General features: G+C 41.8%; 5 protein-coding genes, 1 long non-coding RNA gene and 1 other non-coding gene across 7 annotated transcripts; 4 read left to right on the top strand and 3 right to left on the bottom strand.

The window, feature by feature from the left end:
• The first annotated feature begins 1,928 nt into the window (after window positions 1-1,928).
• Window positions 1,929-3,421, top strand: LOC120546761. Its single transcript, XR_005636933.1, has 2 exons — window positions 1,929-2,106; window positions 3,208-3,421. It is a non-coding gene; the product is annotated as an uncharacterized LOC120546761 (long non-coding RNA).
• Window positions 3,422-12,934: 9,513 nt separating this feature from the next.
• On the bottom strand, window positions 12,935-16,635 carry LOC120546757 (cartilage intermediate layer protein 1-like). Its single transcript, XM_039781938.1, has 9 exons — window positions 16,519-16,635; window positions 16,088-16,205; window positions 15,800-15,839; window positions 15,639-15,672; window positions 15,467-15,520; window positions 15,166-15,337; window positions 14,735-14,841; window positions 13,542-13,713; window positions 12,935-13,096 (listed from the first exon to the last, which is right to left on the bottom strand). Exons 3-9 carry the CDS (start codon window positions 15,809-15,811, stop codon window positions 13,003-13,005), a joined length of 645 nt encoding a protein of 214 aa, XP_039637872.1. The 5' UTR covers window positions 15,812-15,839; window positions 16,088-16,205; window positions 16,519-16,635; the 3' UTR covers window positions 12,935-13,002.
• Window positions 16,636-41,747: 25,112 nt separating this feature from the next.
• On the top strand, window positions 41,748-47,075 carry tcp1 (t-complex 1). Its single transcript, XM_039782269.1, has 12 exons — window positions 41,748-41,892; window positions 42,604-42,689; window positions 42,785-42,913; window positions 43,337-43,434; window positions 43,565-43,675; window positions 43,801-43,982; window positions 44,333-44,459; window positions 44,711-44,886; window positions 45,057-45,180; window positions 45,783-45,975; window positions 46,153-46,316; window positions 46,670-47,075. The coding sequence occupies exons 1-12, from the start codon at window positions 41,820-41,822 to the stop codon at window positions 46,881-46,883; spliced, it is 1,677 nt and encodes a 558-aa protein (XP_039638203.1). The 5' UTR covers window positions 41,748-41,819; the 3' UTR covers window positions 46,884-47,075.
• Window positions 42,136-42,273, top strand: LOC120547355. The gene has a single exon (XR_005637058.1). It is a non-coding gene; the product is annotated as a small nucleolar RNA SNORA29 (small nucleolar RNA).
• A 75-nt stretch (window positions 47,076-47,150) lies between the features above and the next one.
• acat2 (acetyl-CoA acetyltransferase 2) lies at window positions 47,151-52,997 on the bottom strand. The gene is made up of 9 exons (XM_039782270.1): window positions 52,828-52,997; window positions 51,830-51,964; window positions 51,454-51,635; window positions 49,074-49,191; window positions 48,843-48,986; window positions 48,631-48,753; window positions 48,335-48,489; window positions 48,130-48,240; window positions 47,151-47,981 (listed from the first exon to the last, which is right to left on the bottom strand). Exons 1-9 carry the CDS (start codon window positions 52,874-52,876, stop codon window positions 47,811-47,813), a joined length of 1,188 nt encoding a protein of 395 aa, XP_039638204.1. The 5' UTR covers window positions 52,877-52,997; the 3' UTR covers window positions 47,151-47,810.
• Window positions 52,998-53,359: 362 nt separating this feature from the next.
• On the bottom strand, window positions 53,360-59,755 carry LOC120546740 (WT1 associated protein). Its single transcript, XM_039781903.1, has 8 exons — window positions 59,542-59,755; window positions 58,927-58,964; window positions 58,760-58,815; window positions 58,603-58,661; window positions 58,328-58,455; window positions 57,272-57,450; window positions 54,716-54,870; window positions 53,360-54,566 (listed from the first exon to the last, which is right to left on the bottom strand). The coding sequence occupies exons 2-8, from the start codon at window positions 58,954-58,956 to the stop codon at window positions 53,908-53,910; spliced, it is 1,266 nt and encodes a 421-aa protein (XP_039637837.1). The 5' UTR covers window positions 58,957-58,964; window positions 59,542-59,755; the 3' UTR covers window positions 53,360-53,907.
• A 1,181-nt stretch (window positions 59,756-60,936) lies between these two features.
• On the top strand, window positions 60,937-63,832 carry sod2 (superoxide dismutase 2, mitochondrial). Its single transcript, XM_039781902.1, has 5 exons — window positions 60,937-61,090; window positions 61,782-61,987; window positions 62,085-62,201; window positions 62,901-63,080; window positions 63,172-63,832. The coding sequence occupies exons 1-5, from the start codon at window positions 61,062-61,064 to the stop codon at window positions 63,315-63,317; spliced, it is 678 nt and encodes a 225-aa protein (XP_039637836.1). The 5' UTR covers window positions 60,937-61,061; the 3' UTR covers window positions 63,318-63,832.
• The last annotated feature ends 6,736 nt before the right edge of the window (window positions 63,833-70,568 follow it).

Here is a 70,568-nt window from a genome sequence, read left to right as displayed (position 1 = left end):
TAGGCAGTGCAGAAGGCGCTCTAAACTCTCTTTTATAAACTCTCTACTTACTATAAACTAGGCTAATCGCTATGAACTTTCTACTGGCTATACACTTTCTTACTAGCTATAATAATCTCTCTATTCACTAACTCTCCTGACTCTGTTGACTCTCCTACTGCAGCAAACCCAGCCCCGTGTTGCGCTGCTCACGCAGCTTTTGAATTCAACTTCGAAGCAGTCAGGTGGGTGTGTGTGAAACGAAGCTTCGGACGTCACTGGTCACGTGATTATCCCAAAACAAATCAAGCTCCGATACAAAGCTTCATTCCAAATTGGTTCATGTTTTCGATACATGCCTCAAAGCAGGAGGTTCACAGGTAACATCACTACCGGACACCTACCGTATTCAGCCTGTTGATCTGTGTGCTATTGTGTAGTTGACAAATGAAAAAAAAAAAAAATTCTAAATAAATGAGACTTATAGTCCGGTGCGACTTATAGTCCGGAAAATACGCTAAATGATTACACATTATAGTTCTGTTAATGATCATGGTGCTGCAGGCTCAGAATGGGATTAGTATAGCTTACTTTGTTGCCCGCAGAATTGCACCTAAATGAAATTATAGGTGTAATACAATTCCAGTTTTCACCAGTGATATTATAAGTTAACTGTGATTAAATATGAAATTAATACACTGTGACTCGAGCAGCAATTTTCTCCCACACCAATTCTCTCTCTTTTGCAGCAGCAGCGCGCGTCTTGCTTTTTTAACGAAATGCATGTTCAAACTCGCTGTTTGTACGCATGAGTATTTACGCCGACCCATTTGTTTGTGGTTGTTACCATGGTGAATCGTAGTATCATGGCTCCATTCATGCTGCCTTTTTATTGTGGTGGTGCACGTGCGTGAACATACTCTGAGTTGATTGAACCAACTCATATCAGCTGTTCTGGAACTGAAAACTCAGAGTTTCCCATCTCAGGCTAAATCAACTCAGACATCAGGGTTACACTCAGAGTTTGTTAAACCTCCTTCCTGAAACGGACCCCATAACTCTACGCACAAATCAAAAAACACACACACACACAATGGGCAAAACCCTTCAATTCTACTGCAAAATAAAACTTTACATTCAAAACAATGTTATTTCTTCTCAAATGGTATTTTGTTTTAAAATGACACACACAAACCATCATATGAATAGACATTTATAAGAACCAGTTCAACACTGATGTGCTCAATGTAAAACACTATGATGAATGGAAAACACTTCTCCATTTTTTCGTAATAACTTAGGCCTTTTTTTTGTTCAGTGTTACACTTACCACAGACAGTACATACATAAGTGTGTTGTAAAATATTTGAGAATATTGTCAGAACACACAAATACACGGTAACAAATATATTTTATTTTTCCCACAAAAACAATGTACACAGTATACATCCCAACCACTACAAAGTTGCACATACAGTGGTCTACTTACGAAAAAAAAAAGAATTTACTGTATATAGTTACAGTAAAAAAAAAAAAAAAAACTGTGCTGCATCCTCTCTTCTGTTTCGGTCTGGCCACAGCACCTCATCCACATCACAAGCAATGTTTTCCCCATAGACTTTTAGTGGACAGCGCATCCGGTTTCGCAAAGTGCTGCAAATGCGGAAGTGCCTTAAACCTGCATTCTATCTGAATTCCAGCAGGGGGCGACACGTGCGGTTGCAAAAGGAGGTCGGTTTCTGTAGAAGTCTATGAGAAAGTGACCCACTTCTTACTTGATTAATTACCTCAGTAAACCTCCTCATAATGAGTTTATGGTCTCAATCGCTAGTGAAAAGTTTTCTGCAACACATAATGATGTTAATTTTTTGAATTATGGTCTCTTTGATTTTAAAATCGGCGATAAAGCAGGGGGTGTTTTAGGGCGTGGCTATGTGATTGACAGTTTGCGGCCTGTCAATCATGACAGAGGTTTAGCAAAGCTTATCCAAGGCACGTTAACTTCATTTTGGAGTTTGACCAGCTTTCTTCGTAGTGACTGTGACACTTTGGTCGCCTAATAATGTCTTATTCAGCGTTCGGTTGGACGACAAGACACTCAAAGAAGTCGGCCGTTCAGTTTTTCTGGTAAGTAACGTTACATTTTTTTAAATACTGTTTTTCGTTAGCCAACGTTAGCATCCCAATTAATATCAGTTTGCTAGCTAGATTGCACCTTGCTAACCAAGCTAGCGGGCTAATGTTATGCAGACCGTATAAACGGATTCAAATATATATTTAACGTTACAGTCGTATACAGTAGGTATGCACAACGGTCTCGCCGGCGACCTATTTTTAACCATATGTGGTGTTATTGCTAATCGATGCGCATGCCTCCCTAACCCGCAAGTTAACACTACCATTACATGTAATGGTAGCTAATGTTAGCTTAAAATCAAAGCCTGATATAGCTAATGCTATGGTGCAAAGTCATATTAAACCCTATATTCGCACGGGATTAGAATCATTTTGGGAGTGCGTGTGATTTAGAAATTACCCCCTCACATCTGAGTTTCGTGTGGCGCATTCGCACAGGACAAGCAGAGCCTGCTTTTACTTGAATATACTGAAATATATGTTCCTGCCCAAGAGTTGGGCAACCTAAAATATATATATATATATATATATATATATATATATATATATATATATATATATATATATATATATATATATATATATAATTTTACATTAGTGTTCTATCTTGAAAAATCTTCAGTTCTGCTGCCAAATGTATTGTATAAAGTACCAGTTTCAATATTGGAGCGTCACTATGTAAGTTCAATTCTCAAAAAATTCTAAATACATTATTTCAGACTCTTAATGTACCTAACAAGCATGCTGTTGCAGTAGTTATTAACCACTGTTGTTGATGCTGTTACACTGATGTCTTTCTTCCACTTACTGTGTCTGCTAATCTATTTGAAGACCTTCTGTCAGCACATTAGTCTGTTTTAAGATGAGTCACATACATGTTACAATCTATATTTACAAGTGCTGTTTATTACCAAAATGTACATATCATTAAAAAAGGAGTATGTTTACTTAATACTGCATGTCCTCAACTGAAGCATAGATTCATGTACAAGCGCATATATTAATATAATTCATTGTGATCTACCATGCCTTAACTACATGTTTGTCTATTACAAACATTTGCCTGTCCTTATCCTTTCTCTTGTGCCCCAGCTACCGTTGGAACCTGACTCCTGGAGTATGGAATCCACCGGAGCAGACAGCCACCACCACTGGACCCCACCACTAGCCGGCCTACTATCTTCCTCTGACGGACCCGCTCCTTCCCAGAAAGCACCGACCCGTTCTCCATCCTGGAAACTTTGACGTGCTTTTCCCCCTTCAGAAACCTGGACTGGATACTTTAAATAAAACCTGTTAATTCACACTCCTGGCTCTGCGTTCTGTCTGCATTTGGGTTCTGTTCACCATTCAAACCTAAAAGTTAGCACTTTAGAAATATGTATTAGGCATATAATTGAGATATTTTATGTATAGGATTAAACTGTTAGAATTAGATATTGACATTGCATGTCCTTGTATGGTTTTTAGTTTTCATACTTAAAAAATGTCAGTGCAGTAAATATAAGGTACATTGATTTAATTATTACATTGAATAAGTTGTTTATTTTTTCTTTGCAATTTGTGATCATACTTTTGTTATAATGGATTTACAATAACCCTACACAGATTAAACAGACCCTAGTGCATTTTCAATTAACTACTACGTATTTCAAATATATTCCTATAAATTAATCTAAAAGGATTTTGGTGAAGTGTTTTCATGGTGATTAAAATTGACAAGTACATAAAGACACACAAGAAAAGCACAAACTACATTTTGCTGATCCTTTGTCAACATTCAAGTAAGTATGGTAACATTTAAGAAATCATTTATGTTGATTAAAGCCCAAATAGACACTTTTAATCAATTACAAATTCTATCAAATTACCAATGTCTTGTATGACAATACTGTATGTTCCTATAGTTACTTCAGAAAAACAACAAATGTAGCTTTAGAAAGACCTTTATTTCACATTGAAATGGGCATTAACTTCAAAAACTACATAAACCACAAACAACACTGGCAATATTTTTAACATTATGTTTAAAGTGATGAATTAAATAATGTAGTTCACCTTTTACAATCCAGTGTAAATTCCACACATAAATCACTGCTGTAAAGGCAAAATTCACTGTCACAAGTGAAGTCTGCATAATAAAAAGAGGTAGTTGAATCACTAGTGCCACATTGTTAATTACAGTAGAAATGGTTGACATTACAAACCACAATATAAAAATATAGCTTAACATAAAGCTTAAAGCACTTGTGCAGCACTGTTCAGTCAAGTCCAAATGCCTGGGTAAAGAAATAAAAGCTGCCTTTACAATTACAGTGAGCATAGTGTGACAGTCTGTTGGTTGTCTGTAATGCACAGTGGAAAAAGAAAAGTAACTATTACTTCATTCTGAGGCATTGGGTTGGGTGCACATGCCATCGTGGCTCTCCACACTCCTATTTCTGAAAGAAAGAAAAAAAGAGTCATCAATTTCCATTTGAGCCCCTCATAGTTAAATATATATGCACACTAGCATGTAACTGTACTTCATTAATTATCTAGGAGAATACAGATGAATTAACAACAGTGTATTGTTCTTTAGTGTAACTTTAACTCAGTTAAAAGATCTTATTTCTACTAACGTTAGCTCTTAAAAGCATGTAAAGGCTAATTGCGCCAACCATAGACTGATGATACTTGCTAACAGTAGCAAGACTTTATCGGTGCTTTATGGTTATTACAGTTAACCAAACGTTCTATTTCGTATAGGCTTTGCCCTCTAAGCCACGCTTTGGGTTTATCCCTTCGCGCATGCGCAGTCGTGAAGATTTTCTTTCCCGCCCTTGCGTGCCGCACGGGCTTCAACTACGTCCGCAAATACTGTATAAAAACAGGGCGGACCCGTTGCTCTGCTCCCACTTTTTCTTCAAGCAAGAGCAGTTATGAAGAAGGTAATGAAGACTACCAGCTCCAGCGGCGTCCGCCTCTGCCCCACCTGCCGGACCGGCTACATCTTCTCGCCGGACCTCCACCCCCGCTGCGAGACCTGCCTCGGCGCCCCCCACGCCGGCAAGGCTCTCACCTCCGACGCCTCCTGCCCGTTCTGCGCCCGCCTGCCTTCTAAAGAGCTTCAACGGCGGGCGGACACTTTTCTGGCCTTTGAGGTCGACGGAGAGGGGGACGGCAGCTGGGCGGACCGACGCGACACCGTCGACGCCCTGGAACCGCTGGAAGAGGGCGTCTTCGACGGGCACGAGTCCGATGACTCGTCTCCCCCGAACGACGACTCTCTCACCGGGTTTCCTTCCTCCCCACTGTGAGGACTGGATCTGGAGACTGGGATCGACGCCTTTCCGCTACGGCTCTCCCAGTCCCCAGAACGGCCAGGGGCACCGCCTCAGCGGTCTTCCCCTCTGCCGCAGGTGGCTCCACCCTCCACCACCAAGGCTCTTTTTATGGACCTGCCGGAGATCATAAAAAGGGCGGCGGACCAGAGGGGCATAGCGCTTCCAGCAGAGCCTCCAGCCCCCTCTCGCGGCCTCCTGAGCGGTGACATCTATTCTCAGGAGCCGCCGTCCAAACGGGCCCCACTCTGGCCGCGCTTCACGGAGCTTCGGCCGTTCGTGGAGGAGGCTCTTTCTCAGCCAGGGAAACTGAGGGCGCCAGTCTCGCGCTATGCCCCGTTCACACGGGTTCATGGCGACACAGAGGCAGGTTTTCCTTCGGTCCCCCCTCTGGAGCAGAGCCTGGCGTCGATCCTGCTTCCGAAGGCTACCTTCTTTGGCCACCGGAAGCCGACCCCCCCGTCCCCCCAGGACCAGGTTTGCGCCCAAGTCACTGACCGGTCTCACCAGTGTGCAGCCCAGGGCTTAGCGGCGCAAAACAACATAGCCTTGCTAGCCTCCGCCCGCCATGGCCACCAACCCGGAGGCGCTTCCTCCGGAGCTAGCTACGGAGATCGCAGGCTATGACCGCCACACCTCACCCTCACCACGGGCACCACTGTGGCGTTGTCGAGGATCCAGGGCGTGGCAGACTGTGGCCCAGCGAAATATCTGGCTCCACATGTCCCAGCTACCCACGGAGGTCAGGCGCGAGCTACTGTACGGTCCCATAGCTCCCGATGGACTATTTGGACCTTGTCTACAGACAGCCACTTCCCACCTCCACCAGGCAGCCGAAGAAGTAGAGCGGCTACGGCAGCTGGGCTCCTGGAAGGCGGCGCCTCAACAACAGCGCCACCGCTCCACCAACCGCCATAAGAGGAAACGCCCCACAGCCTCTGCTGCGGCTGCGCCCTCCCAGGCTTCGACCTCCGCCCTTCCGCACGCCCCACCGCAGCGACAGCCGCCCCCCGACCGGCAGGCTTCACGGGGTCGGAGGACCATGAAAGCGGCTCCCACCTGGTCTAACCCGCCCCCGGAGCCACCCACCAAGCAGCGACGACGGTGGCAATGACGGGGCGCGGGGAACGTCTGTCCCTCCACGGTTGAAAACCGGAAACACAACGGCCCTTTTAAGGGCCACTCAAGTCTTTCTAAAGAGCAGTTTCCCCTTAACCTAGCAGCCCTTGTTCCCAATGAACATTACGCTGATAATATGACAGATGTTCCCCACACAAGCACAAACACACACCAGGTCACCGCTGCTCGCGGGGCTGCACCGCTCTGTCACTATGCAGACAGCGGGAGCAAACGCCATGCCGCTACACTTAGCGCCGCTCAGTTCTCCTTCCCCCTGGCTATGCCAGCGGGATGAGGACGACAATGACCCGCCGCCACCCCCTTTCACACGGGGGCCCTACCATGGGCTGGGCGACACGTTCTTACCCACGTCTCGCCCAGCGGCGGACGGGCTCTGCGCTTCCTGCTAGCTATGTCTGTAAACAACACACAGACATACCGCGCTCTCAGAGCACAGCGCGCATGGATCAGACTGACACACATGGACTGCGTGGATGTCAAAACTGATATCACGGGTCGCTACACTCCAGTTCGCCTCCCCCCGCCTCCGCTTTGCGGGCGTGTTGGAGACAACTGTGTCGTCGTCCAGGCGGAATCAGACGCCGGCCGTCAGAATTACGGGAACTGCTTTCAAAGGAGCAATTTCCCCCGAGTTCCTCCGGGGAGGAGAACGAGGGTTTTACTCCCGATACTTTCTCACCCAAAAGTCAGGCGGTGGCCCTTTCATCCCCTCGACTTGTCCCAGTTCAACCGGGTGCGGCGTCACGTCCATTCCACATGTTGACTACCAAACATTTGTTGGGATGCGCGGGCCCACCAAGAGTGGTTTACCGTCGTGGATCTGAAAGACGCTTACTTTCACATCCAAGTCATCCCCAGACACAGGAAATTCCTGCGCTTCTTTTCCAAAGGGCTCATTTTCAGTACAACCGACCGCCATTCGGTTACTCACTGGGCCCTCGCACTTTCCAAGTGCATGGAGACGGCACTTCAGCCGGCGAAAAAGAAAAAAGCGCAGCAGAGTCCTGTTTTATCTGGACGATTTGCTCATCCTGGCTCCCTTTCGGAAACGGCGTCGCTAACACCATCCGCGGTCCTGCAGCACCTGCAGACACTTGGTTTCGCCAATAAACTGGCAGAAAAGCGCATTGGTTCCCCCACAACGGATAGTTTATCTGGGCAGTGCTAAACTCGATTGTTATGAGGGCCGGGCTGTCAACGCCGAGGCAAGAAACGCTTTCTCTCCTGTCGCGCACCACGCCCGCGGCAAAGGTGTCACGCGCTGTCTATCATGCGCCTTCTGGGCATGATGTCCGCGGGCGCACATGGTAGTACCCCTGGGGCTTCTCCACATGAGGAAAATCCAGAGGTGGCCTTTCGCGCGCGCGACTCATACGCCGCCACAAGTGGCGAATGCTGACTATCCCTCCCTCTCTGCAGTCAGACCTGTCATACTGGGGAAACCCCCAGACCCTGTCAGCTGGGGTTCCCCTGGGCAGAGTGACGTCATACGTCACTCTGCCCAGGGGACACAGATGCGTCCCTCACTGGCTGGGGAGGAATGTGCGAATCACAGGTGGTGGGAGGGGAATGGCCTCCTCCTCCCCTCCCACACATAAACTGCCTGGAGCTGTCCACGGTGCTGAAGGTCTTGAAGCACTTCGCCCCGAAGGTAGCAGGGAGACATGTGGTGGTGCAGACAGACAATGTCATATGTTCATAAATCGCCAGGGCGGCGTACGCTCGGCCCGGCTATTGGAAATAGCCAGGAGCCTCCTGCTGTGGTCTCACAGTCATCTGCTGTCCCTCAGGGCCGTCCACATCCCCGGGATACTAAACCGGGCGGCAGACCTAATGTCGAGGGGGGGACCCTCTCACAACGAGTGGAAATTGAATCCCACTATCGTTCGGAAGCTGTGGAGCAGGTTGGGAAGCGGAGGTGATGTTCGCCAGAACACAGTGCGCTCTGTGGTTTTCTTGAGCTACGGAAAACTGGGACGCTTTCTCCACATTGGCCCAGAACCCTCCTTTACGCTTTCCCCCCGGTCCCTCTGATCCCTCGCCTCCTGGAACGTACCCAGGAGGAAGGCCTGTCGGTCATCCTGGTGGCACCGGAGCGCACGAACGCATCCTGGTTCCCGACGCTGGTCCAGCTGCTGGCGGCTCCCCCCTGGCAATTGCCGTGGCAAGAGGACGCCCTGTCACAGCTGGACGGCGCGATAGCCCACCCCCCGGTGATAACCCAGCGACTGTGGGGCTGGCTGCTGAGCGGGAACGCTTGCAGAGGTTAGGCTTGCCACCTGCCGTGGTGCGCACCATTCAGAGCGCGAGCCCCTCTACAACAGCGTGTTACGCGGGCGCTGGTCCGGCTTTCCAGCGGCGTGCACAGAGAGGAGTCGCACCCCCATATGCGCGCCCCTGCCCGTCGTACGACTGACTTACCTACCAAACACTGGTAGATAACGACTTGGCCCCATCCACGGTCAAAGCCGCCGGGCGGCCATTTCATCTTGCCACGGCGGCTATGGAGAGAGAAACGGTTTTTGCGCACCCTAAGTTAAACGATTTTTAAAAGGGGTCCGACGGCAGAAACCCCCGGGCGTTCTCTCCCCCCCAATGGGATCTGGCCCTGGTACCCGAGCTCTGGGGAAGCCCCCTTCGAGCCCCTGGCACAAGCCCCTCTCAGGTTGCTGTCTCTAAAAACGGCGCCCTCCTTGCACTGACATCAGCGGCGAGTGAGCGTACTTATGTGCGCTGTCGGTATCGCCATCCTGTCTCTCAATCAGAGGGGAGGGGAAGCGCGGCAGCCGACCAGCCCAACCCTTCCTTCACACCAAAAATTTTAACAAATTCCTTCCGGTTCGAGGGTTTTTTTCTCCAGGTTTTTTCCCCGCCTCACAACAACGACGCCAGAGGCTTCCCACAGATTGTGCCCGGTGCGTGCGTTATCACAGTATGTTTTACGCACGGCGGCCATAAGGCGGACACAGCAGCTGTTTGTTCACTACAGGAACACTCCCAAGGGCGGCCCTGTCGAAACAACGCCTGTCCCACTGGCTGTGCGAGGCTATCACCCAGGCCTATAACGCGCACGCGCAGGTGCGCCCCCAGGGCATTCGGGGCAACTCTACACGGGCTCTGTCTGCATCGACAGCCCTGTTCAGAGGCATGTCAGTGGCTGAAATCTGTGCTGCGGCCTCTTGGGCATCTCCATGCCCTTTCATCCGCTTCTTTTGCCGGGATGTGTCTGAGCCCTCCCTGACTCACTCGGCCTCTCTTCACCAACGACGATTGAGGCCCCCCGTATGTATAATTGTATATTATTATGTACATATGTATATGTTTTTGTCACTATTATACAATCACCGTGCCGTACTATGTTTTCTTTTTATGCCCCCTCCCCCTCTGGGTGTCTGGGGAGGAACCGCGGTCCGCACTAATTATCAATCATGTATTTCCCTCATCAATCATGCACGCCTGCATTCTCGGCTAGGCTTTCAGCCAGCTAACAGGTCGCTGCCAGGGCGGCACATGAGAGATAACAGAACAGAAAGGAAAATATAGTCTATAGTCTATGTTCCACTTGTGGGATTGTTGCCCAGGTGGCATTGACTACATCAGCTTCGCCCTAACCCATAGCGTGGTTAGAGGGCGAAGCCTATACCGAATAGAACGATAGTTACGTTATTGTAACTCCAGATTCTATGAGTATAGGCGTAGCCCTCTAAGATTCGGGCCACCTGCTCCTATTGCATTAGCTGAAGAAAAAGCTGATGTTGGGAGCAGAGCAACGGGTCCGCCCTGTTTTTATACAGTATTTGCGGACGTAGTTGAAGCCCGTGCGGCAGAAAATCTTCACGACTGCGCATGCGCGAAGGGATAAACCCAAAGCGTGGCTTAGAGGGCTACGCCTATACTCATAGAATCTGGAGTTACAATAACGTAACTATCGTTCTAAGAAACTTGGTTAAACATTTGCTAATAGTTAGCGTTAGATAATGATAAGCATTGACAATCACCGTTTTGCATTTCGCTGACACTACGTTTAAATTAGGAAAACGTAGCTAAACTTCAATTTGCAGAAAATTAACATTAGCATGTTTTACCATAAGTGGCTAGCTAACGGTACAGACAATTTACATGGTAACATCAGATACATTTACTTTACAATGTGACTCCTCTTATATGTAATATAACTATGGGACAAAGATATATTTAAAACCTAGCAAAGCTAAATCTTACCTTGAATTATGTATGCAGGCTTTCAGCAGAAGTTGCATCCAGATTGCCAGTGAACGTGTGTAACGTAACGAAGGGTGTAAGCAGCGTTGCTAACTCAAAAGAAAAAAAATAATAATACAGTTAGATACCGCTCAACTGTCTACGGCTCCTCCCTCACTCCTCCTTCTCATCTAAAAACGTCACATCCGCAACCACGATGGCTGCGCCCATAATTTCGGATTTCGGTCATACACTTTCCATCTGCAGGCAGAAAAAAAATTCTCCAAAACAGAAGAGCAGCTCACCTGTTGCCCTTTTATGCTAAAGCTCTGATTGCTCATTGTAAAACTGTGTGACAGGTGTATGCCCATGTGATGAATCAGTGTGCATATTTGAATGGCAGTGTGTTCCTTGTGAAAACAATAGATTTTCTTCATGAAAATTGTGCCAAATGCAGAGAATTGTGCGTAGTGTTTTGAAAAAAACTGTTTTAGAACTGCAATTTGAGTGTAAACAGGAATTGTGCTTGTAGTTTAGCAGAATTGGTTCAGGGGGTTGGTGCATGAGTTACATGTTGTGGTAATTGTGTCTCAAGTACCAGTATTTGTGTGTAAAACTGTAAGCTGTCAATGACGTTTTCCTCTCTCGAGGCATCGACAACACAGACACTAACAGGTTAGGCTCTCCCTGTCAATATACTACTAGAAAGAGGTTTGCTAACGTTTTAAAGATCACGCCGAAATATTCACTCTGACATTCTGATTCTGCTTTGGATGCCTAGTACTCGTTCATTCAACTTTCAACCTATAATCCATGTCGAACTTGCAAAAACTACAATCAATTCTGAGATTTCTCAACGACAGTCGGGTGAAAGAGACAAATTTAGCAATCTAGCTCCATAGAGTCCCATTCATTTTGCACTGGACCGCGATCACCCCCTGTGGAACTCTGGTGGAACTTCAACCAAATTCGGTACAATGGGGCTGAATAGGGAGTGGAAAGGCTTCCCGTAGACCGGCTTTGACCATACTCGCTCCATTCGTCCAGTATCCAAGATGGCGCTGACTGAAGGGTCTGTGAATCAATCACATGCAGTTTTCCAGCTGAATGTGGCATTTAGTCAGAGAACACCTAGAACACTTTTCATAAGCCAAAAGATTTCAATACATTTCTGTGACAATTTCCATTTAGTCTTTTCTTTTGTCTGTGTAGTCCTATAACAATGTAAACATTCATGTGGCATCCCTGCGGCATACATATCCTGAGAGCCCAGGTTCTCCTGAAATAAACGTATATTACTTTGTGCATCACAGGGTTGAGGTTATACAACGAGACCAGGCAAACCAAAGACGGGAAAAAATGGTTTAGACCTCAGAGGGTTAAACACATTCACAGAAATAGCACTTTATAAACTGTTAAATATCTATGAAATTAAAAACATTAAGTTCAGAAGAGACATCATGTTACCTCTCTACAAAAACAAGACTTGCCTACAGGACTTCTTAGTTGTTTTAATCTGTGTGGCTTATGTAAACCTCTACTTAAATACAGTTCTAGAAGATATTGACACAGGTAAAGAGTCATGCAAACTGGAACCACCCAACCTAGGGGCAGCGGAACAAGCAGTAAACTATGGGTGGAAATCTCCAGAGGTCCCACAATGTTATAATTACTGGAAAAACTAAACTAAAAAAAGTTAAATTGTGAGGCTAATCCTGCTTGTTATGCTTATCCTGTTGTGATTTGACACTAAATGAAATCAGTTCCCAGCATCTGTTGAAAACATACGTCTGCGTGCTCACACATAATCATAACTCCATGCAAGCATATTACCATATTAATTCATTTTTTACATTACTAGATAAGATTTCACATATCACTGGAAAGTAAGGACTGATAAAGCACATAATCAGCCTTTTATCAGTAAAGACACTTACAATATGGTAAAAGTAATACAATAACCTATGGTGGAGTTCCATTTAAATGCATAGTCTTCAGGGTCCTGGCATCACACATGCTGGCTCACTGGGATACTTTAATAGAACAGAGCCACCGTTAATGTTACACTTCTTTCCTACATTAAAATTTCTTCTGTGAAAATGGCCTATTATGATTCTTCTATCAGACACTAAGTAATAAAGAAAGGACAACAAAAATCTGAGAAAATTGAGAAATTTTATTAAATGAGTCTTATCCTTCGCAGTGTTTGCTGTGGAGTCAGGACTTAGCATGGGCACCCAAACCGAACTTTGTAGTCAAGGCACAAGCCAGATTCCTGGTCCGTATTGTGGCAAACCAATCCCTCATTTTGATTGTAACTGAAAAAGGATTGCAAACCGTTAATGGATCAGTATGATGATATTTAGAGCAAGGAGACCATTGAAAGCAAACAAGAACTTAACCGGGTACATGACGAAAACCATAAATTATTGGTTAACTATGATAAAAACATGCTCTAGTTTATTAAAGTAACAATTAAACCCAATTCTCCCCCATTTGTTTTTGTTTTTGATGTCAGTTGTACCTTTTCAAATGATGCAGATATCCAATGAAAAGAAACTACGAATACCAAGAAATTGGGTTATTCCTTTTTCTTACTCGGACCATTAAAAGCGGATAGCCCAAGAATAAAGTAAAGCTCCGCTACATTTTAATGATTTGGAATCATTGGGAAAGAGGTTGAGAAGTATTGATCTAATGTTGTAGTGTGTAGTAGATAGTACATTTAACGTTTCAAAATTATTTTCCTATAAAGCTACTTACATAAAGGTCTGCCCTGTGGAGAGGGCTGGGGTCAATGTGTCAGAGGTAACAGCCTCAATGGACATTGGGCTGTCACAGATTTGTCCCGGGTTTTCTGTCCTCAGGTTAGTCAAACTCTCCCAGTCCCCTGTTCCACTGGGAGCGTCCCGGTTATACCACTGGGTCCAGCACACTGAAAGGAAGAATAAAAGAGATCTGCTGGAGGGAAACTGCAGAGCCAAAACACCATTCTAAATAAATACGTGGGCACATAAATAATGTAAGAGAAGGGGAAGTACGCATAGCCTACGATGTAGCCTTCTCAAGTGGCCTTGCCGTTGTGAGGATTTCTACATGTGCCAATATGTCTGTGTTGTTCTACTGCCCTTTTTAAAAAGGTCCCATAGCATGAAGATTTCACTTTGAGGTCTTTTAACATTAATCTGCGTTCCCAGCCTGCCTATGGTCCCCCAGTGGCTATAAATGGCAATAGGTGTAAACCGAGCCCTGGGTATCCTGCTCTGCCTTTGAGAAAATTAAAGCTCAGATGGGCCGATCTGGAATCTTGCTCCTTATTAGCTCATAAGGAGCAAGGTTACCTCCCCTTTCTCACCCATGAGAGAGAGAGAGTTAGAGCATGGCTTTCAAACAACCAAAGTGGCAGTTGGCCAAGGCCACACCCCCACCCTCCACCTTGCCGCCCCCCTCCTCAATAGCTACAGACACAGAAATTGCACACTAAGGAAAGCTCATTGTGGGACTGGCTCTAGTGGCTGTAATTCTGCACCAAGACTGAATTTCAGGAAAGAGACTTCAGATACAGTATTAGGGGGACCACTAAAGTCTATATAAAAGCATCCAAAGAGCACCATGTCATGGGACCTGAGAATAGCAAAGCTGAGTGTGAGAGATTAGCTTTGGAGGATGTACTGACTCAGGAAAAGTTAACCCTCTCCATTTCATGACTTTCATGGAGAGGGAGAACCCGAATACAAGTAGAGGAAAATGCAACGCTACCAAGCCACAGCCAAGTGGACAATTCAGTGGTTGCTGTCTGCGGTGCCACAACGCACCGTTACATTTCAGGGGAGGCGCACGCCATGCTACGGCGTAGAGTACGTAGCTACGCATACCAATGTGCGGACCCACGGCTTGAGTTGAACGCAGAACCCTAAATCAAGCTTAACACCGCACATGAATGTGTTCAGACCTACCTTTACAGAAAGAGCGAGGGCAGCTGAAACGAACACGATAATCCTTACACATCTTACGCCTGCGTTGGTCCTGGTTCCTGCAGACAAATCCTTTAGTGGTGTCCATTCTGGAAAAAAGAAACAATAGCATGCTAGTGGCATGGATCTAAGAAAGAAAAATGTCAAGTCTGTCAATCTTTCTGTTGGTCACTTGGTCCAGACTTTATTATCTTCATAATGATTGGCTGGATTACCATTAATGGACACTCCTGGTGCCTAGAGAATGGGCACCGATAGCACTGTCATTGTGAGCATGTTAGCAATGAAAATATGCTTGAACTCAACAGGTACTCAAACACGTAGTAGCAATATCAATGCAAAACAAACATGGAATACAATATGAATCTTCGCATGAAACACATTCAAATTATTCATACTCTTTCAGTACTTACAGATAAATCACATCACCTGCTGCAGCCACAGTGAGTCCAGATAGAGTTCTCGCCTCAATAGCTAATGGTTTAGAGCAGATCTTTCCTGGGTACTCATTGCGAAGATCAGAGAGGGTTTCCCAGTCTCCAGTTCCAGAGGGGTCATCTCTGTCAAACCAGCCTGTCCAGCATCCTGGACCAAGGCATTTAAGTTGAGATAAATTAGCAACAAGACAACTTTTCTATACAAAGTGAACCACTGACTGGTTAAGTCTGTACTCGTCAGTAAATGTGAGAATTTCCAGTGAAAAGAATTTCTAACCTGGTTTAGGGAGTAAAACTAAGTCAGACACTCTGGCTGTCTGCTGGTTGCTTTCTGGTAAAAGGTAATCAGAAAAGCTTTTGACTATTGTGACTGAGTACATTTGTCATTATAGAGTCAAAATTGTAAATGTGATCGTGACACTGGATTACAGATATGGAGTTGAACCTACCAAAGAACAATCCTGCAACAATGGCTACGCTCAGCTATTACGGACAAAAGAAAATAAAATAGGTTACAATCACAGACTATGGCAGACTATGGCACAGTGCTTATAAAGAACATGTATATCCACAGAGAAAAAAAAAATATAAACACAAATTGATACATTACCAATTGGATCATGATTGCAGATAAAGAGGGATCTTTAAACCTGTAGGACATGGTTGCATTTAGGAATACATGTGTGCATGATCAAAGAAAGTTCAAGAGTTGCATCAAGTGATCTAAACATGCATTGAAGTGCATGTATAATATTTAACACCTCAATTTTAAATACATCTTTATAAAAAAAAAAAAATTACATTTACCAAAATTACAGTTTATAATAACATACATTGTTAAATAAATATCCCTGAAATGACATTCAAAATATTAAGCTCAGATGAGAAATTGGGTTACCTCTGCAAAAATAGAGAGACACCCACGGGACTTCTCAGTTGAATGGTTGTGTGAACTTCTGTGTGGCGGATTGAGCCCGTCTCCTGTCCCTCTAAATACAGTTCTTGAAGATAATGACCTACTGACACAGGCGGTCACAGTCACAACACTGAAACTGGAACCATCCAAAGGAAACAATGCCTCATTCAAAAAACTAAACCAAATATTTAAGACAATATTTCTCACATTCAAAATGGTTGAAAAACTATGTTTGGTGTGATGAAGCGGCTGAGGTCATACCACTTCTTACGGACATTGACTATACCAGATTTGTTTGTGTTTAGCATTATATTCAGTTACAATTTAGATTAATTATTGGGTTAAAACAAAACACAACAGTAGTGTTAAGTTAGTGTATTGGTAAATGTCTGTTAGTTATTCTGTTTACTTACCACACCATGTGCTCCAGACAAAAGGAAAGGAGGAAATGCTGATTCACTTCATCTATTTATACTGGATGTGATGTCATCGGTGCCACCTGGGAATAACAGGGACCGCCCCCATGATTACGTTGTTTTTCCAACTGCCAGCGTTCACATGGTCGGGATGCGTGTTCTTCTTCTTCTGTTATATTGCCGTTTGGCATAACAACTTGTTGCATTGCTGCCACCAACTGTTGGGCGTAGCCTAGAGCATCAGGTGTGTGAAAACACGGAGGCCACAATAACAAAAGATTTTCTGCTGTTTTTCTTATGCGATCCTACAAACAGCACATGTTTGTGTTATCTGCAGGACAACGAATACATAGGCCTATACAATTTATACATAGGCCTATTTATGAATAATTTGAAACATGTTATGTATATGTATGTTTCTTGGCAGAGGCGTTTGTCCACAATAAACAGTTTATTGTCATTGAAATATTTTCAGTGAACCAAAGTCGCCTACATCAAATGGCAGTTGTCAACAACGCGTCACCAACTGGGAAACTCTGTTAGCAAAATCTAGCCCGAGTTTCCCACCTCTGATTCCCATAGGAAGTGACGTGAATGGTGACGTTTTCACTGGAAAAAATGTTTTTCTGATGTCCATGAACGCACGGAAAGTATGTTTTGTAATTTATTTGTTTTGCTTTCTGATTGTTTACATGAAATGGTTAAGTCCTAATGAGACAACGATAAATGTGTTTCTACACTTGTGATTAGAATGCGAGAATGTTTACTACTTTACGTTTTTGGGGAAAGCATTTATACTTACCTGTAGATGATGAGAAGGCCTATTTAAGCAGTTGGCCTCGAGCAACTCTGGGGTTAAGATGGCTTGAGGGTGTTTGAGGGTGTCACTTTTTGTTTTGCCTAAGTTTATCTAATTTGAATTAATTAAGAGTTGAATTAAGGCCAAGTTATTTAGTTTATTTAGTTCTTTTGATTTTTGTACATTGCTCTTGGTTACATCGTCAATAAACCACATTGGGGATGAAATGGACACAGTTTTCTTGAGTCTGCCTCCTACTTCGTTGACTACTCCGGTCAGACTTTCTCATATTTGGATATAAGGTGTGCATCTCCCCCAGTCTTCATTTTATACCTTTAGATACATTTTTCAAACAGACACATGCAAATTAAAGGGAATGCGTGTATGTAGGTACACGATACACAATAGACATAGTTTGAATTTATGTTTTTTTTATTTGTGCAATGTATCTCTGCATTAGTGCCTAATGTTATGTTACACTCTGCTTACTCTGTCAGCTGCCAATCACTTTGAAATAACAAAGTCTTGCATCAAATCGCATCTTATACAAACTTGTATAAACTTTGTCACAGTGTTGGATTTTTCAGTCGGGCGGGCAACATATAGTTTTCAACTTCTTTGGTATTTAGAAGTTTCAATGAAAGGTTTAAAGAAAGGTCTGTAGATTAGCCAGAGTATGTAATGGGGCAACTTGAGGGCGTGTGAGAATGAACTAAAAGTTGCTAGCTGCAAAACCAAATCAATGAAGCTAAAATATGCTAAAAAGCTACTTAAAGCTGAGGGAAACCGCAGTCAGGTGATAACTCACTGGTGGATTATCACAGTGACTCCTTTCGCACTAAATGTGGTAATTTGAGCCACTGTTTATATAAGGATATTGATAAGTGCAGCTTTAAAAAGAAATACTACTCAAAGATCAAAGATCAATTTACCTCCCAATAACTGTATTGCATGCAAATACAAGGGGATGCATAAAAAGATGCATGTGGTACACAATATGTTTAAAAACATATCCTGTTTAAAAATTCTCTGTTTGCAGCATTTCAGCTTCTTCTTCAATAAATCATATCCCCAATACGGCAAAAACATGTTGTGGAGGACCAAATTCTCATGGATGGATGGATGGATGGATGGATGGATATAAGGGCTTAAGACTGTTTAGCTGAAACTTATGATGATAATGAACATTTAGAACTGGAGCGGTGGATGGATGACAGCTGAAACTGCACAGCTGCTGCAGAAAATGCCATAATCCAGACAGAAATGTGGCTGCCTCTTGCAGTTAAAGGCAGCTGTCATGCTATCTCTGCAATTATGAAACCAACACTGTTTTTTTTATTCATGCAGATAACAAACTGCGCTAAAATGTGCCTGATACAGATTGAATGAATGAGGAAATGAAAGAGCGCTGTCAGAGGGAGAAGACGGTTTATTAAAGAAAACCTGCTCCCGACCAGGTGAGGTTCACAGGCTCAGTTACCATAGTAACTGAAAGTTTTCACTAAACCTGCTTTCTGAAACGGACCCCTGGGGCCTCACTTATAAAACTGTGCGTATAGATTCTATTCTGAAAGATTTCGTGCGCCAAAAAGTCAGAATTTTCATGCGCAAAAACAAAATTCCAATTTAAAACACCTTGCGGCGCACACCTGTACGCACTCTTCTCGTTAGTAATACGGACGTGCGTTACCTTAAGCCTGGTTCACACGGAAGGATTTTAAAATTGTCGGCCGATTTTCCAATCCTGAGAGACCCCACACACGGCGATAAGAAATCATGGGTCCAACAGTTTTGGTCGTACAGTGTGTGGTGCGCAGCACACGGCAAAATCAACACATCACACACGAACCGATTTGACTGCCGAGCATTCCCAGGTCAGACGGGAAATCTTGCAAAATCCCTCGAGATCAAACGCGACTTCAGAGTAAACAATCATGGCGGATGCAGTGGCGATAGTTTGTAGTTTGTTTTTAACGGAAAAAAAACGTTATCAAAAGAAAAGGCGATTGTCAAAGACGTGGAGACAACGCGAGCATGGACTGTACTCAGCTACATCATGATATGGAGGTGAGTTGTTGTTTTTTCTCATAGAAATGTCGTTACGTAGTACACAGATTAATTACCGCTGAAATACACGTTCATATATTCGTTTCCATGTACTCTGGTGGACTGCAGTTGTGGATGTAGTTATGCCCATCGACTTTATTGTATGCCACAGTCCACAGGCTGCGTGCTCGTTTGTCCCCGGGGGACACCACACACGAGGAGAAATCGGGCCCAAAAAATCCAACATGATGGATACCCCCGATAATCGGAGCATCCTTAAGATTGTCGGGAGGGGTGAATCGGGGCTAAAATCGGCCTAATTATCCTGCCGTCTGAACCAGGCTTTATGCGGTCGTGCACGAGCCTCACGCTCCTCCCAAGGTCGTCCCATATTTGTCCCAATAAGGTCCATGTTAATCAATCAATGAATATAGCAGCCTTGTAAAGAAGCCCTTGATGACCAATCATGAAACGGAAAAAACAAGAAAAATAAAATCACAAATCATCAAATTTAGCAACTAAAAAAAGTTAAAATGAAAAAATAACAATTACTGGATAAATAACTATTGGGAAAAAAAACATAAACTTGTGTTGTGTGTGTGTGTGTGTGTGTGTGTGTGTGTGTGTGTGTGTGTGTGTGTGTGTGTGCGCGCGCGTGCGTGTGTGTGTGGTGGGGGGCTGGGTGGGGGGGCTTATGGATCCCGCTTTCTGTTCAGATCTGGCCACAAGACCTCGTCAACATCACAGGCGATGTCTCTTCCACGTCCGACTCCTCTCTCTCTTTGTCCTCCATGCTTCAAAGTTCTCAAAATGGCTTACCTGAGGCTTATTTGTAGTGCTAAAGCTCAGACCGATTGGTGTTCTGTTTTTTGTGCAAGTGTTTTCAGGTGTGTATGTAAGTGCCTACAATTGCCAAATGAGTTTAGCATTTTGAACAGAATGTTTTCCCAATGACAACAGGAGATTTGGTTTTTGAACAAAGTGTCTAATGTAAGAAAACTTGTGTAGTGTTGTAGAATTGTTGACAATGTGCTTAAGCTATGGTTACACTGTGTTTGAGGTATGCTACCAGAAGTTTAGGTATTAAAGCTTTGGTCTAAGCATTAGTTTTTAGTGTGTATGCAATGGGCAAAAACTGTAAGCGATAAATCCATCTGAGCGGCTATTTAGTCATCGTTCTGTATATAAAAAACAAATCCATACCAAAGAATTTCTAATAAGGGAAGAAGTTCCACTCTCTCGTTACTTCCGGTGTTATAGCCCTACTGGTTTCTACCCTAACTGGTTTCCGTATGTTGTGTTTACCTAACAGCTGCCGATGTGGTCCGCCTGTGTCACCAGATTCGTCACATAATCACAAACATATTACTGCCGATTTTCAAATCGTTTCCCAGATCTACTGTCGCAAAAATGTTTGTCTAAGTAATCGCCACATCACAGCCACCTACAACAAACAAAAAAAGATCTAAAAACAATATAATCATTCAAGTTCGGGTCGAGCTGGTTTCGATCTTGTGGCATAAATATAATAGTTAACACCTAAGTCAGCAGCTCTACACAGTGAGCTATCGAAGCTCTGAATGAAGCTGCTTCCAATCACCTATATATTAGCTACGTCATCACCCAGGTAACAATTTGATTTGAGCTGATCTAAAACAACTGGTTACCTGGGCTTAGTTGAGGAAATACCCGATGGTAGTTTTCACGTTTCTTTCCTCACATCTACGGCCATATGGACTACTACTACTTCATCACAGCCACCTACTAAGCTACACATTGGGACTGATACATATGTTTTAACAGTAACGATAACTCGTGGTCTAATATTGTCGATATAGGCTACACAATTGTTACCACCGAGTCACAGAAAAGTGGTAGTAGGCTGCATGACTCAGTTTGAATGCATGGTCTTCATGATTTACAGTCATCGTCTCTCCTTCTGTGTAACCTATATGGTATGGCATATAGTAGCCTAATATATACCTCAGAATTTGCAAAATAACGGCTTGTAATACAGTGTTAACCTACTTGAGTTTGGCGGAATATCAACCAAGCATGTTAATGTGTCTCTAATCGAATCATTCATCCAAACTGATGTAAAGTTGTTCGGAAATCTAACTCCGACACAGCAAAGTAGCTATTAGTATTTTTTAATGAGCTTATTCATCTTTAGTGATTGGAGTTTCTCTCTGGGTTTAACCCAGTGCGCCCCTTGTGGACAAAATAAAACACCAGCATATTACAACATGAGAAACATCACATTCATAGCCTTAATTATTACAAGCCTTTCAGGGACAGGGCAGACCCATTGGCTTTTTCTGACAACTACCTGCATGAGCGGTATAGATTCTCGAGGGAAGGCATAATGTATATTTGCAGATTACTGAGACCACACATTGCAAATAGCACACGGCGCAATAAAGCGCTCACAGTCCCGCAGACTGTGTGCATTGCACTTCGCTTTTTTGCCAGTGGAACATTTTTGTACACAGTTGGAGATGCAGAGAATATCAGCAAAGCAACAGTTTGCCGCTCTGTACGAATGGTGTACCTGTCTTTAAAAGAATTACTCAATGTGTTCATCACCTTCCCTGGCCACAGAGCAATTCTCAGTATTAAACAGGCCTTTTATGGAAGCGCTGGTAAGTTAAAATAAGAACTATATAGAAAATGGAAATTTTTATTGTCTTTTAATGTTAGGCATGCAATTGACAGACAAACACTTAACTTTTGTAGATTTCCCAAATGTTATCGGAGCTCTGGACTGCACCCACGTGCGCATAAAGCGCCCGTCTGGTCCGCATGAAGCAGACTTCGTTAATAGGAAATCATTACACCATCAATGTACAGGTACAGTCCCACTGAGATTATATTGTAGGCTAGAAGCGATTGTGCTTTACAATAAGCTGGGAACCAGTGTCCTATTCATTGCAAATGCATTAATCCTCCCTCTCAGCGGGAGGAGATTGAGAGGAACTCGAGGTTGCTTGAAGAAAACCTGCTCCCGACCAGGTTAGGTTCACAGACTCAGTTACCATAGTAACTGACTCCGAGGTTAAGTTACCTCTCTTTCTAGAACGGAAAACCCAGAGTTTCCCTCATCTCAGGGTTAACCAACTCTGAGTTTTCACTAAACCTGCTTTCTGGAACGAGCCTCTGGTCACGGAACTGTCGTTCATGCCGTTTTTTTATGTCATGTAGAATCTATATCCGTTGATCCCGTTCGTTTGTGTGCTGCTTTCATGGCTTTACTAACATAATGTTAGTACAGCCATGAAAGCAGCAAACAAACTGTAGTGTGTGCACAACACAACACAAGCTGTAGTGTGCTGGGTTTACGTTTTTACAGGTATATCTGGCAACCCGGTCTGGCTGTCAAACTGGGCAGTTGATAACAACACAGAACAAAACATTAGAAATTCCGTCACGGAACGTAAATTTCAAAAAGAAAAAATACTGACATTAGCATTGTTGTCAGAAAAGATAGTATTTCAGCTTAACGTGTTTCCTTAATATCTGATGAGGCATTGGTGTAATTTTTTGATTTATTACAGTACATATATACATATTGTTCCTTTAATACTTAACAGATTTAAAATAAGGAAATTCAATTATAAAAAAGGTAAAAAATAGAAACAATATTTTTGATCATTATTGGTGATTATTTCTTAGAACTTAATCAGAACAGGTGAAAGTGCTTGAAATTTAACAATTTTTTAACTTTGTGTGGGAATAGCAGGTGCAGAAAGACAACATTCCCACACACAGACACCTACACTCAGACACACAAATACAGACGCACACAGTGACGCACAGACACATAGACACACACAGACACACACACAGCAACCCCAGTTAGGGGGAGGACACAGTTAAGTTTCACAGCACCTACAATTATTACACTTGGGTCCACTTGGGTCATATGTAATAGTTATGTGTTGGGGGTTGTACCGTTTGGAAAATAAGTTATTTGTTATGTTCTTAACAGAAAATGATTCAAGGCCAATGAGTTTGAGTTAGAAGAAATAATAAATAGCATGATTGTTTTTTATTATTAAAATTTAGAGTGTGCTCACATCAACATGTTCTCACTCCCATCTCGCAAAATATAGACGTTTTGGTCAGGTGCCTTTGTCGTTCTTATTGATGCTAAAAGTCTTCTTTAGCGTCCTCTGCACGGTGTGGGAGGGTCCCCTGCCTCTCCCCAATGCTGGCAGACCCTTGCCGGGCGCCGTGACTGGCTCGGAATTGGCTTGGAAAGAACGGGATGGTTGGGTTCAGGAAAACAAAAACTGGGTTGGATTTAGGAAAACGTGGATACCATCGGACTACACTAAAATTCAGTCTACAAAAAATTGGGAGCATTACGCACGATCACACGCATGGTCAAAAGGTTGCGGAAAACTGGGCACATTGTTATGCATGGAAATTCTTTATAAATCCCGACTTTTGGGAGGAATGTTGCGACGGCAAATTTCACCCTGCTTCATGCAACTTTTTCTTGTGTAACAGGTTTTATAAATGAGGCCCCTGGACACATCCAAAGGGCAGTTACTGTTTTTCAGAAAGGTAGTTAATGTTTTCTGAAAAAGGGTAACTACCTTTCTGAAAAATGGTAACTACCCTTCGTTAAAACAGTAACTACCCTTCTGAAAAAGGGTAACTAATCATTCGTTACACTTCTGAAAAAGGGTAACTGCTCTTCAGAAAAACAGTAACCTTCTGAAAAAGGGTAACTACCCTTCTGAAAAACAATAACTACCCTTCGGAAAAAGGGTAACTACCCTTCTTAAAAAGGGTAACTAATCATTCATTACCCTTCTGAAAAAAGGGTAACTACCCTTCTGAAAAACAGTAACTACCCTTCTGAAAAAGGGTAACTACCCTTCTGAAAAACAGTAATTACCTGTCACGTTCCTACTCCGCTCTTATTTTGTGTTTTTGGACTTCCTGTTTTATTTTGAAATGTATTGTTTGTTGTCATTACAGATAACTTGTCTTCCCCTCTTTGTCTGTTTTCCCCGCCTGTGTGATTGCCCTAATGTGCATCACCTGTTAGTTATCGTCATCCCAAGTTCCCACTGCATATATTCTCCCAGTGTTCACTCAACCTCTACCAGATTATAGTTGTACTTCGTGTCACGCTCTCCAGCGTTATTTCCCTTGTGTATTCTCTAGTGTTTTTTGACTTTTGCCTTACTCCTGACGATTACTGGCTACCACATTTTGTACCGTTGACTGCTTTGTTCTGAAAACAATAAAATCTCCTTACCTGTGATTCCCTGTCCGAGTCGTGCATTTGGGTCTGCCTTTGTACTGTGATAGTACAATCTGGCCACAAATGGACCCAGCCGACTCCGAGGCGGTAAGGGCAGCCCTGCGGGCCCACGGTCAGTATCTACACTAGCAGGAGGAGCAGCTTTCCATCCTGCGGAACGAACTTGTGGCCATGGCTAATCGGCAGGAGAACCAGGTGGCTGGTGTGGGTGAGCAGATCAGTCAGCTTGTTGCTCATGTTCAGCGGTTAGCTGCGAGGGATTCATCTTCCGTCAGCAACATTGACAACAATCCCGCCGCTGCATCAAATCTTGCATTCTCGCGAGGAGATACTGCCAGTGAGAGGCTTCCTTCTTCACTGTTTCCACATCTCACCCAACCGGAGAAGTTTTCGGGAGATTCGGGGGATTGCAGAGCTTTTCTGACCCAGTGTGAGCTTCATTTTGAGCTACAGGCTGCAGTTTATCCCACTGATCGTGCCAGAGTGGCATTCATCATCTCTCATCTCACGGGGAAAACGGAGTCATGGGCTGCTGCAGAATGGAGTCGAAGGTCCGCGGTATGTGAATTTGTGTTTTACTCTGACTTTTACTCAGATATTTCAGTGCGTTACTCCCGGACGGGAGGCTGCTCAAGCATTAGTAATCAAGCTCCCCTCTATTTATCGGAGCTCCTAGAGCAATACACTCCTTCCAGGGATCTTAGGTCAGGTACACAGAAACTTTTATCCATACCACGGTACAGGTTAAAACACAGAGGTTATCGTGCCTTTGCCATTGCTGGCCCGACACTATGGAATAGCTTGCCCTCTCATATTCGCTCTGCTTTCAAGTCACTCTTGAAAAACACACTTCTATTCAATTGCTTTTAATAGTGTTTAATTTGTTTTTAATTTTTCTTGTTTTGTCTGTCGTGTGATATTCTATTGCTCTGTAAAGCACATTGGTCAGCTTGTCTGTATAAATAGTGCTGTATAAATAAACTTGGACTTGACTTGACTTGACTTGACTAGTTGGATTACGGCAAGAGAGAAGAAGGGTGTCGGACTATGCTATTGAATTTCGTACTCTATCCGCGGAGAGCGGATGGAATTCATCTGAGTTCAGTGGAGCAGTTCCTCTGTTGGCCAGCCGAGGGTGCCAGTGTTGTCAAGGGTTTTACAGCGCACTCAACCTGCGACATCAGACCTTCATAGACCTGTGACTGCCACCTTGGAGGTTCATGTTGCGGAGGAGCCAATGCAGCTAGATGGAGCTCGTCAGGAGGAACGTCGACGTCGCATGAGAGAGGGTCGCTGCACCTACTGTGCCCAGCTGGGGCACTTCATCTTCATCGTTGAAAGCCACAGCGTTGGATGGTAGGTTACTCTGGCGAGTAACCCACCGTACCTCCCCTGTGTCAGTGACGTTCTTGGATGGTCACACTGACACTGGGACATTTCATTTGTTTCATTCCTCTACACATCCGGTTGTTCTTGGGTTTCCTTGGCTCACGGTTCACAACCCCCACATTGACTGGCCCACAGGCAAGATTATCAACTGGGGAAATTACTGTGAGCAGACATGTTTTCCTGTTCGCCTTCAGATGGGAGGAAACGAATTGGCTGTTTCAGAGGACAAGCGGGAGAGCTCATCAGCGGACTTTCCTGATCTCTCTGGCGTTCCTGAATGTTACATGGATTTAAAGGACGTTTTCAACAAAACTAAGGCCACTTCTTTGCCCCCCCACAGACCCTATGATTGTGCGATAGACTTATTACCAGGTACGTCTCCTTCCAAGGGGCTCCTGTTCTCTCTGGGCCTAATTTACTAACACTAGCGCAGTTTGCGCTGAGTCTGTTTATGCGAGTTCGGTAATAGTGCACGCTATGCTTCCACATTTTGCGTAGTATTTATCAACCCTGACACCCATCAGGCAATCAGCGTCTTTCTCCGCCTACTATACCGTAAATTGCGCAGTAGCAAAGAGGTACTTGTGCTATGATATGGCTGAGTGCAGACTGGGATATTCCCACTGCTGATGCTATGACTGTTATGAGTTTAACAACTGCTGTTATGGGATGTGAACGCTGAGTGGGAGATTCAATTTCATCTTTGATTTCTTCCAGTAACTCTAATATTGAATGGCTGCTTGATCTGTAACGCTAATGATGTTGTGTTCACTGACAAAGTGTGATTCTTGTGTTAAAAATATTCTATGTCTTCGTCTTGCTCAAATTACTGTTGCCATTTCACCAGCGGCATAAAGGTCTATGAGGAAACTTGATTGCGGCTGGTTTAGACCTGCTTTTAAGAGGCGGAGAATTTCACCCGCAGAATAGAGGCGCGCTCTTACTGGCAGTCTTTGTAAATACCACGGAGTATATAATTAGCTGCACTTAGCGCTTATCCTCCCACCTTTTTGGGTGGAACTCCCACTTTCCCCATGACCCTCCCACAAACGCATATTGAAAGCGCAACTTGTCTCTTCTCGCTCATGTGGCAGGCAATCTGCGATTTTACCTAAGTGCGCCCTATTTGTAAATAGCCCGCATCGGTTACGTCCGTCTTTGCGACCAATTAGCGCCTGGAAACAGGCGCAAATGGCTTGATAAATCTAGCCCTCTGTCTCTTCCCGAGATGGCGGCTATGAGAGACTATGTTGGGGCTTCACTGGCAGCTAGGATTATTTGTCCTTCCTCTTCTCTGGTGGGTGCCGTTTTTTTCTTCGTTGGAAAGAAGGACAAGTCCCCCCGTCCCTGCATTGATTACAGGCAACTTGATGACATTACGGTAAAGAACCGATACCCAGTAGGTATCTCTAAACTGGATCTTTGCAACGCCTATCATTTAGTGAGAATACGGCAGGGTAATGAATGGAAGACGGCTTTCAACACTCCTACTGGTCATAACGAATACCTGGTAATGGCTTTTGGACTCCCTGATGCCCCCGCTGTGTTCCAGGCATTGGTGAATGACATTTTGAGTGACATGTTGGACATCTCCGTGTTTGTTTATCTGGATGACATCCTGATTTTCTCTCCTGATCCTGAGTCACATGTTCGACATGTGTGGCTGGTGCTGCAGAGACTTTTGGACAATCAGCTTTATGTTAAAGCCAAAAATGTGAGTTTCACATTTCCACTGTGTCCTTCCTGGGCTTTGTGGTTTCTGAAGGAGAGTTCCGAATGGACCCAGAGAAGGTGAGGGCAGTAACTGAGTGGCCTACACCTACTAGCCGCAAGGAGGTCCAGAGGTTTCTCGGGTTTGCCAACTTCTACCGTAAGTTCATCAGAAGCTTCAGTATGGTGGCTGCTCCTCTTCATGATCTTACTTTTGTCAAGATGCCGTTCCAGTGGTCTCCAGCAGCTGAACGGGCATTATCTCACCTCAAACGCAGTTTCTCTTCTGCTCCCGTGTTGGTCCTGCCGGATCCGCTACGCCAGTTCGTGGTTGAGGTGGACGCTTCAGATCTGGGTGTTGGAGCTGTTCTTTCGCAACATTCCTCACAGGATGAGAGACTTCATCCCTGTGCGTTCCCATCCCGTAAGCTAACTGGAGCTGAGAGGAACTACGATGTTGGCAATCGGGAGTAACTGGCAGTTAAGGTGGCTCTGGAGGAGTGGGGTCATTGGCTCAAGGAAGCGAAACAGCCGTTCCTTGTCTGGACCGACCACAAGATTCTGGAGTACCTATGTTCTGCCAAAAGACTTCATTCACGCCAGGCTAGGTGGGCTCTGTTCTTTAACAGATTTAACTTTACCCTTTCCTATCGTCCTGGTTCCAAAAATGTCAAGCCAGATGCTTTGTCCCGCCTGTTTGATCCTGACCCATCCCCTGAAGAACCTACGAACATTTTACCTGATTCCTGTGTCTTGGGAGCCATTGTTTGGGAGGTGGAGGAAAGGGTTAAAAGGGCACAAGGAGGTCTCACGGTTCCGTCTGTAAACGTCTGTTTGTTCCAGTTGAACTCCGTGCTCAGGTGGTCCATTGGGCACACACCTCTCTTCTCAGCTGCCATCCTGGTGTCAAGAGGACCATGTTTGTGATGCAGCAACGGTTCTGGTAGCCATCCATGAAGAGGGAGGTTAGAGAGTATGTGGCGGCCTGTCCAGTCTGTACTTGGAATAAGATTCCTTGCCAAGCTTCTGCTGGTCTCTTACAGCCCCTGTCTGTTCCTAAGCGTCCTTGGTCGGACATTTCTATAGACTTTGTCACTGGATTAACTCCCTCTGATGGCAACACTGCTGTGCTGACAGTAGTTGACAGATTCACCAAGATGGTAAATTTTATTCCTCTGCCCAAGTTACCCTCTGCTAAGGAGACGGCAGAGGTTCTGCTTGCCCAGGTGTTCAGGCTTCGTGGGTTCCTGACAGACCAATTCATCTCTCAGTTTTGGAAGGCTTTCTGCGCTCTTATTGGAGCTTCTGTCATCCTATCTTCAGGTTACCACCCCCAGTCTAACGGACAGACGGAAAGACTCAATCAGGAGATGGAGACAAGTCTTCGCTGCCTTCTCTCGCAGAACCCAGCGTCCTGGTCCAAACAGTTGTTGTGGGTGGAATATGCAACACCCTGCCCTGCTCTTCCATCGGTTTGTCTCCATTCCAGTGCGCTTATGGGTATCAGCCACCATTGTTCTCAGCACTTGAGCGGGAGGTAGGAGTCCCTTCTGCGGTGGCTCTGGTCAGACGTTGTCGGCGAACCTGGACTAGGGCTCGACAGGTCCTCCTGAGGAACAGAGACCGATACAAGAAGCAGACCGACCGACGGAGATCTGTGGCTCCTCAGTATCGTGTGGGACAAAGAGTTTGGTTGGCTACCAAGGACCTTCCACTGCGTGTCGAGTGTCGTAAGTTGGCTCCTCGGTTTGTGGGTCCGTTTCCTGTGTCTAAGATTGTTAACCCTGTGGCCGTCCAGTTGAAACTTCACAGATCTATGAAAGTTCATCCCACATTCCATGTGAGCAAGGTCAAGCCTGTGAAGGAGAGCCCGTTGGTTCCAGTCACTCCTCCTCCTCCACCTCAGTTCATTGCCGGGGGACCCGTGTACACCATCCGCCGTGGTCGTCAGTTTTTGGTGGACTGGGAGGGGTACGGTCCAAAAGAAAGAACATGGGTTTCGGCTAGCAATATCCTGGATCCGAGTCTGATCCAGGATTTCTACAGACTGCACCCTGACGAGCCTGGGCCGTCCAGTGTTTGGCCTTAGAGGGGTTGCTCCGCTCTTATTTTGTGTTTTTGGACTTCCTGTTTTATTTTGAAATGTATTGTTTGTTGTCATTACAGATCACTTGTCTTCACCCTCTTTGTCTGTTTTTCCCGCCTGTGTGATTGCCTTCCCATCCCTAATGTGCATCACCTGTTAGTTATCGTCATCCCAAGTTCCCACTGCATATATTCTCCCAGTGTTCACTCAAGCTCTGCCAGATTGTAGTTGTACTTCGTGTCACGCTCTCCAGCGTTATTTCCCTTGTGTATTCTCCAGTGTTTTTTGACTTTTGCCTTACTCCTGACGATTACTGCCTACCACTTTTTGTACCGTTGCCTACTTTGTTCTGAGAACAATAAAATCTCCTTACCTGTGATTCCCTGTCCAAGTCGTGCATTTGGGTCTGCCTTTGTACTGTGATAGTACACTCTGGCTACAAATGGACCCAGCCGACTCCGAGGCGGTAAGGGCAGCCCTGCGGGCCCACGGTCAGCATCTACACTACCAGGAGGAGCAGCTTTCTGTCCTGCGGAACAAATTTGTGGCCATGGCTAATCGGCAGGAGAACCAGGTGGCTGTTGTGGGTGAGCAGATCAGTCAGCTTGTTGCTCATGTTCAGCGGTTAGCTGTCGTGCATTTGGGTCTGCCTTTGTACTGTGATACTACCCTTCTGAAAAAGGGTAACTACCCTTTTGAAAAAGGGTAACTAATCATTTGTTACCCTTCTGAAAAAGGATAACTACCTTTCTGAAAAACAGTAACTACCCTTTCAAAAACAGTAACTAATCATTACCCCACTAACACAGAATGTTTAGGGAACGTTGGGGAACGTTAGCTTTTGGTTCTCTAAAGGTTAGTTCGAACCAAACCAAAAACTAACGTTTAGGGAACGTTCCCTCAGGGTTATAACGTTCCCTAAACGTTAGGGGAACCAACCAACTGAAACGTTCTCCTGTGGTTGCACTGTTACCTCCACACAACGTTCCCGTTTGGTTGCTTTTGGTTGTGCGGTTTTGAAATGTTTATTTAAACCAGCTCCATTTACGTTTTTGAAGTAGCATATAAAAGGTTTGCAGTCACTTGATTTAGATTCACTCAAAAATTATTGGTCTTATAAAATCTAAGTAAGAAACAACATAGCAAGATAATATATTTATTTTTAGGCTGATATAAATTTTGCTAAAAACTATACTTTTGTGCTTGATTTCGTTTTTTTAACTGTATTAGGTAAAAATACTTAAAACAAGAATCTATCGATTTTCACAACTAAGACAATTCACTTCTTTCATTTCACTTCTAACAAGTGGCTCAATCAGTTCAGTGTTTAAATCCAAACGTTACAGCCCCCCGCCAGTAGGGGAAGACCGTGCCCCTGCTCTCAGGTGACCGATTCTAGTCCTGTACTCCTGACTTCCATTTTATACGATATACACGGACAAAGATAGAAGATTCAATTTGCTTCGCAAAACGATCTCACGAAAAAGTAAGTGAAATATGTTAGTTTCATGATGTTATGGTTGTAATGCAACAGTTTGGGGTTTAACCGTAAGCCCTTTCCCTCGTAGTGCGTTGTTATATTCCGGTTTTGATCAGGTTGACCAAAAACGGTTCAACAACTCACTTCAGCATTTGTTTTTCCCCTAGTCACCATCTTGCCAGTCAAGCAGCGACTTGCTCAAAACTTTTTCTTTTTGGTAAACTCCTTGTGCACAAACAATGTTTTCAATGCTCGAGTTCATGTGTAAATCCCCTGGTGAGACTTCGTGCAAAGTTTAATGTTGTGTTGAGCCTTCTTAGTGTTTTACATATAGTGATTTTGATAAAAGTAGCCCCTAGTTCTCCCATTCAAAAGGCCATTTGACCTGAAAACGACAATCTTAAAAGTGGCATTTCCGTCCTAATTATGCTTTTAAATGAAAGTTTGACTCGGATACATTCACAAAAAGACCCTAGGTTGCATTGTGGCGAGAGTTATGCTTTAAATGGACTGCATATATATTGTGCTTTGTTTGCTGCTGTGCACGACGTGTATGCTTTGCCGCATTGTATGTTTTGTGTCATCGTGTTAACCTGCTTGCGTTGTTGTTACAAATAAGACATACCAGCTCTTTCAATTAGTTTTAGTGTACAGTACATACATGATAGCCAGTACAATCAGTCATTTTAGGCAAGTCACTCGGCGGCCACCTTGCAACATACTTTGGGCAGTTATCGGCAAGCTATTTTCCTATTTAACTGAATGGTGAAGCATACGGAAGAGAGGGAATATGTGTAGGCTACACAGCTACCATACTGGCTTTACAACCCCATGCATTTCTATGGATGCTGTGTCTCCCCATTAGAAAGTCTCTTGGCTACAATGCAAGCAAGAAAGCATTCCAGGACGGAGCATGTGTCTGGAAGCCCTGTCCGTAAGTTAAAATTTATACATGCATTTAAGAAACCAGAGTCATATTCCTACCATGGAACTACTGACCCTCAATCTGGTGCATATCATGTGACTGTTCTGATGTGTTTGTCTCTTCCTGCCTTTTTTTGCAGGTCAGTAGACCTCACTGCCTCCACCACCTGCATGCAAGTTTTATTTTTTGGGTTTGTTTTTTGCAATTGTCTAATGCAACAGAGTAGTTATGCAATGGCATTTGCAAGAAACCTACCATAAATGAACTGACCAATATTCATATCTTTCTTTTTAGATGAGTCAACACCACACAAGAAACCAGCCGGTCGCCCAGAGCTGGATGGGTGTATTCTAACGCAAGCTCGGCCTGCCACTTCATCTTGGGACCCAGTTGAAGGTACAGTGGCTTTTGCATAACTTAAATTAGAACAGAACTGACTTCTCTTACAAAATGAGATTGTACAAGCTCTCCACTTTGTGCCACGTGTATAATTTGTGTTTCTATATGTTTTACAGCAACTTTTCCTGACAAGCCCGGAGGTTTGACTGGAGGTACTGCCATCTGTCGCATGCTACGGCGAGTGGCAACCAATGATGTTCTAAAACTGTCTCCTGCGGGCAGTGGCGCAAAAAGTTGGTATGCGCTATATGCGGCGCATAGGGGCGCAGCACCGTGGGGGCGCCAAAACGATGGTTAAAAAATAAATAAAATATTTGTTTCGGTGTTTTCTTTATGTAGCTGCTTTTGTGCATTTTCTAAATCATTTCTGCATTTCCTCAATGTTATTATAACATTTTAGAGGACTAACAGGCTTGAGCAGGCGCCCTGGCTCATAAGATTCCATCATAGATGAGAAGAGGGAGCGGTGGGCGCTCCCGTTTATATATGTCAATGGGCACTCCCTACTTTGGCCACGCCAAGACCTGGGCTATTGAAGGGCGGGCTGGTCTTGGCGTGGCCATAGTAGGATTCGTAATATCGTGAGTGGGGGCGCCGTGAGCGCTGAGCAAACAGATACAGTAGTGAGTTGTCGTCTGTGGAAAAAGATGGATAAAGCAAAAAAGCTGTCGGTGGCTAAAAGTGGAGTGAAAAGGAGATGCATGTCAATGGATGCAACAGCAGTTAAATAAGTGGATGGTGAAAGGCAACAAGTAAGTAAGTAAACTTTATTTATATATCACCTTTCACAGACAAGAAGAGTCACAAAGTGCTTTACAGAAGGAACAAATAAAAGAAACAACAACAAATAAAATACAATACAAAACCATATTGCTAACTAAATGCTTGTCTAAAAAGAGGTGTTTCCTAAAAGTTTCAACAGAGTCCAAGGCTCTCAGGGCTAAAGGGAGAGAGTTCCAGAGCCTTGCAGCCACCACAGAAAATGCACGATCACCTCTAGTTTTAAAACGTGTTCTGGGAACAGTTAAAAGGTCTTGACTTGAAGACCTCCGAGAGCGACCAGAATTGTGTGCATGCAATAGATCCTTGATGTAAAGGGGAGCTTGGCCGTGTAAGGCTCTATAAGTAATGGTTAAAAGTTTAAAATGCACTCTAAAACCAATTGGTAGCCAGTGAAGAGCCTTAAGCACAGGAGTAATGTGCGATCTCCTGTTGGTGTTAGACAGAAGTCTTGCTGCAGCATTCTGTACAACTTGCAATTTGTCCATGGATGATTTGTTTAAACAAGTGTACAGAACATTACAATAATCCAATCGAGAGGAAATAAAAGCATGAACAAGCATCTCCATCTCTTTCTTAGAAACCACAGATCTAATCTTAGCAATGTTCCTGAGATGGAAAAAACTGGAACGAACCACAGATTTCACATGGCTATTAAAACACATGGATTTTTCAAAAGTGACACCCAGATTTCGCACATTACAGTCAGAGAGTGATAGATAGAGGTTGGATTTAAAGTGTGACATCTGTGCTTGGAGGCTTGCAAATATTCATGTTAACAGACTAGCTAGCGTTTGCTAACACTAGGAATGTAGCAGCCAAATGGGGGTTTACAGCTAGCTTAGAATATGCAGAACTGAGGTGACTGGAAACTGGAAAATATAAGGTAGCATGTACAATAAATGACAAGAATCTGGAAAACATAACTAATGCTATAACTCTGGTTTATCATGGAATCACTAATAGATTTTGTGTTACCATTAGCTGTCAGACATACAGGCTAGGCCTATAGTTACATCTGTTGGGTGACATGGAAGCTGTAATTACAGTGTCATCTCTCTCTCTCTCTCTCTCTCTCTCTCTCTCTTTCTTTAAATCTGTGCTAAGTGGCTCTCCATATTTGTACTTTTTAAAATCCCAAAAAACAGCAGCACAACCTTACTGCAAAATATTTGTCTTATCTAATGCCATCACTAGGTTGATTTAAGAATTGAATTGAGGCTGCTACATTTAACAGTGAGTTCATTTCATTCAGGTGTGAGGATGGTGGTTCAGGAAAGACAGGGGAAGGCAACAGGTAGGTCTAACATTAGGTGGAAGTGTAGGGGGAGCCATTTGATACCAACAGATTAATTTCTTGATAATATGGAAAATCTATTACATGTTTGTTTGACAATATATCTTAGTGGAGAAGAACACAGGCAATGAGTGAATGAGGCAGACATGAGGTCGGCGATGGCATCACGTAGAGATGAGACCAGTGATGACATCAGGTAGGAGTTCTATTAGTTAGACCACACTAAACTAAATGTCCAGTATGGTTTGAAGTTGTGTTGACCAAGCTATTCAGTGTGTCCTTTTTGGGGAAAACATAGTGCAGACAGAGATGGAAAATATAACAATTAGCCTATGTCTGACAGTGGGGACGTAGTAAACATATCCAAACGGGGGGCACACTTATTTATTTATGTTTTTTTGTGGGGGGGGGGGGCGCCAAAATTGATGCTGCATACCCCTCTGACACTGGGTAATTGCACCCCTGCCTGCGGGGCAGAAAGGGGTCCTTCCAGAAACTGACTATCTGCAGGGTTATAACAGGCAGGTGTTATTTTATTGTTCACATCAGTATTATGCTTAGCTTGGCTGATAAGAGGTTTTAATTTGACTTGTAACGTTGCTTCATTTTGACTTCTACTCTAGCGGTCTCCCAGAAAAACTTCCCCGCGCTGACTGCAGCAGACGCGGAGGACTTGATTGGGCAAGTGATGAAGTTTGTCCCACACAGACGGTGAATTGAAATTCTTCTGTGATGTTAATAATAATCATAATAATCAAAAACTATCAATATTTGTGATCAGAATAAAAACAGGGTTGTTAGTCAGGCAATTTGTCTTGCTTTTGTTAATGTGTTTATTCTTAGTATGACATCAAACTTTTGTTTCTTTCTTTTTAGGTCAGCTGAGAAGTACTGAGCCTTCAAAACCATGGAGCTCTATTATTATTATTTTTTATTTTTTTTGCAGAAGCAAGAGCTGTTGACCATCTTCTACACTTCTGCCATCCTCCTGCCTCCTCCCCTCTGGCTGGCGCTACAGATCCCTGCACACAAAAACAACCAGACACAAGAACAGCTTCTTTCCCACTCCCATCACTCTCCTGAACTGCTGATAAGTGGGGTCATCCCCACTTTGGCCATTCACCTACACATTACATACTTTATCATTCCAATATGCATCTTGCACAATATATTTGCACTATTACTTTGCATGCTACATCTTTATCTATTTTGTATGTTGTTTATTCTTCTTTGTATATTGTATATTAAAGTTTTAAATCCCATCAAGTTTACCTGTTCATTCATTCCTGCTAATATATAATAATTCATTCCTGCTCATGCAGCCGGTTTAAAGTAATAATACAATTGTTGTTAAAGTTTGTTAAAGGTTTACGAAATGTAAAAAAGAACGTTAGGGGAACGTTCTCTAAAGGTTGCAACGTTAGGGGAACGTTCTCTAACGCCGCCTTCACACTGGCAGTTGAAATCAGCTCCGTAATACGCAATACGCCCCCAGCGGACGTCGTACTACACCGTTGAAAAGCTTCGGAAGCGATTTACAAAAATGGCAGAACAACTAGAAGGACTGATAAGTGTCTGAATGTCCGATTCTCTCTGACATCTCTAATACAGATATAAATAGAAAGGCTGCTGCGTGGAGTAAAGTTGCCCAGGACGTTGACATGTCAGGTCGGTTAAATGTGATCTAGCGGTATAATGTCAATAGTTAGACGTCTGTTGCTAGCTAACCAATTAGCATTAGCAGGTTTGTTTATCAGTACCATAGCAACGCTAACTTCCGTCGGATAGGAACCGTCCGTAGCTTTTTGCAAGAGTTAAATTTTTTGAACGCATCCGGATGACCAACTGACACGATTTTTTTCGCACCGCACTCGTTCGGACCCGGTTCGGACCCATTCGCATGCGGTCTGCGAATCTCCATAGGAAATGAATGACTTCCGGTCATTTCGAAGCCGTATCGGAGATGATTTCAACTGCCAGTGTGAAGGCGGCGTAAAGGCTGAGAACGTTCGGAGAACGTTCGATGTAACCAAAAACGAACGTTCCCAGAACGTTCAACCAACTTTCCATAATAACCAAAACGCAACCAAAACCTAACCAAAACTATCCTTCAGGGAACGTCACAGCAACCAAAACAAAAAAAAAAAAAAAAAAAAAATTTTTTTTTCTTTCTTTTTTTTTTTTTTTAGTTTTTAATTTTTTTTTTTTTTTAAAGTTTTCATATGTTATTTTTTTTATAAAAAAAAAAAAAAAAAAATTTTAAAATGAAGTAATTTTTTATTAATGTTAGAGTTTTGAATTTAAGATTAAAAGAGTAAAAAGAAAAAAAAATAAAAGTGTAAATTTAATATTTTAAAATATTTTTTAATAAATTAAAAAAAAAATAAAGTAAAAGAAAAAAAAAAAAAAAAAAAAAAAAAGAAAAAATTATTAAAAAAATAAAAAAAAAAAAAAAAAAAAAAAAAAAAAAAAAAAAAAAAAAAAAAAAAAAAAAAAAAAAAAAAAAAAAAAAAAAAAAAAAAAAAAAAAAAAAAAAAAAAAAAAAAAAAAAAAAAAAAAAAAAAAAAAAAGAAAAAAAAGAAAAAAAAAAAAAAAAAAAAAAAAAAAAAAAAAAAAAAAAAAAAAAAAAAAAAAAGAAAAAAAAAAAAAAAAAAAAAAAAAAAAAGAAGGAGAAAAAAAAAAAAAACAAAAAAACAAAAAAAAAAAAAATTTTGTGTGTAAAAAAAAAAAAAAAAAAAAAAAAAAAAAAAAGAAAAAAAAAAAAAAAAAAAAAGGAAGGGGAGAAAAGGAAGAAAAAAAAGAAAGAGAAAAAAAAAGAAAAAAAAAAAAAAAAAAAAAGAAAAAAGAAAAAAAAAAAGAAAAAAAAAAAAAAAAAGAAAAAAAAAAGAAAGAGAAAAAAAAAAAAAAAATTTTTTTTTTTTTTTTAAAATTTTTTTTTTTAAGTAAATTTTTTTTTTTTTTTTTTATATTATTTTTTTTTTTTTTTTTATTTTAGAGTTTTTTTTTTTTTGTTTTTTTTTAAGTTTTGTTTTTTGGAATTTTTTATTTTTTTTTTTTTTTTTTTTTTTTTTTTTTTTTTTTTTTTTTTTTTTTTGAAAAGTGAGTTTTTTTTTAGAGGGGTTTTTTTTTTTTGTGTGTGTATTACAGTGCCGCGCAAAGTATTCGGCCCCTTGAACGCTTCGCAACCTTTGCCACATTTCAGGCCTCAAACATAAAGATATAAAACTGTAATTTTTGTGAAGAATCAACAACAAGTGGGTCCCAATTATGAAGTGGAACGAAATTCATTGGCTATTTAAAACATTTTTAACAAATAAAAACTGAAAAAGTGGGCGGTAAAATTATTCAGCCCCCTTTACTTTCAGTGCAGCAAACTCTCTCCAGAAGTTCAGTGAGGATCTCTGAATGATCCAATGTTGACCTAAATGACTAATGATGATAAATAGAATCCAGCTGTGTGTAATCAAGTCTCCGTATAAATGCACCTGCTCTGTGATAGTCTCAGAGGTCCGTTTAAAGCGCAGAGAGCATCATGAAGAACAAGGAACACACCAGGAAGGTCCGAGATACTGGTGTGGAAGAGTTTAAAGCCGGATTTGGATACAAAAACATTTCCCAAGCTTTAAACATCCCAAGGAGCACTGTGCAGCGATAATATTGAAATGGAAGGGGAGTATCAGACCACTACAAATCTACGAAGACCCGGCCGTTCCTCTAAACTTTCAGCTCATACAATGAGAAGACTGATCAGAGATGCAGCCAAGAGGCCCATGATCACTCTGGATGAACTGCAGAGATCTACAGCTGAGGTGGGAGACTCTGTCCATAGGACAACAATCAGTCTATACTGCACAAATCTGGCCTTTATGGAAGAGTGGCAAGAAGAAAGACATTTCTTAAAGATATCCATAAAAGTGTCGTTTAAAGTTTGCCAAAAGCCACCTGGGAGACGCACGCAAACATGTGGAAGAAGGTGCTGTGGTCAGATGAAACCAAAATCGAACTTTTGGCAACAATGCAAAACGTTATGTTTGGCGTAAAAGCAACACAGCTCATCACCCTGAACGCACCCATCCCCACTGTCAAACATGGTGGTGGCAGCATCATGGTTTGGGGCCGCTTTTTCTTCAGCAGGGACAGGGAAGATGGTTAAAATTGATGGGAAGATGGATGGAGCCAAATACAGGACCATTCTGGAAGAAAACCTGATGGAGTCTGCAAAAGACCTGAGACTGGGATGGAGATTTGTCTTCCAACAAGACAATGATCCAAAACATAAAGCAAAATCTACAATGGAATGGTTCACAAATAAACATATCCAGGTGTTAGAATGGCCAAGTCAAAGTCCAGACCTGAATCCAATCGAGAATCTGTGGAAAGAACTGAAAACTGCTGTTCACAAACGCTCTCCATCCAACCTCACTGAGCTCGAGCTGTTTTGCAAGGAGGAATGGGCAAAAATGTTTCTCGATGTGCAAAACTGATAGAGACATACCCCGCCGCACTTACAGCTGTAATCGCAGCCAAAGGTGGCGCTACAAAGTATTAACTTAAGGGGGCTGAATAATTTTGCACGCCCAATATTTCAGTTTTTTATTTGTTTAAAAGGTTTGAAATATCCAATGAATTTCGTTCCACTTCATGATTGTGTCCCACTTGTTGTTGATTCTTCACAAAAAATTACAGTTTTATATCTTTATGTTTGAGGCCTGAAATGTGGCAAAAGGTCGAAAAGTTCAAGGGGGCCGAATACTTTCGCAAGGCACTGTAAGTGCCTGCAATTGCCAAATGAGTTTAGCGTTTTGAACAGAGTGTTTTCCCAATGACAACAAGAGATTTGGCTTTTGAACAAAGTGTCTAATGTAAGAAAACGTGTGTTTCCCAATAAGTGTGTTACAGAATTGCTGATTGCAGAATTGTTGACAATGTGCTTAAGCTATGGTTACACTGTGTTTGCAAAAATGAAAATTCGGATGATCTTTGGCGGATCTTGATCTTGAAGTTCTTTTTTTTAATTGCTGTTAAGGTTATTTTAACTGCATTTTAGCACTAATTAATCTTAACCTGTGTAGGAGCAGTGATGGCTAGTGTTTTTAATTGTGCTTACACTCTCAGCTTTGAACAAACAGCTTTTTCAAATTTGCAGTTCAAATTTGTGATCTTCAGATTTGCTACACATGCTTGTCAGTTTTAACTGCTGTTTTTTTTTTTTTTTGCAATAATTGTAACAAAAAGGTTGCATCTGTAAAGAAAACATGTCTGCTAAGATCCAATAGTTTAAGTATAACTAGACTTAGACCTGTAAGTCTATTTGAAGTTATTGTATTTCACTCTGCCTGCCACCTTTGTCATCAAACAAAAGGTATCACGCTTTAAAATTAAGAGAAGATACTGATATTTTAGATAATCTGTAAGAAATCGGAGGGCTTCATATTATTTACTTTGAATCTGTGAGTAAATCAGTTGTTTTTACATGTTATGGTCTATGGGCATCCATCACATAAATTATAATGTGCATCTCAACAAGTGGATGATTCTTTTTTATTTTTTTTTTAAATCATACTAATTTTAACCTTTGTTTTTAAATTAAGAGGGACCACGAAGGAGAGTATTAAGGAGAGATAGTTAAAAGACTACAGTACTGTATTGGGTGTATTTTCTTTTTTATTTCAAATGATAGTCTGTTTACTTTGTTTACGTTATGGGACACATTCAACTGTCAAACTACTGATTGCATCCACAGTCACGGAAAGAAGACTCAAGGCCTCAAGATAGTAACTCGTGGCCTCAAGATACTATCTCGTGGCCTCAAGAAAGTATCTTGTGGCCTCAAGATAGTAATAAAAAGTTAGGAATATGAAGTATGTGTTTTTTCATTGTACATTTTGTCCTATATTTCACTGGTGGGAATTGTTTGTCTTCATTGACTTTTTTTGCACTTTTCTGTCTTTTTTAACGTTTTATAAACTTTGTAAAGATTAACATTTTAGGAAAGTTATTTTTGTATCCCATAGGTATGCTTTAATGCTGTAATGTTTAAGTTAAGTGTAATGTATTTTTTAACTGCCTAGTTGTCATTGCAAAACAATGTATTGGAGGTATTAAATTCAGATTAAACTCATCTCTGTGTTTTTGTGATTATCGTTGAATAAATATAAATATATCAGTTTATTATAGAATGCAGCATATATGGATATTATCACACTCCCATCATTTTCAGCATGATGCTTGGTGACCAATTGGTTATTACATTTTGGTAGCTATCTAAAGAAATTAAGAAGTTAAGCCCACATCACAATTATTGTCTAAAAAAGACAAAATCAGATATATCCTCAATGATAAGGAGTATATAGCCCAACCAATAATAGATTTTTGAGGCCAATGCCAATATTTAAATTTGAGAGTTTAACAATTTTTATTTAATTTTATTTATGTAAAACACATTTTGCATACTTTTATTAATTAATTAATTAAAGGGTTTGTTTTTCAAAAAAATGTGACCTAGAGATATTTCTGAGGACACTTCATGGCTGAAAACTAATGTCGTCAAAAATTTCTGGTGGGCAAACTATGACACAGTTTCTAAATTACGTATTCATTCATATTTGTATATGTACATTTGTATCTTAATTTCTTGTTCCTTACACTTCTGTGATAATAAATAGCTCAGCTAATATATCCGGACATGAATAAAACACATACAATTTAATACAATATAATTCATACATTCACAACAGATGCACTATTAAAACATGAACGTTGTCATTTCAATAATAATCAGAATCAACAGAAGAGGGCGCGCTTTCAGTCCACCATAAAATATATACACATAATAAACAAGAAGAAGAAAATAGGCATGCTGGGAAATGTAGTTTATAAGAAATAACGTGACAAAGCATTATTTTCTAATTTGATAAGGGAACTGGTTGATTAAAAATGTAATTACAAATTCAAAGTTGAGATCCTTTACATTATTAAAAGCCCTTATACTGTAATTTCCGGGGTTTGGGAAAGATTTTCTTCTCGAACCTTCTCCATTCTGCTTATTGCCGGTTTACCCATAGTGCACTGCGTAGCTTCCTTTCTTCTTGGTTGTGTGGTGGTCCAAAATGTCTCTATTAGATGGTCCGTTAAATGTGCTCGGCCAGAGAACAACTGGTGAATCTGTTCGTACTCAAAATGGTGAGTTGTGGTGCTCTTTTACTTGGTGTTTCATATACGCTTTATGTATTTTATGTGCGCCACGAATGATCGACGGGAGAAGGGATTTCATTTACGGCAAGCGCCACACGTGTGGCTAATGCTAATGCTAGCTAACTTTTATGTTAACTTTAAGCCTCTGCTCCTTCTCTACTGACATTCTGCAAAGTCTGATATTTGTACACAATGTGCAATTTACGCGAACAGCATTAGTTATGAAGTTGTAATCCCTTTTCAGTACCTTCCACTCGCATCACCATGAATGGACGGCTATGCTAATGGGATAGAGAAACACTGTCATGGTCTGAAGGTGTGGCTAGTTTACTGTGAACCCCACTCAATAAAATGACAGAATATGTCAATGACCGATGTATTATTACAAGTCAGACGTGTTAAATAATGTGCCAGCTGTGGTTAGCACAGCACTGCTGTGTACTAGGTTCGATCCCCAGTCCAGGGACTTGGACATGTTCTCAGGGTGCTGGGTTTCCTCCCACCATAAAGACCTAGCTACATGCTAGGATCTCCTGCCTATAGGTACCCGGGCTGAGCACTGCTCCTAATTAGTTAGGATGGGTTAAATGCAGAGGATGCATTCCTTGTAGGTGTCAAACAGTTTTTGGCAAATAGAGGATAGCTTATTATATTATTTAGTGTTTTTAACTAGTAGCAGCTTTATTCTTGTCTTTGCAGTCATGGCCGCGTCATCCATCGCCAACATCGTCAAGAGTTCCCTGGGACCCGTTGGCCTCGACAAGATGTTGGTGGACGACATTGGGGTCTGTGTCACATTCAACAATATTTAGACCTTTTACCCGATTTGAAACATTGTAGTCGGAGTTGCTCACCTGTCTCTCATATTATTGTGTGACAGGACGTAACCATCACCAACGATGGAGCAACCATCCTGAAGCTGCTGGAGGTGGAGCACCCAGCAGCCAAGGTCTTGTGTGAACTGGCTGACCTGCAGGACAAGGAGGTCGGAGATGGGACCACTTCTGTGGTGAGTAGGGCCAACAGCTGCTCCAATATGGTGTCCGAGCTTAGGAGTAGATTGTGACATGCTCCTTATCTCACAGGGGGAATGCACTGTGCTTGGTAAACATAATTCTTGCTGTACACAGAATACTGAGTTTAGTTTGTTTGTAAAAAATGAACTATGTCCTGTTTTAGTACCATGCATCTGCCTTTTTAATACGGATGTGTGGCTATGCTAACAGGAGAGAGAAACTGTCCTTCAGTGTCTGAAGGGGTTGAGCAGCCTCATTTCTGCCACCCCTAATGAAACGATGGTACAATGTTACCAGTGTTTTTTTATTTATTTATTTATTTTTTTCTCTTCTCATGGTCTAAAAGATTATTCTCAGTTGGTATATGAAGCCAATGTCAGTTTTTTACTTATGTATATAATGCTACATTATTTTAGGTAATTCTTGCCGCAGAATTGCTAAAGAGTGCAGATGAGCTGGTAAAGCAGAAGATTCACCCCACGTCAGTCATCAGTGGATATCGTCTGGCGTGCAAGTAAGATGTCAACATTGAGAACTACTCTTTACTCTGTTCAGAAGGGTTTCTGAATGGCCACAGATTATCGCTGGGTGCTTCAGATCTGTCCAGATGTTTTGACCTGCAAACTTGCCTTTTCCTTTTCCAGGGAAGCAGTTCGCTACATTAATGAGAATCTCACTATCGCAACAGATGAACTGGGGAGAGAGTGCCTAATTAATGCAGCCAAGACCTCCATGTCCTCGAAAATCATTGGAGTGTATCCTTTTTGCTGCACTATGCATAACATGTTTTGTTGCTGGTTTTCTATTCCTGGTGTTTGCAGGCAGGGAGTAATTGTTTAAGTGAATAAATACCTTTCTGCCTTAACCCCCAAGCCTTCAGTGATAGTGATTTCTTTGCTAACATGGTGGTGGATGCTGTCATTGCTGTGAAGTTTGTGGACAGCAAGGGGGTGGCCAAATATCCCATCAACTCTGTGAATGTGCTGAAAGCCCATGGCCGCAGCCAGAAAGAGAGCTTCTTGGTTAATGGCTATGCACTGAACTGCACAGTTGGATCACACGGTAGGTTTAGTTATTAGTGAGAGTTGCTTTAAATTTCCAAATTTCAAATGTAGAATGCAACAATTTACTTCAAAGCATTGTGTAATGCATTGTCATTGCAGCAGATTAAACTCCCATTTAAATTTGCTGCTATGTCTCACCTGATGGCGTAAGCAGTGATACGCGTGGGAGACAGTACAATGGCTTTGAAAGGAATATAGATGCAGTAGTTTGTAAACTGCATCACAACCTTTCTAGCCAGACAGAATAATGGCCCAAAGTAAAATTTATGTTTTCGTTATTTTCTCTTCATACTGTCGACTTCCAAGGTGTTTCCTCTGAACTTGCAGTTTTGTGTTTTTTTTCTAAAGAAATGGTAAAGCGTGTCGTCAATGCCAAGATTGCTTGCCTGGACTTCAGTCTGCAGAAGACCAAGATGAAGATGGGAGTCCAAGTCCTCATCAATGACCCAGAGAAGCTTGACCAGATCAGACAGAGGTACATACTATTTTTCTCGTTGCACTGTCAAAATGCATCCTTAAGAATTTTCCCATTTTAAATTTGCTGTGATGCTGAATCAATAGTTTACACAGTGATACGCGTGGGAGAAAATATAAGCAGCCCTGATATATGGCAGCAGTTTCTCTCTAAGCTGTTGTACCAGTATTGTGGGCTGGACAATTTTGTATTTATATTGTATCTAAATATAAGTGCTGAAACTGAATCGATGTTGGATTTGGTTGCTTCAGGGAATCTGATATTACCAAGGAGAGGATCCAAAAGATTTTGGCATCAGGTGCCAACGTTATCCTGACCACCGGTGGCATTGACGACATGTGTCTTAAGTACTTCGTGGATGTCGGAGCCATGGCAGTGAGAAGGGTTCTTAAGAAGGACCTTAAACGCATTGCCAAGGCAACCGGAGGTAGGGTGGAAGTATGCAGACGTTTGTGCCGATTCACCTGATTGGCTTTTGTGTTTCTGGTCCAAACATCTGTGTTCATGTTTTAATTTCTTGGTCAAGCCCTTATATTCAGTGCTTTTAAACTAATAATAAATATCACGGTGACGTGGGTTGTGTTTGTCCATCTTCAGCCACCGTCTGCCCTTCTCTGACCAATCTGGAGGGAGAGGAGACGTTTGAAGCCACTATGCTCGGCCAGGCGGAGGAAGTTGTGCAAGAGCGCATCTGTGACGACGAGCTCATCCTTGTCAAGAAGTAAGAACTGCAACACTATATAGCAATGTTTTTTATTTCATACTAACTATAAAGTACTTCTAACACAATGCAGATTCTTAGTCATGTCCGTACAACTGTAGGATCACAACCTTTCAGTGCATTCAGCTGTACCTTTTCTATAGTAGTAGGCAGGAGTTGTGATTAGGGCTGGGTACCGAATTTTATACTTTCTAGGCACTGACCAAATTGCCTCAAAAGTATCAAAATGCCTCAGCATTCAATACCTAAAGAGTAAATCTTATCAGCGTCAGTGAGCCAATAAGCATGCAGCGTGCTTCTACTGAGATCTAATAATGCTGCTGATTGGCTGTCTAACAACACACGTTAGGAAAAACTCTACGTTACACACAGAGACAGGGATGTCGTAATTGGTATCGGGAAATCAACATTTAGGAACCGGTATCGAAGTGGTACCGGTATTGAAATTTCTGAACGATACCCAGCCCTAGTTGGGATAAACTTGGACAATGAAAAGGGTTTGCTTGATCTGTATTCCCTAATGTCTGTCTACAGATACATTTTCTACAGTCTGACACATGTTAATGGTACTGATTCTGTTTTCTTCTTTTAAATCCCCACAGTACCAAAGCACGCACATCGGCATCCATCATTTTGCGCGGGGCCAACGACTTTATGTGTGACGAGATGGAGCGTTCAATGCATGACGCTCTCTGTGTAGTCAAGAGGGTGCTGGAGTCAAAGTCTATAGTGCCAGGAGGTGGTGCTGTGGAGGCAGCTCTGTCAATCTATCTTGAGAATTATGCTACCAGCATGGTGAGCCATATCCTGTAAAAAAAAAAAAAAACTTTGTTTCAACAAGCATGCAGCTTGTGGGTATCTGGGGTTGTTGTTGTTTTCAAGAGATGATTAGATTAGATTTTGGTGTACGTAGTTTTGTTTGTAAGCCTGTTTCCCCAATACTAAGATGTTGCTCATCATCCGTTTCTTCAGGGTTCCAGAGAGCAGCTGGCTATTGCTGAGTTTGCTCGGTCTCTCCTAGTCATCCCCAAGACGCTGGCTGTAAATGCAGCGCAGGACTCCACGGATCTGGTGGCCAAGCTTCGGGCCTTCCACAATGAGGCTCAGGTTAATCCTGAACGCAAGAATCTCAAGTGGTAAGTCTTTCCTTACTGCACCAGTCACGAAACTGTAATGTCTGGTTCCATTTAGTGAAGTGGCACTATGGATTTAGTCTGTGTTGGTGCTCACTTTTTTATTCCTGTTCTTAACCGCTTTTTTTAAGTCATATCATATTAAAATGAAACTCTTTGGGTTTGACATTTAACAATTTTTGCGCATTTTATAGACAAACTAATCAATAAATGAAGTAAATCGGCAGATTAATTGTTAATGAAAATAATTAATTACAGCCCTAACATCAACCTGCTGTTACCAATTTTTCTCAGCTGCTATGTGAACTTGTGTAATGTGGGACATTCAGTATTTGACCACTGTTTTTGTCCTGTAGGATTGGTCTGGACCTGGTCAACGGCAAGCCAAGAGACAACCGCCAGGCTGGCGTGTACGAGCCCACCATGGTTAAGACAAAGAGCCTCAAGTTTGCCACTGAGGCTGCGATCACCATCCTTCGTATCGACGACCTCATCAAACTGTTCCCAGAGCCAAAGGAGGGCGGGCAGTCGTACCAAGATGCAGTGCAGTCAGGCTCTCTGGACGGTTAAAAAGGCTGTCATCGGTCCTGATATGTTCATCTGTATTTATGCGTAAGGAGTTCTTCATGGCTGTTGCTCTAGTGTAGGCCATGCACTTTGCCTGTTTACTGTTCTCCCACTCCCTTGCTTCCAGAAGAACTGTAAGTGATTTATTTTTTTTTGTGTTTGGACACTTAATAAAGCTCCAATGGTTGTAAATGACTGTGGATTTGTTAATTCATATTGGCTAGCTGTGGTTATTGTGCAGGCTTTGATAAATTAGTTTCAAAGAAGTTGTTGACTCTAGGGCTTAGCATTCTTTATTGATATGTAGAACAGATGGATTACAGGAAACGTTTTCACAGACATCGTGCTATGTACAGGAAACACGAGATTAGAGAAGGCTAGCGTACTTAACGTTATGGCACTGTTTCAGGGCTGCAGTTAGCTCTAAAGTGGAATGTTGAATTCTGATTCTGAATCTGAGTGCTTGAAACCATCAAATTACACCACAATTTAAAAATGATCAACAGAGTTGGTGCATGTCTTCCATACTAGGCGCTAAAAGTCTTGCATTTGCAGTTTGTTTCACTTTTTTCTGTACAGGTAACTGAAAACAGTTCCCCCCTCATTGATTACTTAACAGCAACTACAAACTGCAGCATGGCGCTTACTTGGCACATCTAATGCCAGCATGTTTAAGCTGTAAGTATACACTAGATTTACATTATCTAGACATCTTAAATCCTTTAACATTAAGTCACATGCTACACAGCTATTACCTGAGGAAGGGTTAATTTAAAGTTCAGTGAGTAGGGCAAGCTATTGGATAAGATCCAAGATAAGAATTGAGGTAAATCATTTTATATCATGTCCCACAGTGTAAACAATTTAAAGTATCCCTTATACATTAAAAAAAGATGAAAGTTCAATCTGAAGCAGAATTAGGTTCTCCTCTCAAACCCTCTCCACGCACATGGCGATGCCCATCCCTCCTCCAATGCAGAGAGATGCCACGCCCTTATGGCCTCCAGTCCTCTGAAGTGTGTGCAACAAGGTGACCAGCACTCTGCAGCCAGACATACCAATGGGATGACCCAGGGAGATGGCACCACCATTCACATTCACCTGAGGACAAAAAGGACAAGGGTTGCCATGCTGTTCCGACTCAGAAATGTGGAATTTATACACATCAGGCTGTTATTGGACACGGAGAAATTTGAAATCTCAAAATTACCAGATGTACTGTTAGTGACGCCGGGGCTGCAAAAGTTACCTTGTCTAAATTAAGGCCAAGCTCTTTAACCACAACGACGGACTGGGCAGAAAAAGCTTCATTGATCTCAAATAAGTCGACTTGGTCCAACTGCCAGCCTGCTTTTTCAACCTATCCAAGGAGAACAAGACAAGAATGACAGAATAATAAAGACAAAGAAGCATTTTGCAATTGTTTGTTCATTTTGGTGCTATGGATTTCTCACCGCTTTCCCGATGGCCGGGATTGGTCCAGTTCCCATGATAGACGGGTCAAGGCCAGCTTGAGCCCACGATACGATTCTGGCCATGGGTTTTAAGCCACGTCTCACAGCCTCCGATTGGCTCATTAGGACAGTTGCTGCTGCTCCATCATTAATACCTACAGTTACAAAAAAAAATAGATTAACATGCATTTAGAGAAAAAAAAAGCTGCCACTATAACTATCAGCAGTGGCAGACATCGGTTTGGTTAGTAAACCTCAGTGACGTGTCAAAAAAAATGTTGGACCAACTTTCGAACCTGAGGAGTTCCCAGGGGTGACTGTGCCACTGCTGTTCTTAATGAAGCAGGGTCTTAGTTTGGACATGTTCTCCATGTTGCTGCCGTGGCGAGGAAACTCGTCCATCTTCACCTCCACTGGACCTGAAGATAACAGCCTAATGTTACAGTGTATGCACACCAAGGACACACGAGACAATTTCTCGATAGTTCAACAGTGAGCAACTCCTCGCCTTTTCTGGATGGCACCATGACTGGGACAATCTCTTGATCAAAATGTCCAGATTTCTGTGCAGCCTCTGTTTTGTTCTGGGACTGGACAGCAAACAGGTCCTGCTCCTCTCGACTAACTTCCCACTGCTTTGCCACATTCTCAGCTGATAAAATATATTGACAAGATTTAATGCTCTTCAAGATGTGTGACAATCAGGCTTTTGCAAATGCATATTCTCAGCCATGCACACCTGTGATGCCCATGTGGTAGCCATGGAAGGCGTCTGTCAGGCCGTCAGCCACCATGGAGTCCTGCAGGGAGGCATCGCCCATCTTCACACCTGCTCTCATTTGCAGCGTGTGAGGAGCCTTTGGTGGGACCAGGAAACAAACTGTCTTATCATCGAGGAAATATCAGTCTTTTCACCCCTTGACCATTGGAAAACATTGGGCCTTATGCAAGAAAATGTTTGTATTAACTTATTATGGGTATACGTGCAGTTTAGGATCCCAAATTCCCCATACAAAGCCCTTAATTATGAACCTGCTAAACCACCTGTGCTGTTTAACAGGTGTTAGGGTTGGGGCTAATTTAGGACACTAAACTGCACCTATACCCTTATTATTTATGTATGTACAGTGCCTTGCGAAAGTATTCGGCCCCCTTGAACTTTTCGACCTTTTGCCACATTTCAGGCTTCAAACAAAGATATAAAACTGTAATTTTTTGTGAAGAATCAACAACAAGTGGGACACAATCATGAAGTGGAACGAAATTTATTGGATATTTCAAACTTTTTTAACAAATAAAAAACTGAAAAATTGGGCGTGCAAAATTATTCAGCCCCCTTAAGTTAATACTTTGTAGCGCCACCTTTGCTGCGCGATTACAGCTGTAAGTCGCTTGGGGTATGTCTCTATCAGTTTTGCACATCGAGAGACTGACATTTTTGCCCATTCCTCCTTGCAAAACAGCTCGAGCTCAGTGAGGTTGGATGGAGAGTTTGGTAACAGCAGTTTTCAGTTCTTTCCACAGATTCTCGTTGGATTCAGGTCTGGACTTTGACTTGGCCATTCTAACACCTGGATATGTTTATTTGTGAACCATTTCATTGTAGATTTTGCTTTATGTTTTGGGTCATTGTCTTGTTGGAAGACAAATCTCCGTCCCAGTCTCAGGTCTTTTGCAGACTCCATCAGGTTTTCTTCCAGAATGGTCCTGTATTTGGCTCCATCCATCTTCCCATCAATTTTAACCATCTTCCCTGTCCCTGCTGAAGAAAAGCAGGCCCAAACCATGATGCTGCCACCACCGTATGTGTGACAGTGGGGATGGTGTGTTCAGGGTGATGAGCTGTGTTGCTTTTTACGCCAAACATAACGTTTTGCATTGTTGCCCAAAAGTTCGATTTTGGTTTCATCTGACCAGAGCACCTTCTTCCACATGTTTGGTGTGTCTCCCAGGTGGCTTTTGGCAAAACTTTAAACGACACTTTTTATGGATATCTTTAAGAAATGGCTTTTGCCACTCTTCCCCATAAAGGCCAGATTTGTGCAGTATACGACTGATTGTTGTCCTATGGACAGAGTCTCCCACCTCAGCTGTAGATCTCTGCAGTTCATCCAGAGTGATCATGGGCCTCTTGGAAAAAAGTCTGATTCTCTGTTTGGGACCCGGGTTCTATTTGTGTTTATTAGGGTTATTGTCCCTTTTTCAACCCTGGTGTTTTTTTTCTTTTAAGTTTGAAATAGCCAATAAATTTCGTTCCACTTCATAATTGTGACCCACTTGTTGTTGATTCTTCACAAAAAATTACAGTTTTAAATCTTTATGTTTGAGGCCTGAAATGTGGCAAAAGGTTGAAACGTTCAAGGGGCGAATACTTTCGCAAGGCACTGTATGTATGTATGTATGTATGTGTATATATATATATATATATGTATGTATATATATATATATATATATATATGTATGTATGTGTATGTATGTATATATATGTATGTATATATATGTATATATATATATATGTATATGTATATATATGTTATATATGTATATATGTAATATATATATATATATATGTATATATATATGTATATATGTATATATATGTGTATATATGTTTATATATGTGTGTATATATTACATATATATATTATATATACATACATACATACCGCATCGTGACGTATGTATGTATGTATGTATATATATATATATATATATATATATATATATATATATATATATTCGTACAAGTGGTTCTTGTTCCTGTTGACTTAATTTTGTTGGGTTCATACGCACTAACCAAACTAAACTACATAATTTTCTTCTAGGGTTGGCTATCTTTTTAAAATGTTTAATACTAGAGCCATTTAGATACCCAAAGTGTGATACTGAAAATATTTTATACATTCATTTGAGTAATATACATGTTTTCTACAAATCTATTTTTCAGTTTACTACAAGACCATATTTCTCAAATATTAAAAAAGTAATACTTTATATATAATCATATACTATCTGATCAATGAATAGGCTTTTAAAGAAGATACCCACACATTCTATTATCAATCTGATCTAATTGCAATTGCATATTCCCCTCCGACACTTCTTGTGTCATAACCTACCCTGCTCATACTCTCCATGCCCCCTGCCACCACCACAGTGGACTCTCCAGTCTGGATGGACTGAGCTCCCAGACACACAGCCTTCAGCCCAGAGCCACACACCATCTGGCAGCTCCAGGCCGGGACAGGGTAGGGGATACCTGCCCCAACACTGGCCTGCCGTGCCGGGTTCTGCCCATGACCTTAAGGACAGAAGGAGAAAAAAACAAAATGGAGACCAATGAGACAAGGTGAGTTTGATGGTTGAGTGAGCGCAAATATTGTGAAAGAGAAGCCGTATCTTGCCAAACAAGTGTTAACACAACACATATGAAATGGGAAACAGAATATAAGACCTCTGTCACACTTTTATCTCAGCGATTTCCTGAGCTTTCACCTGCTGTTAGGACGTGTCCCATGATAACCTCAGAGACCTCTTCTGGCTTCACCCCGGCCCGCTTCAGAACATCCTTGATCACAACTGAACACAGGTCAGGCAGAGGCACCGTGGACAGAGCACCGTTTAAGGACCCTGTGTAAAAATAGAGCGAAAAAAATATTGAAGGATGAGCACATTGAGCAAACTGGGGTGGAGGGTCGACGCACTGGAACACTAGTCATTTTACATGGAGAGGAGACTGTAATCAAAGGCTGACACAGCCCAAATAACTGTAATCAAAGGCACTATCCAATGGAAGATCTTTAGGGACAAACTGTGGTTGTTTTGTTGGTGTCCGTTTTAGTGCTAAAATTATTCGATTTATATCGATTAGTCGGTTAGCTGATAAAAAAAACCAAATTTTATCTTGGGAGCACTGGTTGGACAAAATAAGTATAACTTAAAGATGTCACCAATATTATACGTATATATGTGGACACCATTAAAAAGCAGCTCAAACACACCTGTTTTAACTTGCCTTTGTCGTGCTAATAAATTGTTGACTTTAGTGGTTACGCAGTCGTTTGTCTTGTCAAATTAAATGTATCACATTTTGGAGAGGAAACACGCCCAACTAGCTCTGACACACTGGACATGTTGTAGATAACCAATGGTAGGACGCTCGTGCTCCGTGGCACTATGACCAGCCAGCCAATCGATGGTCACAGAACACTCCACACATGAGCGAGCCAATCAGAGCTCTACAAGACTCGGCGTATTTTATTGAATGACATCAACCACTTTGCCAAATTAAACAACGTCGTTGATAAATCAGCTCATGTGACTATAAGTAACGTTACGTACAAAGAAACATGATGGCTACATTCATAAGTAATTCAAACCACCGTCAATTTGACTACCGAGACAACGAGCCAGTGTAATGTTAGCAACAGTAAAAAAGCAATGTTAGCAAACGGTTTTAAATGAACGCTTATAAGAGGGATATTAAAGCTTACCAATTGGTGTCCGTGCAGCAGAGATGATGACAACAGGCTCTGAGTTCATTGTGATAAACTGCTGGTGTAAGTTTGAGAGAAGCTTGATTCAGTGTTGCTGCTGTCTGTCCACACTGCACCGTGAGCTCTGTTGACACTGCCGCCTGCCTGTCCTGTCAGAGCTACACAGTAGGATATGTGCAAGTGTAACTGGTGGGGAGATGCGCCACAGTGCCACCAGGTGTTTTGGAGGGGTGTTCATTCATTGTAATGGGCTGGATTAATTTTAATTTCAAGTTTTTTTTGTTTTTTTTTTAATAAAAAGGTATTTTTCCCAAAACTCTTTACTGTATATTCATATTATATTATGCTTTCCAAATAATAAGTATCTACTTTGGTTAGGGTAATACTTTGTTAAAAGTTACCCAAGGAGCAGCCTTTTAGACCAAGTGGGGTAGATTATATGATAACTTTTGAATACTTGTTGATCACTTGAGAAAAGTTATGGGTTTCCATATTAACGGATTGATGGGTAGTAATGAGTTTCACTCTGTAGTATTAAAATCTTTATTGGTATTTGGTCAGTACATGAAAAGGACTGAAGTCAGAATAATATGAACATCGCATATAAACTACTCACAATTCAACAGTCTTTTGAACAGAATTTTTTGTCAATGAAAAATTAAAATTGCATTAAAAAAAAAAAACACAGGCCAACATCTAAAAATGACCTTGAATATTGCGAAGCTACTGTAATTCAGTGATTTTACTGACTTTTGACGATGAGTTACAACACCAGATGCCTGATTTCAGTGTCAAGAGCTCCAACGAGAACAGCATAGACATGCTCAAAGAAACAGCAGAATGAAACATACTAGTTTTAAACCATACATCCACTCAATTCAAATCTAACATTAACCCATACCTGTTCTATCCCTGTTTAGCAACACAAATGTGACAGAGGCATCACGATAGGCAAGGGGAGGAGGGTGAAAACCAAATATCTTGGACAGCAGCGCTGTGTTACAGACTATGCATTTGTTGCCTTGTTTGTATATTGTATAAAAAAGAAAAAGAAAAGACAGTACACGTCAAAGTACATTACAAAACCGCACTGTCGCTCGTGCTGGAGTCCAGGCCGTTCTGAGAGTGCCGTGACCCTGCAGTCCTGGTGCCCTTGGTCACCAGGGCAGCCTTGTCCTCGTGGGGGTCGGTGGTGGAGTCTGTGTCATTCGAGTGCTGAGTCAATGACGTCTCGCTGCCTGTCGGAGAGTCCACGCTCTCGTACCCTGCACTCAGCTGGCTCCCGAAACCCACAGGTCCTCCAACTCTCCCAGCAGCAGTCTGACTCCCTGAAGCCTCCTCAGAGTGGTTGGACAGTTTGGTCTCAGTTTCACCGGGGCTGGAAACCATGGGGGACATGGGGAAGTCTTCCTCAGTGCTGCTGACTTCCCGGTACAGGCTGGGTGTGGTGGTCTCGCTCCTCTGGGATGAGTTGCCGTTGCTTGGTCCGTTGGAGACCCTCCCGTAATCTTTACCCATTGGTTCAGAGGGTGCGCTGGCCTGCTCAGGCTGGGTGGACGGTTCAGCGGACGAGCAGGAAGCAGCGGGTGAAGTCCTGCTGGTTCCTGCTCCGGCCAATGCCCCCTGAGTTTGAGACAGCTGCTGACGAGACTCTTTCAACTGCTGCTGCAGGACGAGGATGGTGCTCTGCATCCCCTCCACCTCTTCGTCTAGCTGGATGATAAAGTCGTTCAACTCTGGGAGAGACAGAGATCAGGAACCGAGAAAGAACAAAGTCAAAAAATCTTATCGACAGTAGAAGAAAGGTGTACAAATGACAAGCAGTCACACTTGGTATTGTAAAAATGGTCAGGCTGTGAGATGTGGATGCTGCTCATGTTCTCACCGTCTTGACTGCTCTTGAGCTCCTCGCTGTATTTCTTCTGCAGGGCCAACTCAGCCTCCAGCTGGGCGATGCGTCCCTGGGACATCTGCCTACCCAACTCCTGGTTTTCCTGAATCAGCATTCGACACTTGGCCATCAGTTTCTTCCCTGTTTGGCTGTAAGGGAAACAAGTCTCACATCACGCAGTGAACCAGGAGACAAAGACAACAGGAAAAGAGATGCCATTGATCCTGTTCTAACTGCCTGATCCACAAGCTAAGGGGTCAACATAAACTCTCCAACCTGGCCGTCCCTTAATGGCTCTAGTCACAACAGGATTTTCATTAGGTTGGCAAAAATCTGCTTTGTACAAATAATCAAAATTATTTTCTTGTAAAAGACCCAAAGTACAAACTCATATTTTTTTCTAGAACTAAACACTAAATTATGAGTATGTTTTAAAAATGCAGAATCCTCACTGTGGTTGAAACCGAAAACAAGTTACCTAGACCCACATTTCTATCCATTCTTACACCGCAACTTAATTCACTATGTGCACATTAAAGAAAAGTGAGCACCTTAAACAGTAACAATTCTGTCGCTACCAAATTCTGAAATTTAAATGCACTTGCTACATCACCGAGTGGGAGGAAAAAGCAGAATACAAAATTTAACAGGGTAATATTAGAATGACACGCTACAAGAAACCCTCCAATTTCAATATCAACCCTTAACTATGAGTACTTAGAGTAGCAAAAAAAGGAAATATTCACTGTAGAACCCGGTACTGGTTTAGTGTAGTCATCCCTTTTAAAACACACAGGAGCAAGTGTTTCAACAGTAAAATCAGATTGCCTTAGGCGCTGCTTTCTCAACTTCACAACAGGTTGATGAATTCTCCAACAGTCCAGCACACCTGTTATTTTAACGTTAGCTGTTTTTGTGGCTATGCTTTACAAAAGACCTAATAAGAAGCCAAATTTGCAAACAAATGACAGGCATACACATTATTTACAACCATAACTAACTGCCATCTATTTAGTCAATAAATGCCTATGGAAGTCAATTGGCCAATGGAAAAGGAAATATTAACAGTAATGGCAAATAACTGTCCCCTATAGAAGCAGTCATCAAAAGTGGTGAAAGCTCAGAAACCATGTATGTTATTCTTACTTTTTGGTCATAAAAATGTTATTATACACTGAGCATTTGGTTAATTGCATTTGCTGCATTTCTTCTCAATTGACAGTTATAACCATTCATTTCTCTAGAGGACTGGGCAGACGCTTGCTTGCGGGTGTTTTTAGCTCTCAAAAGGCTGTGTATACACTGCCAGCTCAAATCTCACTGTCTCGCATAAGTGAGAGACCAGAGTATAAATTAGTTCTTAAAAGACAGGAAAATACAGTGTTTCATTCTGAAAACAGTGGCTTAAGATCTGTGCCACACAGGTGAGACAAGAATGATCTAATGAGCTATTGGCGTAAATGGCTGAGGGAGAGATTGTGAGGTCAATCACAAAAATACACAGAAATACAATAAATACATTCTCATCAACTCATAACATGACTTGTTAAAGACATTTGCAATCACAACTTGAAAACAGGACTCAGTGCACCTACAGCAGTGTGTTTCAGTATGTATCTAAAGAATTAAGCAAAGCTTAATGCAAATATTTATACATATATAAGTGTAAACAATCAAAGCCAATCATGGGTCTTGGTTCACACACACTGCAGTAAGTGTTTGTTTCAGAGAAACAAGAGAAAGATCAAATTATATGCCAATAAAAAGAAACAAGTCACAAAATATAACATGTAAATACACTCTACCGTGAGTGGGCCCATGTTCAAAGACACAGGCGACTGGACCCTCATCCCTGAACCATACTCCTCTGTCGACCGAGGATCTGGCTCCGCTCACAGTCTTAACATCATTTCTATCGGCTCTCCCCCCCCCCCCACAGTCTTACTTTTAATCCTAGAAACTTTCCTCATGTTACTGCAATGTATCTAGACTGTCCAAAAAGTCTTTACGTTTCTCAGGCAGACTAGCGGGTATGTGTGGTGTAATCCACAGTTAAATGTCTTTATAAACCAAGTATTGGGAATTGTCTGTAAAATGTTCAATTGCTGTTTTAGGCTAGGGATGCTCCCTGCCTGACTCAACCTCCACCATAACCCCCCTATTTAATGTGTGAACTGTCTGGTTTGAGCTGAGGGGGCGGGGAGGGCATATCCGTGTCGGGAAGTGAGTGACCACCTCTTCATGAACAGTCCGGACTCCTTCAGGCCCTTGGACGGTGAGGGGATACAAGGGGAGAGAGCTGAAACACAAGTGTCACCTGACCATTCTGTCTTTTCGCTTTAGGTTATGTGATATGTAGCTGGCACAGTGCAAGAGTACAAAAACAGCAGTGACTGGCTTTCTGTAAAGTCTGAGTCTCGTGGTGAGTACAGCATTTGTCAGCCTTCCACCCCACCATTGTTCCTGCATGCCTGCAGTGAGAGTGAGGGTGGGGGGCATGAGGAAGTCTTGACTTTTTTGGGGGAGGGGGGTTATTTTGATTGTCTTTACCTATCAGGTGTAAATTTCCAGGCACTCAGTTCATTTTGGGCCTGCTCCAGTTTGTCTTTAGTCTGTTCTAGTTCAGCCTTCATTTTGAGGAAAAACAAGTTGATGGCTGGGTCCACCATGGATGACCGCAGTTGGGCCGCACTCGGCTGCTGGACTTGCTTGAGGTACTGGATCTGGGTCTGCAGGATAAAACAAACAGTTGTTACTGACCAGTAAAGTGTAGTATATAACTTCCAATAAAGAACTTTTGATTGGTACGAGTACCAGTCCTTTACCTTGACCCATCTTCAGGCGATGGAGCCAAATTGCCACACAACTTTCCACAGAGCTTATTTGAATATATATACATATTTGCATTAGAGAAAGATGTAGCTAGTATGCCTCAAAACTAAGAATTTAGCCATTTCAGTCAAATATTCTACTAACCATTACAGCTCAGTGTTCAAATGGAAGGTGACAACAGGGTTCCAAGTTTAAAACCTGTCTAAACTCTACCAGTGTGCATTGTGTGCAGCTGCAAGAATGGCATGTGCTGCCATGAAGCCACTGGGTGATCCACTGAGCTGTCAATCTAATAAGAGCTAAGGATGCCCTCGTTGACACACTTTACCTTTAGTCTACACACCAGGACAATGAATGAAACCAATGAATACAACACGTTTGCTTATTTTTTGCATCTCATAACATTTTTCACGTTTTTTTTGCCATTGATTGGACTAAGTAAGCAAGTTTAAGACATGGCAACTTGTGATGAGCATTTGACATTTAACCCATGAGCAATGATGTCATGACATTAATGGTTAGCTGCAGTCAGAGTAGTGAGACAGCGCAATGCTAATGAGCACTAAAGATAAACAGAGCATCAGTAAGTATAGAGAACATAAGAATTCAGTTACACTCTATGGAGGTGCTGGGTCCATCAACAGTTCTGTCAGAAGCAGTCAACATTAATTAAAGGAGTGAATCAATAAAAACCAAGTTCCCAATAATAATAATAATAATAATAATAATAATAATATCAACAATCATTAAGAAGGTGTTGGAATAGATACATACTGTGCACTCTTGCATTTCCTGCTCCTTGGTGGCAAGTCGCATGACCAAAATGTTCTCCCTGCGTGCAGACTCCTGCTGCTGCTGCTTGAGCTTTTCCTCGGACTCCTTCAACCCCGGCACATCATTGGCTAAGACGGTGAAGAGAAGAAGAAAATGCATCAGGAGAAATATCCATTTCACAAGCAGCTAAATACAATAGTATAGTTTGTCCAATATACGGGCAGGAGAAATCATGTTGTATTGGATTACATTTAAGTAACAGCAGATGTACTTACAACATAGCTCTGTATATTTTGCCTCCAGGACCTGGACATATGCTTCATGCTGTTTCCACCTGAGAGGAGCAGAGCATGCGTAAACATGAACAGCTCAACCTATAGATCAAGTTTCTCCACAACATAATTAGCCTCCAATTGTAGAGCGGTTATCTACCTTGTACACAACTCCTCTCTGGTCAGGGTCTTCATGTCAGATTCACTGAGGCGAACCTGCAGAAAAGAAAAACAAACTGGTTAGACAAAGAAGCCCATCAATACATTACGCTCATAATAACACATGAAGGGGCTCGTGACACATGATCAACTAGAAAAGACGCTCACCTTCTTGGGTAGAGGCTCTTCGTTGGTCATTGTGAACTCTAGAAGTAAATATGAAAGAAAAAAAACATCATTAATTACAGCTTGGTGTCGTGTGTTGAAGCGGCTGCATCATCTTAAGCTCTAACACGTTGGCTGTCTACACTCAGTAAAATATGACATGTATGACAAGTTTATTAAAGTGATACAAATGTTGTTTCCGACTAACAAATGAAATTAAAAGGTGTGCGGCGTCCAAGTAAACTACATGGCCTACAAAATAACAGTTAACATTAACATTACCAATCAATAAGAGCAGTCGAACCTAATGTTAGCTGGTGTGGCAGGAGCCAGCAACGATGGCAAGGAATATAAATAAGCGAACAGAGGTTAACTCTCGGGTGCCAATAACATTTGGCATCCGCTAGCAAAATAAATAAAGGCTATTTAACTACGGTGTGAAGCTACAATATTTTCTGTATGTTCCGCCTGGCATCATGCAATTCTTGGCTCTGTTTTCGGCTCCTTGTTATCACAAAATGGCGGTGAAGGAAATGACTCCCTCCCTTGCGCTCCTTTTCCTGAAACTAGCGGGCTCTTGGCTGCAGATTTCGGGCCTTCGGCTATCAAAACACTTACCAGGCCCGTATCTTTCGACGTTTGTGGAACCTCTCAGCTTCACGGATTCTTAACAAGACGCAAAATTACAACTACGTTAAAATTAGCTGTGAATTTATGCGTTGTTGATTCGCTTCACCATCATCTTCATCGCTGACGGCAGAACAGAATGGATCTGACCGAGCTGCTGCACTTGCGTTGCTGCAGAGTACAACCAGAGACGGGGATATAAAAAAACCAGACCTCTCACTCCGCCGAGATTTCCGGAATCTAAAACGTGACCGGGACGCACAATACATACTGTGACTGAGTGGAGGGGGGCTCTTCGTCCATTATTATTTCAGCTCAGCAACAATAAACAGTTAATAGTTGTTTATTTCGAAAAAAGGTATGGGACATGCTTCTATTTTTTATTTGTATTGTATTAAAGGTTAGGTTTGTAATACAACAATTTGTATGGGACACAGTTTGGTGATCTTGATGTATGAGGATGTTTGAAAGCGTTGAAACAGTTAGTTGATTAATTAATAACAATTGTATATTTTAATAATCAATTGATTGATCACTGCCAAAAAAAACTGCCTGGTTCCAGCTTCTTAATTATAATAGGCCTACATTGAATATCTTTTGATTTTTGACTGTTGGTTGGAAGAAACGAGCAATTTGAAGACATCCGTGGGCTCTGGGAAAAGGGGATTTCCCCCAATTTTTAATGACATTATATAAACCAAATTAGTTTATTTCTGAATGATGGACATGTGTGGTTATTTTGTTAGCATGAGAAATTTCTTAAAATGAGATGTGGGGATGTCTGGGCATCCTGATTTATTTTGTAAGTTTGTTGGCCTTTAAACAGGCCTGTTAGGACATTTCAGCAACATTCACTTGTGTCAAATGTGTATATTAAAGTCTGTAGTCCAGATGATTTGCTAGGTTAGTTATTGAGTTATGGTTGGGAAAAATGTGAACCCACCATTTCTGAGTGATTCATTTTCCTCAACATAGACGATCTCTGGCATTGCCTCCGATCTGGGGTAGAAGCATAGACAGTATGGGTAGAAGGGTAGAAGTGACGTTCACGTGATCCTTCGCAGCCTGCTAATACTAATTATTTACTATGATTTAATTATTATGGCTTTATTTGATGTTATGTGTAATTTATTAACACTTACATCGTATGTTTCAAAACGGAAATAAATACAATATAATGTATACACATGGGCAAATTATTTCAATAACAATATATGCAGTGACAAATGTTATAGAAGAGGGAGGGATACAATACACAATATATTATGTTTAAATCATAGACTGTATACAGTCTATGGTTTGAATAAATTATGACACATGACGCTATCAACATTTCCGAAATAATAACAGGAGTAAGTTTGCTTGGCAGTAGCAGTTGCGGTTTGCCTGTACACTCTCGTCAACACCCCCACAGGACGATAATGGTACGGTCGGCTGCACTGTCAAATTTCAAGGGCAGTTGCATGTGTGTCTGTCTCTGTCCCGTCTAACCTGCAAGTAATACTTTCAGCATGCTGTGCAGAGTTGGCCAAATGCGCAGGTAAAACGTATATCAATTTACCGTACGTTACCCTGTTCAAAAAGCACAAGGAATTAGGACAGATGACTCCTGCTAGTAGCGATAGCTCATGGACTTGAGACAGACAGTTGTTTATTCAGAGCTAACAGTTAGCTAGCCAGGATGCTAACTTAGTTTAGCAGCTCGGCAAGGTTAGCTTGTGGCGCACACTAAATAAAGTATTTCGTTTAACTGTCGCATAGTCCTGCAATTATGGGCTTCCGTGTGAATTGTTGAAATGAATGTTGTTATTTTCGGACACACTTGTTCATTCCTAGCGAACTCGGTGCCACCATTTTATTCAGTAATATCCATAGACAGTATGTAATATCTAACTAACTAACGCCAAGTTAACTAACGTTACTGCATGCTATCAACACCAGATATTTAGGTCACTACAAGCTAGTTGCGCAAGGGTTATAAAACAGTTGAACCCACCTGTGCCAGGCTATCTTGGGCTAATAACTTGACGTTACTGTACAATTTAATCAAACATGCACCACAGTTAGCCAAGTTATTTTGGTCTCTCTTTATATTTGGAAACCAGAAATTGCGGTTAAGATAATTCGTATGCCAATTTCCCTTTCATGTTGGCTTCTCTAAACCTGACTAAAAGCTACATTTTATTTCCATATTGTAATGGTTTGTAAGTTTTACCTTTGTTTCGTTCCAGGTGTGCAGCCAGCCTCAGCCAAACTATAAACCAGGTAGCTGCATCAAGACAGAAGCACACGCTCCCTGACCTGACCTATGACTATGGTGCCCTGGAGCCCCACATCAATGCAGAGATAATGCAGCTGCACCACAGCAAGCACCATGCAACATATGTCAACAACCTCAATGTTACAGAGGAGAAATATCAGGAGGCACTAGCAAAGGGTATAAACTTAAATGTTGACTACCAGGGTACAATTTTTTAACATTTATGTCAGGGAAACTCTCAATATATTCTAAACATTTCTTCATTGCATTTTAGGAGATGTGACAGCACAGGTTGCCCTCCAGCCTGCTCTAAAGTTTAATGGAGGAGGCCACATTAACCACACTATCTTCTGGACAAACCTCTCCCCAAATGGTGGTGGCGAGCCACAGGGTACGGCAGAAATCCATCCAGCATAAACAGCTTTTCTTTTATTTTCCTACACAGCTTTGTTTTGTAGTTAACTTAAACCTGCATTAAGCAACACATGAATCTGTAATAAATCTAATTTTATTTTTGGTTTATAATGCCTCACAAGGACTGTAGTTTTGAGTCTTGCCACCCACTCCATCCACCAATATAAAACATAGCCATCTACTCGCAGTGAACAAGCTCAGACAAGCTGGAAATATACTACTATCCCAGCATAAACAGCAGAGAGTACAGTAAATATCTGGCTTGTGAAGCTAAAGTCCAAGATGTGTTAATGAGGATTTTTTCATACCAAACCAGAGTTAAAAGTGCAATTAATATTGGTCTTACATTCATCAGGTGGACAGAAACAAGACTCCAGTGTCACAGCAACCTGTAAAGCTGAGCTCAGCATTGTGTTACAATAAGGTTGTTTTCTTTTGTCGTTCTGCCCCCAAGCATCTGTCTAGATGGGTTATATGGGGACATCATTTAGAATACACAATATTGTGTGGCTTGCCTAAAATTAATTGTGCTATATTTAATTTATTGCAAAAGAATTGGGAGCAATTATTTTCTCTGATTAGTATTTTTTGCTGTTAATGTCTAGTATGGCCCTGAAGTAGCGTGTGTGTGTGTGTGTGTGTGTGTGTGTGTGTGTGTGTGTGTGACCTCTTGTAGGGGAGCTGATGGAGGCTATTAAGCTGGACTTTGGCTCCTTCCAGAAGATGAAGGAGAAGATGTCTGCTGCTACAGTGGCAGTGCAGGGCTCGGGCTGGGGCTGGCTGGGTTACGACAAGGAGAGTGGAAGACTCCGTATCGCTGCTTGTGCTAACCAGGATCCACTGCATGGAACTACAGGTCAGTAAAAAAACTCTTTAAACTAGATACTGTATAAGACGGGTATGAAACAGAGCCATCAGAGTAATCGTTTCCTGTCTCCGACCCTAAGGTCTCATCCCCCTCCTCGGTATCGATGTATGGGAGCATGCCTACTACCTTCAGTACAAAAATGTGCGGCCGGACTATGTTAAGGCTATCTGGAATGTCATCAACTGGGAGAATGTGAGCGAGCGTCTACAGACAGCCAAAAAGTAGAACATAATCCTCAAATATTCCCTTTCACCCAGACTTGGACCTGGGTCAAATAGTAGTTGCAAATAATTTTTCATTTTACATTGCTTGGAGTATCTGAGTGGTGGCATATTCAGATTTACAACAGTTTGGACTTTCAGATGTTCAGCTGCATCAACGTTGATTAAGTTAACTTTAAAATATTTAGTGTGTGTATGTATGTATGTGTATATATATATATAATTAAAGGTTGAAGCAAACTTAAAAACTTGTTTGCAAGTGCTTTATTATCTCAGGTCTGTACCCGACCTCCATACTTTTTTCAAGCGCACAAATTGACCACCTTTCACATCAAGGCTGGCTATTTTTAATTACACCCAAATATTGGCTGCCACACATGTAAACTAAGTGTCAGATAACCAGTGTATATTCAGTGAGCTTTGTCTTTGTCAGAATAAGTCACACTGTAATCACAAAATGTTATTGCAGTCCATGTTTTTGATGTAATATAATAAAATGATAGGATTTAAATTATACAAGCTGAATGGTTGGTGCTTCATTCTTTTCTTTCTATGTGCTGTGATAGATTATCTATTAAGATGCTTTTTAAAAGTAGTTATGTCATAGAAGGGCGACAGGGACAAAAGCATGGTGATTGTAGTCACAGTGGTGGCCAGCACAGAGGCTACAGTATAACAATGAAGATCACTCTTAATGGGTGTTAAACAAGTCATGGAATTCCAATCAACAAAACATAGTCTTTAGAGACAAGCGTAAGCATTTTTTACCGCATTTGGTGAGGCAGGTATTGAGAAACCAGTCCACTTCAAAGAGCTCTCCTTGGCTGTAATTCTCAGCTATCCTCTTGTATGGTGCGACATGATTGTTATCAACATTTGTTTTCCCACTACTTTTTTTAAGATTTATTTTTTTCTACTCAGATTTCAATTTTAGTTAGAAAAACAGTGCTTGCTGAGAAACCACAGCCCTACTGATAAAGTCAACACTAGTGAACAAGATGTGCAAACTTGAGGAAATGTAACACTATCTAAGGCATACTGTGTGACCAGTACTGTAAAATGATTATCTGTCTGTCTGAGCTGAAATATCAGACTATACTGTATGATCTGCTCTGCTTCTTTAGAGTGTTACCAAAAGAGGGCAGTGTTTTCTAAGGGTTCCTGCTGTAGATTCTCTGTACAACACATTGAGTTGAATGCACCTTTTTTTTGGCACAGAAACTATATTATCAAGTGCATTTCAATGATGAATATATGGGAGTTACAGTATATATTCATAGCATTGGTTCAGACAGACTTTCAAAAGAGCTCTTCATCCATACAACCCACAGTAGCAGTACACTGTGTGTAACTCATGAGTTTTATGTTAAAAAAACAAGTAGGTTTCCACAAACAAACCAAAAACTATTGAGGGCTTTACTTTAACTTTACAATGGTTTCCAGCTGGTTCATCTCCCGTCATCTAAGTGACTCCACTCTTCCTGTCAGTGATTAGGACTGACCAGTTTGCCTGTGGGAATTTCACATTCCAGAGATCTCTCCCTTTTCCTGGAGGTGGTGTCATGATGTAGAGGTGAACTGGTTTTCAGCGGACACTGAGTTCAAGCACATGGAGACAAAACTCCAATTGGGAGACTGAAATTGGCACCCTTTCGGTTGTATTAAGTTATTACAGTTGATTTACACTTTGAAATTAATCGGTGAATTATGACCTATATTTTGACTCTATTGTTGCATGGATAGTGATTGCTAAAGTGCCCATATTATGCTTTTTGGCGTTTTCCCTTTCCTTTATTGTTATATATCTTTTTTGTGCATGTAATAGGCTTCCAAAGTGAAAATACTCAAAGGCACTTACCATCTTCCAGAGAAAACACTGTTCACAAACTGCTCCAAACAGCTCTGTTGTAGTCCAGCCTTTACTTCCGTGACGAACGTGCGTCACTTTGTAACACATTTTATAATGCTCGCCTACTGCTGGCGTGACACGCCCTCATGCTCTGCTTCTGATTAGCTAGCAGTGCTTACCTAGCTACTGCACATGTGCGACTCCCAACAAAGATGGAACAGAAATGTGATGCCTCACTCTGTAGATAAAACAGAGAGCTCAACACACAGGGTGAAAAGAGGAGATGCAGCAATGTGCAGTACAACAAAAATATGGTGCTTTTTGAAAATTAAACCATGTAAAGCTATTCTGATTTACAGTAACCTCTAAATACAATTATGAACCTGAAAATTAGCATAATATGAACACTTTAAATCTTACCTTCAGGCCTTCTGGGACTTAAATATCAAAATACTACTGATGTTGCAAAAACCAGCTGCAGCAGAAAGCCTGAGGAAACACAGACAAACTAGTAACTGATTTCAGCCTGCTTTTGGAATAAATGGCTTCAAATGTATCCGAGCCATAAATAAAGTAGACAAACTTGAGTCGTTTAATTTTGGAGACTTTGCCAGCCTTTAAAAACAGAAGTCTCCCCATTTATAAGACGATGGTTTGTCTTAATGTGGCCCACTTTTGCTCTGTAAAAGTTTGGGTGTGCCAAATTTTTTTCTCCCTCTTCCACACTTCATGAAATAAGAGATGGAACTCACTCAGGATAAAGTTTCTTTAACATCTGAAAGGGAAAAAAGAAACACATTGGGAAATTGTCTTTGTGTCTGAGTTAAACCCCTCTCTGAAAATCTGTCCTTTTTTCTTTCTTTCTCCCCGATTCTCTGTGTAGTGCTATTTTCTAAAAACCTCTTTTCATGCAAAAATGTGAAAGTGAAACGTACACATTTATCCCATTTTTAGTCTCCATCAGGGATTTAAGGAATGTCCATCCAATAGTACCTTGTTTTAGCATATTTGGTCAGTGTGTTAGAAGAACTTTCAAATGCAACAAAGAAGACTCTTTCTTCAAACACTCAGATACACACTTTGGGAAACAAGAGCTCAGCTATTGGCATGGTTTTCTCAGTGGGTGCTCACAGATTTATTTTTCTTCTTGCATAACTCTGTTAATGTACCACATTTCAAAGATAAATTTTGGGTGGCCAAGAGAGAGAAAAGCATAAAAACCTTCAAAAATAAAATCACTTATTCAGACATTTTCTATGCCTCGCTAGCATTTTGTTGGGTTTTTGAACACAGAAACCGTGTAAAAGCACTGACAGGGCTGTATGGCACATCAGATGAAAAATAAAGGTTGGGAATTGCATGCTGTACAGCAATCACAAATGCAGAAAAAGATTAAATACTTGTTCTTAGCCTCCAAGCAAATATCCAAGCTCTGCATACTTGTCATATGACTTGTCATAGGTCTTCAATCCCTCCTCTGTCTCCCTATCGCTTGCAGCTTTGTCATCTAATTTCTAGGCTCCGGACTATGCTCCGCCTTGCAAAGCTGTCCCACGTTGTTCCTTGATGTGAACTGCTTGTGCTGTTTGCTCTACACAAGCTGTCATTGTCCCATTTAGACTGGAAAGCCATAAGAAAAAGTTGTGTCAACATTAAGGAGGTAAAACTTTCCAGCATTCGCCATCCGTTGTTCCTGGCAGAGAGGGTGACGGAGCTTTATTCGGGGCACCCGTTTGGGTCTGAGCCCGAGTCTGAGTGCTTTGGAGAGGGAGCTCTCCACCAGGCGCGGAGAGCCAGCAACCAGACCTTTCTGTGGGTCTGAGGCAGCAGGGTTTTTTGTTGGAAGCTTTTGATACCTCTTTCTGACAGACTGATTGATTCATCATGACTGCTGAAAATATCAGGCAGACAGAAAAGCATCCTCAAGAGCTTGAATCAAGTATAGGTGTATACAGTATATTTCATCAGCTCCCTATGACTCCTCTGGTAGTGTCTCATCTGAGAGTTCACATTTCTACACCTGAAAATCTCTCTCTGAGAAAGTCTTTGCTGTGAAGAAAAGCGAGGAAAAGATTGTTTTAGCAGGAGGGCGTGACTGTGTCTGGGTAATTCTTTTCAGTTATGCAACAGTCACTGGGTCTAAAGGCTTGTGGACATCGTTTAGGCAGCAGAGTGTGATAAATCACTGCAGGCCTGGGGTCATTTAGGTTTATGTGGGATTGATCCAAGCTTGACAAATCCACACGGAGATCACAGACTTTCCTTTTAAAAAAAGTGAAATGCTCTTCTCGCTGCCAAATGTAACTCATACAATGACAGAAACTGTAGACCTAACATCCATGAACAACAATTGCACATATTTATACTAATAAAGTCTCACCTTTTGCATTGGTTTATAGATAATTTTACAGGCTTACAAATCAGTGAAACTGAAGCAACAGCTTTAAAACTAACCCTGACACCTTGTTTGTTGTTTGTAATATTTCCTTTGCCTGTATTTTCACTTTCCATATCCATAATTTCTGAAGCTGCCCTCTCCATTTCTGTATTATTCATCTTGGCAATTAAGCCTGTTGGATTTTGATTCAGTTATTCCACTGGATTCAATCAAGAGAGCGGATACATTCTTCTGTCAAAATTTGGCTGTCTTCTTTCATCCTTTTGCTGAGAGTCAGCACTCAGCAGATCCTCTTTGGCTCAGGATGTCAGAGACTGAAGAGACTGAAAAGAAATGAGTATTAAGAGGGTAGCCAAAAACTAGAGAGTATTATATGCATCAGACTTGACTCTCTGTCTGGAATGGAGGGGACATCCATATTTAAAATCATATCAGTCTCTCCAGGTGGCCTCAACACATAAACACATCCTTCCTCCTTCTCTTCCAGGTATCCACAAAAGTGGCTGAGGTGACCGACAGTAGCAAGAGAGGCAATTTTGGTTTCTCTTTTAGGAAAGCCAGGAAATAGCCAAAATTGCCATTAATTACCATACGCCTGAAGGATTTACTGAGATATTAAACACATTAAACTAGAGAATATTGTGCAGAAATTGAGGCATGTGTTTGGAAAGATAAAATTTAGTGTCCATCTATATTAACAGACCTGGTTAGCTATAGCATAGATTATATATATTATATAGTTTATATATATTATATAGTTTTTTTCATGTACCTCTTTGTGTTTACAGTACATCTGTTTCTGCATGGAATCCTGAAGTAGGTTTGGCTCCAATATTATAGACATCACTTAGATACACATATTGAACCCTAAGAAATGAATGATGAAAAAATGGTTGAGTAACAGATTTGATGATGTGTGAACAAGGCAGCATTCTGGATCCGAAAACTGACTGGATTGAACCTATGGATTGAACATGAGCCTAAATGGGTGGGAGAGGTCAAATATCACTTTAAAATTTAAAACACTGGTTTAAAGCAGAAGACCGCACCGGGTGCCACTAATCCTGTCAGCTAAGAACAGGAAACTTGAGGTTACAATTGGCACGGGCTCTCCAAAATCGGACAATAGAAGATTGGAAAAACATTGCCAGGTCTGATGAGTCAAGATTTCTGCTGCAACATTCAGATCAGAGGTCAGAATTTGGCATAAAAAACATAAAAGCATGGACCCATCCTGCCTTGTATCAACCGTTCAGGCTGGTAAATAATATTAATAACAAAGTATTGTTATATATTCAGAATATAAATTTAAAAAAATGTATTAAATGTAAGCTTTCTTGTGACATTTATCCTCAATTTTGTAACATTTGTAGGTGAAAATATGCACATGCTGTTTTGATCCCATTCAACTGTAAGAACATGTTTACATCCTGTGGCTATTAACAAACAGACAAAAAAATATTTTAACATTTCCAATGGTAACTGTTGAGATCAAACGATGTAACGTTTCAGCTTTAAACTCCAACTAATGGCATCCAGGTCAAAGTTGCATGTTCATGCAGGCATATGAGGTAGAACATAGACATACATTCTATTAGCAGTTCCCTCTCTGCCAACACATTGAGCTGTCTCTGTGGAAAGCTGGCTGTGTTAGCAGCAGCAGACATTTTTATTTTTTTTTCCTGGGGAGGTGGAATGAAGGAGAATCTCCACCTTCACAGGCTCCCAATTAAGTCCCGCAGCAAATATAAAATCCTCCTTTTCACTTATAAATCCCTCCATGCCCAGGCCCCACTGTACCTCTCCGACCTCCTCCATCCATACACCCCACCCCAAAACCTGTGGTCCTTAGACGCTGGCCTGCTCTCCATTCCCCACACCAGACTCTGTACCTTTGGAGACAGAGCCTTTAGTGTTGCAGCCCCATCCCTCTGGAACACCCTCCCTGCAGATATTCGAAATGCTACATCCCTGGACAGTTAAAAAAAAACAACTCCTGAAACAACACTTGTTCACCAAAGCCTACAACCTCCCTTAGTATAGCCACTGTAATTCTGTAAAGTGTCCTTGGGTTTCATGAAAGGTGTTATATAAATAAAAGTTATTATTATTATTATTATTATTATTAAAACACATTGGCTGGAAAACAGGCCCTTTGACAGATGTGCATGCCGGATAAATAAGAATATAAAATGAGTTCATCCTTACTGTAAATAGTGTCTTAACTGAAAATGTAATCACACAGGCCTTTGTACTTATGATACATGTGTGATTTCTTATTATATTATTCAATATTTCCTCTTTCAAGCGCTAAATACAAGTCTTTTTTTAACTTTATTAAGCTGGCAATCCGACTATAACGTCCACTTCACTCAGCCATTGGCCAGGTGTTCAGAGTTAAGAAAAGATAGATGTTTTTTTCATTACTCACAACTTTTTGTTTTTAACCGATTGCATTCATTGCAACATCATGAACGTCTTCAAGAATAGATTGTCAGAAAAGTTTGTGCTGTTATTCCCATTTGTACGATTCATCATGTCTAGCCTTTTGAAGTTAGCCTGACAAGCCAGACTCACATCAAGTTGTTGGGTCTGGGAACTCACCATTGGCAGGGCTCAATCCGAGGGGCGGGATAAACGGTTGTCTTTCAAATTCCCTCTGCACGCTACAACCAACCACAGCAATGAAGAAGGTAGCGGAGCTAGTTGATAGATTAAACTTTTGCCTATCCAGTCGGCAAAACTCCGAACTCAGTGCCGTTCTTTTCTCAAAGAAAAGCTTAACTCCAAGTCTTCCAGAGTCGCGGCCAAAGCCGGTTCGAAAGACTGCTGTTCGCCACCAGCAGCAGCATTCTTCTTTGTTTTCAAGTAGCAGGGAATTCACCATATGGGAATTCACGCGGAACCGCCGCAACTCTGCCGTCATTATGTTAAGCCCGCCCATCGACTCTATACACAATGTGATTGGCCCGGCTAGAGTTTGGCTTTTCCAGCTCGCAAGCCGATGG

The sequence above is a fragment of the Perca fluviatilis genome, chromosome 18 (genome assembly GCF_010015445.1).
Source record: "Perca fluviatilis chromosome 18, GENO_Pfluv_1.0, whole genome shotgun sequence".
Classification (NCBI taxonomy): Eukaryota; Metazoa; Chordata; class Actinopteri; order Perciformes; family Percidae; genus Perca; species Perca fluviatilis.
The sequence above is the reverse complement of the archived record's forward strand: the minus strand, read 5'-3'. Positions and strand labels throughout refer to the sequence as shown.

Bases quoted from the DNA above. Each gene is read 5' to 3' on its own strand.
- LOC120546757 (XM_039781938.1), bottom strand. The intron at 15,521-15,638 runs GTAGGTTCAACT...ACCTTTTACCAG, and splicing joins TGTTGCAGGATTGTTCTTTG to AAAGCAACCAGCAGACAGCC. The intron at 14,842-15,165 runs GTAAGTACTGAA...TCTTTTTTCCAG, and splicing joins GCAGGTGATGTGATTTATCT to AATGGACACCACTAAAGGAT.
- tcp1 (XM_039782269.1), top strand. From the start codon at position 41,820: ATGTCTCTATTAGATGGTCCGTTAAATGTGCTCGGCCAGAGAACAACT. The intron at 42,914-43,336 runs GTGAGTAGGGCC...ACATTATTTTAG, and splicing joins GAGATGGGACCACTTCTGTG to GTAATTCTTGCCGCAGAATT. The intron at 45,181-45,782 runs GTAAGAACTGCA...AAATCCCCACAG, and splicing joins GAGCTCATCCTTGTCAAGAA to TACCAAAGCACGCACATCGG.
- acat2 (XM_039782270.1), bottom strand. From the start codon at position 52,876: ATGAACTCAGAGCCTGTTGTCATCATCTCTGCTGCACGGACACCAATT. The intron at 48,490-48,630 runs GTTCGAAAGTTG...TTGTAACTGTAG, and splicing joins CACCCCTGGGAACTCCTCAG to GTATTAATGATGGAGCAGCA. The intron at 48,241-48,334 runs GTGAGAAATCCA...CTCCTTGGATAG, and splicing joins TCCCGGCCATCGGGAAAGCG to GTTGAAAAAGCAGGCTGGCA.
- LOC120546740 (XM_039781903.1), bottom strand. From the start codon at position 58,956: ATGACCAACGAAGAGCCTCTACCCAAGAAG. The intron at 58,816-58,926 runs GTGAGCGTCTTT...TCTTTTCTGCAG, and splicing joins AAGAGCCTCTACCCAAGAAG to GTTCGCCTCAGTGAATCTGA. The intron at 58,662-58,759 runs GTAGATAACCGC...TGCTCCTCTCAG, and splicing joins AGAGAGGAGTTGTGTACAAG to GTGGAAACAGCATGAAGCAT.
- sod2 (XM_039781902.1), top strand. From the start codon at position 61,062: ATGCTGTGCAGAGTTGGCCAAATGCGCAG. The intron at 61,988-62,084 runs GTATAAACTTAA...ATTGCATTTTAG, and splicing joins TCAGGAGGCACTAGCAAAGG to GAGATGTGACAGCACAGGTT. The intron at 63,081-63,171 runs GTCAGTAAAAAA...TCCGACCCTAAG, and splicing joins TCCACTGCATGGAACTACAG to GTCTCATCCCCCTCCTCGGT.